This window comes from Pangasianodon hypophthalmus, chromosome 20, assembly GCF_027358585.1.
Source record: "Pangasianodon hypophthalmus isolate fPanHyp1 chromosome 20, fPanHyp1.pri, whole genome shotgun sequence".
Taxonomy (NCBI): Eukaryota; Metazoa; Chordata; class Actinopteri; order Siluriformes; family Pangasiidae; genus Pangasianodon; species Pangasianodon hypophthalmus.
Window position 1 is genome coordinate 4,398,625 of NC_069729.1, and position 52,462 is coordinate 4,451,086.

At 37.7% G+C, this 52,462-nt stretch overlaps 2 protein-coding genes across 2 annotated transcripts; both read right to left on the reverse strand.

Moving 5' to 3' along the window:
- Positions 1–1,665: 1,665 nt before the first annotated feature.
- Positions 1,666–11,348, reverse strand: itih3a.1 (inter-alpha-trypsin inhibitor heavy chain 3a, tandem duplicate 1). The gene is made up of 22 exons (XM_026935448.3): positions 11,188–11,348; positions 10,597–10,629; positions 10,298–10,321; positions 9,938–10,092; positions 9,691–9,795; positions 8,963–9,125; positions 8,765–8,875; positions 8,231–8,359; positions 8,028–8,144; positions 7,787–7,955; positions 7,187–7,312; positions 6,643–6,824; positions 5,742–5,927; positions 5,448–5,587; positions 5,056–5,216; positions 3,838–3,861; positions 3,650–3,703; positions 3,430–3,543; positions 3,153–3,354; positions 2,621–2,793; positions 2,156–2,267; positions 1,666–2,023 (listed from the first exon to the last, which is right to left on the reverse strand). The coding sequence occupies exons 1-22, from the start codon at positions 11,290–11,292 to the stop codon at positions 1,885–1,887; spliced, it is 2,724 nt and encodes a 907-aa protein (XP_026791249.3). The 5' UTR covers positions 11,293–11,348; the 3' UTR covers positions 1,666–1,884.
- A 450-nt stretch (positions 11,349–11,798) lies between these two features.
- LOC113539593 (inter-alpha-trypsin inhibitor heavy chain H3) lies at positions 11,799–22,088 on the reverse strand. The gene is given in 22 exon segments (XM_053226932.1): positions 11,799–12,182; positions 12,341–12,452; positions 13,597–13,769; positions 13,882–14,083; positions 14,182–14,313; positions 14,397–14,471; positions 14,573–14,599; positions 15,209–15,235; positions 15,540–15,700; positions 15,862–16,001; positions 16,110–16,295; positions 16,432–16,613; positions 17,735–17,860; positions 18,026–18,194; positions 18,332–18,375; positions 18,378–18,450; positions 19,030–19,140; positions 19,224–19,386; positions 20,115–20,219; positions 20,451–20,605; positions 20,854–20,877; positions 21,899–22,088. Coding segments are annotated over 22 exon segments (2,658 nt in total). The 5' UTR covers positions 22,031–22,088; the 3' UTR covers positions 11,799–12,043.
- Between the last annotated feature and the right edge of the window lie 30,374 nt (positions 22,089–52,462).

Consider the following 52,462-nt stretch of genomic DNA (forward strand, 5'->3'; position numbering starts at 1 on the left):
TGAACATCATGGCTGCTTCTGATGCTTTGCATCAGTATCAGTAGCTAAGTGGGTAAGTAAGCATGTGTTTATGGCATTGTAGCTCAAGAATTGATACCGATTTGCACAGTTGTCAGAGATGTTTAATATTAAGCAAATGTTTATATATTCAAAGGAAACAAGGTCATCTTCATGAAATAAGACAGTGTCCCTTTAGCCATATTTTAGTAATGAATTGGAAAAGAAAGAAATGTGTCCAGTCCAGTCTAATCAGGTAGCCTTCCACATTTTGTGTAGAACAATAACAAATTTCATCAAGTTCCTCAAGGTTGCTGTAAGACTGCGGTCTTTGGTTACTTGCGGGTCCATACTGAGGAAAGGAGAAATGACATTTTTTACCATTCAGATATTTTTATCTTCTAACTATATGAGCTGACTATCTAACTATCCTGACTGAACAATAATAGATGTGTTTTGGGTCTACACACTACACTCAGACTGTTGTAAAGAGGCCAGAGACAATAATATCTCCGAGGACTCCATCGATGAGCCCTGTGCCATTATTATGAATAAACCAACAGGACACATTTTCTCCTTTCTTCACATCCTTTCTGAAGTCTCTCTGCCAGCCCCTGGAGTCACCCAGCACACAATTAATAGAAACTTATTCAGTTCTAAGGCCTTACCTGTACATTTCAATTACTTTTTACATGTTTGTGTGAAATCATATGATATGTGATTTTGGTATTTTTTTTTAAATGGACTTGCTGGGCAGTTTTTACTTTACGGAACATTGTGAATCAACATCTGTGAATTAAAGTGTGACACGTCAAACATGCACAATTCTTCTTTGAATCAACCATGTACTATTCATGCACTGATCAATGGTACTGCAGTAGAGTGCTATAAGTCATATTTCTCAGACATCCTTTCTGTGTCACTTCCTGTTATGGTTTACACGCCACCTCTAGTCTTAGTCACTTCCTGGTTTGGTCACGGCTTCGACTTTTCACCTATAGCTCTTTAGTTATTCTGCCTTGTCATTGGTAGTCCCAGGTGTTCCTTGTGTAACTGTATGTATATACAGCCCTTCTCTGGCCTTTGTTTCACTTTGCTTGTAGATTATTTGATGTTGTTTTTTTTTTTTAAACTGAGAGGATTACCTGAGGCTTCCTTCTTTGTTTGCATAACTTGATGACTGAAGTGGAATTTGGATTGACAAATATTTTATTTCCAAATGTTGAGGTACCTTGCATGTGGATGACCAAGCTTATACAGTACAGCACCTATACACAGACTTGTGCTTATAAATAAAAGGTCACCTGAGCAGAGCCTTGGACCGTAACAGTTGCACTGAGACACACCCCTGTACCTTCTTACCTCCCTGGGAAGCCACCAATGCAGGCCAAAGCCATGTGTTATAATTATTAACCAAATTAACCAACTCCTGAGCAGGGTTTGTAGCGTGTCAGAATAAACTCTTTAAAAACAGGCTTGAGGTTGCTGGTTCAAATCTCACTATATTTCTTTTTCCTATTTGGAGACTGTTTACTGAAAGGGCTGCTTTTGAATGATAAATAGCCTGTCAGCATCAATGGGTAAATGTGGAGGTGTGAATGTAACATGCTGAAACTCAGGATTTAATGTCCAAGTGAAACAAACAAAATGGAACAGATTGTCAAGCAGTTTGTTTTGGATTGTCAAATGTTTAATTACACAATTGTATACATTCAGAGGATACTAGTCAATAGAAATGGGATACATTTTCTACCCAAAACTGAATGGTATCCTCTCAGATACATTTGATCAGTAATTAATAGGATGAGTATAATAAAATGAGTTTCCCTTTTCATTCCTGTCTATTCAGATCCATTGTAGACTCTTCTTTTCTCCTCTTCTTTTCTCTCAGGTGGTCTTAAAGAGGCCAGAGACAATATAGTCTCCAATGACTCCATCGATGAGCCCTGTGCCGTTGTTATGAATGAACCAACAAGGCACATTTTCTCCTTTCTTCACATCCTTTCTGAAGTCTCTCTGCCAGCCCCTGAAGTCGCACAGCACACAATTAATATTAATGCATTCAGTTTTAAGGCCTTACCTGAACATTTCATTGATATTTGCATGTTTGTGTGGGATCATAGGATTTTTGGATTTTTGGATTTTTTTTTAAATTTACCTGGTCACTGTGAGATTGTGGCCCTTCACAAACATGTTGGCATCTGGTTTGTCTGGGTCTTCCCCTTGAAAGACATTGCTAACTTCAAATGCTACACCATGGAAAAACTGTCCTGTAAGAAGGCAACACTGAATGAATAAAAAATCAAATGAGGTCAATGGTGAAAACAAAGTGTGTAAAGATGATTAGACAATTCGAAACAGGTATCTCATCTGTTCAAAATCCAGTGGTGCTAGTCAACAGTGGTGATGTGAAGTATCACTACAGAACGCTTCGAACTGTCTTATTTATAGCCATATACTAATTATAATGATTAATCATTAAAAGTAAACAGTCATATTTGTTGCTTAACTTATTGGACCTCTGTAAATGAGGAAGTTTATATTACAAAAAATTTTAGCTAAATACCCCTGCTATACTGTATGCCCTTTAATGTGAAAATGAATGTCTTTGGTGGGAAGTTACCAAGTAGACCATGGACTCTTTGTGAAAACAGGTGACTGTCCAGGGTGTAAAAGCCCAAATAGTCCTGGTGGTAGGGGTGGTTCTTCCACACTTTGTGTAGAACGATAACAAATTTCATCGAGTTCCTCAAGGTAACCGTAAGACTGCGGTCTTTGGCTACTTGCACGTCCATGCTGAGGAAAGGAGAAATGAATTTCAGATTTTTTTTATTACCTTCTAGCTATAAGTGGTTTATCCAGGAGATCGCACTATTTATGTTGACAATGAGCTGACTATCTAACTATCCTGACTAAACAATAATGATAGCTAAATAAATAAAGTAGCTCTTAATGCCTGAATGTTGAAATTGGATTCTGATTATGATCTTTTCAAAACAAAAACAGGAAGATTCAAAACCATTTTCCAGTTGCAGTGCTTCCAGTATGTCCACATATTCACATTAATGCATTCAGAGAATTTGGACTTAAACTTAGCTATGTAGCCAAGACCTAAAACAGCTTGGACGTTGAATTGGTGTGTTTGTGTTACTCACTTGGGCCCTTTGATGGAGGTGTTGTCAGACCAGAAGAGTTTTGCCAGTTTGCCCTTTTCAGACACCAAGATGTCCTGTGTAGTCACCACCAATCTGATGCCAAACTTAGCCTGAATGATTCCAAAGCGCCCAAAGTAGGTGTTCATCGTTTTGTCAGGGTCTGTCTTCTTGTCTCCGATGGTTTGACCATTTACCGTGATACCTTTAAGAACAACATCATTTTAGAGAATCTTGGAAAAGATTTTAGAGAATCTTGGAAAACCACATTTCAACTTACCTGTCAGTGGATCTTTGATCAGGTTGAAGATGGTGCCTGGTTTGTCATTGACGTTGAAGCAGAGTGTGTCATTTTGGTCTGGGAACTCAATGATGAAGTGTGGATCCGAATCAACTGTTGTACAAAAAACAACAACAACAACAAAAAAAAAAACGATTCGGTTACCTTATCCTTGGTTGTTAGTTTACTGGATATAAGGCTTAATAAATGAAACATTTACCCCAATTTACAGGTGATGAAGTGTAAGTCCTGTGAGTGTATGAAGTACTGGGAACTAGAATCACATAAAGATATGAAAGTTAGGAAATGAAAATTAGGGTCTTTGTATTTTCCATTTCAATTGACACTTACTTATGTTGAGAGTAAGAAATACTTAATATTCTGATTTAATTGTTGATCAGTTCTTACTTTGTGGAACATCCCGACGTTGATCTGTAAAGCAACATGTGACATGTCAAACATGCGCAATTGTTCATTGAATCTAACATGTACTATTCATGCACTGATCAGTGTGTGACGAGCTGACAGAGGTCGCACATAACACACACCAGGGGGTGAGCTTTAAAAGTGTTGATGAACTTGAGCGAGGCGAAATCCCTGAAATATTGAGACAGTGGTTTATTTGAGTTTTTCTGTTGAGTGTTAAAAGCACGCTGAAAAGCGCTAGAGGGAAATATAAAGCAAACCTGAAGCTCTTTCAAAGTCTGCCTGTCCCCTGAGTCCTCCTTCCCACCCACCCTAACACACACTGGGTTAAACAGTGGTGCCAAAACCAGGGAGCCATGCAACAAACTGCTCCAGCTCCGCCAGATCGAGAATTCCCTCTGTGTCCTGCTCCTCAGCCAGCATCCGCTGCCGACAGGAGCACTCGGAAGCTTTGTCAATGTTCCTCCAGAGTCCGGCTGACCTGTTGCAGCATCGCCCTCCTCATAGTCTGGAACTCTAGCTGCACACGCTGAGGCAGCTGCCATGCGGCAAGCTGGGCTTCCCCTGACAGCAAGGGGAGGAGGTGTATCGCCCATTCTTTCTCTGGCCATCCCCATGCAGCTACCGCACGCTTGAAGAGCTCCATGAAGGCCTCCAGATCATCCATGGAGGACATCATCGTGAGTGTCACGACTGTGCCAGCTGGAGCGGCAGCTGGTTGCAGCAGCTTTTGGAGCACCTGTCAGTTCTTGGCCTGCTCCTGAGCGATGAGATCCATCATAATTGGGAAAAATATGACCTTGCCTGGTCTTGTTCCAATCTATCCAGTTTCACTGAGCCTGTGCCCACTGCAGCCTCAAATCCCTGTGACAGGAGTGGAGTGGTTTTTCTGCTATTGTAGCTCATCATCCTAAAAGTTCAGTGTGTTGTGTGTTCTGAGATGCTTTTCTGATTGAATAATTGCATGAATGAACAGGTGTACCAGTGTTCCTAAAGTGGTTGTGAGTGCAATTTTAGATCCTCTATGGCTATGGTCCTGTCATGTTCTACATGTTCTCCTTTTCATTCATTCGAAAATACATTAAAATATAAAGACTTGGTAGTGGTGGTGTTTTGTTGAATTTTGGAGAGCCCTAATTTTGACATTAGACAATGGACAAAGACAATAAAAATGTAGATAAACGTGTATTTGTATCATACCCTCTGTCAGCTTGTCGGCAATAAGTGCATCTTCTGGATTTTCTTCAGTTTCTGGCTTAGTGACCACCATGGAGGTGAGTGGGGTGACGAAGTTGTATTTCAGAGAGAGCTCCAATGCTTCTGCTGTGGCATTTTGCTTCTCCTCAGGCGAACCCTTATCTCTGTCAGGAGATGCTGTCCATTAGTTCTGGGTTAAGGCTCTTGTATATTTGAATACAAATCAATGAATATTATAATAACTATAATTAATATAACTATTTTCTGTAACACTTTCACTGAAGGTCTAAGAGAGATGTTAATAGTGATAAAGGCGCAGATTCATTAACATTATGAAAACATCTACATCGTCCCTGTTGTTCACATCCAAAAAATAAGCCCATTGTCACACTAACTTCTTGTCCAAAAGATTCTGGATGGTTAGATATGCCCAGAGACGCTCTGTGAAATCCCCAAAGATGTACTCTTGGTCAGGGAAGATGACATTCCAGTCCTGAGCACTGGCCTGGCCTTTTAGCACAAACTCGTTATCTAACTAAACAGAAAGAAAGAAAGATCACATAAGAGCAACATTTTCCAAATTTGTTCTTTCATTTGGTGGAACTCAACTTTGCAACTAGTTGAATTTGTAATGAATGAATTTCTATTTTCTACAATATTGTCTGGTGAAGTAATTTGCTGTCTCTCACCGACTGAGCGAGCACTTCGACTGGAAAGTCGTTCATCTCGATGTCATTCAGTCGACCTGCCACGACAATCTCAGAGCCGTTAAACAGCTGCTTAAAGTGGCTGTCAGTCACCGAGTTTACCGAGTCGTCTGGATAATGGAAATTCACGTTTGATAAGAGAACGTTTGCGACCTCACTATAGAATCCCTGTCAAATAAAGGACATTTAATTAGAAGTTTATATATAATATATATATATATATATATATATATATATATATATATATATATATATATATTTGGGCTTCATAGAGATTTTTATATCAGTAAGCAGTACATACTGGATTAAGTAAATATATATATATATATATATATATATATATATATATATATATATATATATATATATATATATATATACTTAATCCACTACTGCTTACTGATATAAAAATCTCTATGAAGCCCAAATTTAATGAACAAAATATTAAGGGCATGCTGTTACAGGAAAATAATTAACAACTGAAAGTTGTTGCTCTTATACTAGAGCAATTTGCCAAAAAAACTCATCCATTTTATTGATTTATAGTTAATATTGTGGAATGTCCACAAAACTAGTTAGTTCCTGTTATCATTTATGTAACAGCAGCTATGAACAGTGGTTCCCTCAGCAGCCTCTCTTTTTCTCTCACTTGAACGTAAGAAGACAAAAAATGTAGCTTGTCATGTTACTGAGAAAGCAGAAAGCCTATCTTCTGACCAAGCAGAATTGAGAATTCAACAGCAGTGCAGTATAAAGGGCAATTAAGAATAGTGCTGGTATTGTTTTCAGCATTTATTAAAACCCCAATCATTAAAAAAAATGAGTGCCAGGAGTGATTGAAAGAATGCAATATGCATTCATGAACAATAGTTCTGGTTCACACCTGTAGCTGAAGCACAGCATCTGATGCCTCATAGATTCTCCGAGCCAGACCGTTGTTCTCCTTGGCCATAACATCCAAGAAGCCATAGTGTACATCATAGCCAAAGCCCAAGCAAAAGAGTGTCATGTTTCCACCGATAGCATTCTGGACATTTTCTTGTATTTTGTCTTCACGTGATTCACCTAAACAAATGAATGGTTCACTACATTTTGATATTTTAGCAGACTTTTAAAAGAAACTTCTCTTTGCTGTGGAATCCTGAAAGATTTTGTCTCAACAGTGTATCAAATCTGATCAATTAAGAGAATATAAAAACAGAAAAAGTTTAAATCTCAGATAATAAATACTAAGACCATGTAATCAGTGTGTATAGTTTCCTTAGATTTCTCTCTCTCTCTTTCACCTTTAGTGATGAGTCAGTATGGTATCATTTTTAATTATTTGACGCTCTTGTGAAGTGGCAGTTTGCTATTTTAATTGATTTTGCATGCTAGCAAGAGACACAATATAACAAAAAAATAAATCATTACTAGCACAGACATACCCACGTTTGGGTCTCCGTCAGTCAGTAGGATGATCATGGATGCGCTGTTATCTGGGACAGTGTTGTTTTTCTTGGCTGTATTCAGCATGCCCACAGCATGCAAAACAGGGTCATTGATATTTGTCCCTAAACAAATAATAAATAAATAAATTGAATTGATAAATATTTTCATTTTGCGTAGATTCAAAGATATAGATAGCTCCTGTTATCATGTAAACGATAACAGGAACAAACTATTTTGTGGATGTTCCACAACATTGCAGTAAATGTAACTATAAATGGAAAAAAAGTGTGTGTTTCCTTTTAATAAATAAACAAAATATAATCAGTGCTAACTTCCTGTAGTAGATGGTGAAATAAAATAATTCAGGATGTGGTAATATAGAAAAATAACCAATAGGTTATTAACCAATAGGTTATTAACACCAGTAACACTTCATGTCAGGTCACAGCTGCCCCCAAGTGTTTTATTCTTTACTTATCATTGCAATTTTGTATTCTGGGTGAATAACTATAATGTTTACACTTTACATATATTTTTAACAAGTTCCACATAAAGAAAACAAAACCCAGAGATCAGAAGATGATACTGATACTTGCCGCCACTTGCGATTATGGTTTTAACAAAAGCTTCTGCCTCTTTCACATTTTCCTCTGTGGCTCTGCTTAGTGATGGCCTCCATGCATCAATATCCGATGAAAACGTCACCAGGGCAAAGTGATCGTCCTCATGCAAGTCGCTGAGAATTGTCAGCAGTGCGTCTTTAGTCTGTCAGATGTGAATAAGGCAAGTAATGTTGGATCTGCTCAATCAGCATTGCTATGTTTTCTCTTACTGTACCTGTTGTATTTTTGTTCCAATCATGGAGCCACTCCTGTCTATCACAAACACTACATTCTTCGGCAATCGAGGCAAATCAGTTGGGGCAAAGAAGTGTACAAAATACCCGTTCACTATCTGAAACAGAGGAGAAGAGAAATTATTATTAGAAAAATACTGATATTCACAAACTCAGAGATGTTACTGCTTTTAGAAATCCAAACCTGAATATCACCAAGATCCTGTGCACGCTTGACATCATAGTTGATGAAGAAATCTCCATCTATCAGTGTAGCATCACAGTCTGAGCATTTCCTTTGCTGATCCAGAGTAGGAGAGAAGGACACGTGGGCCTGAAAAAGAGAATAATGTGATCAGGGTCAGGACAATGCCTTTTGTTTTCAAATGCATTTTAGTGTATTCTGGTTGATTGTCCTCAGAATTAGTCCAGTAATTGTTAAAGTAAATATGCAGACTGTGTTTGGAAGCTTCTCCAGATCATTCTGAGAGAGAAATGTGCCTCCTTATAGGAAAAGCATGGACTTATTAGACACAGAGCTCTACAGCCCTGTCAAAGAGTGAGGGAGAGAAAATCTGGCTGGAGCCTCAACAAAAGAGACTGTGGACTCAGAACTGATGGTATTTTCAGTTAATAAAGCTCTGCAGTTTCACACACATTAACTTCTGTTTGGTTTGTTTTCTGGTCAGTGTAGCTGACTATCCAAAGTAATTTTAGAAAAAAATACTTCTTAACTCACCTTTTTGTCAGTGACTGTTTTCTCCACCAGGGGAAGTAGCTCATTAGTAATGAATGTACCATAAGCATCCAGAAATGCAATGCCCTGAGGCTCGTAGACGTCAGCAACAATCTATGGATGAGTTTTTTTTTATTAAATTGTGTTCATGGGTATGAGGGAGGGTAAAAAAGGGAGCATGTAGATAGCAATGAACTGCACCTCAAAGTGTTGGACAAGCTGTTTGGGTTTGACTCGGATCATGAGCTCATATTTGCCAAGCCGACGCTGAAGGAGCTCCTCATACGTAAGCATGAATTTGACATTGCTGTTGGCTGCAATGTTCACAGAGACAGAAAACTTTTCCATCTTTCTGCCTGAAGCTCTTGAAAAGAGACAGTGTAACATAAGTAGTCAGATGTCGTCCATTTTATTTTTTCCAGCTCCACATTTATTCTTCGCAGACTTTTCATTGACACCCCACAAGGCTCAGTACTCTTTTCTGTTTTTTTTTTTTTTGGTGATGTTATACTGTATATTTACACGACTTCTTCTACTACTGTTATACGGATGACACCCAACTCTTCCACTCATTCACACCGTTCCAGACACACATCTGATCTTGGCATGCTACGAATGCGTCAACAGTTAAGTTCGTACGGCTCTACTTCAAACTCAAGTTTTTTTCTGGTACTCTGTTTTTTCCCACATCCCAAAAAACATGTATGTAGCTGAATTTGCTACTCCAAATTGCCCCTAAATGCGATTGAGTGTGTGATTGGCATCCCATGTCGGTTATGTTCCTGCCTTATCCCCAGTATTCCTGGTATAAGCTCCAGATCCACCTCAACCCTGATTATTATTATTATTATGTGCATGTCAATATTCCAGCCTCTGTTCAGTAAAAAACATATACAATATCTCTATCCATGATCAATTCTGTCACTCACTTGACCAGGCCGGCTGTCTTTCCAGATGACACAGCTGCCTCATACTGCTTCTTGGCCTTTTCTTTCTCTTTAACTTCTCCTACATATGTCTTTCCATCAATCTCCCTGAAATGTAAATATTGTAATGTTAAGTTATGTTAAAGTGCACTTAAGAAAATAATGACATGGTAAATAAAGAGTAACCATAATGTGAATTATTCTGTAAAATATGAATAACAACATTCTATAAAAATGGCCCATGACTTACATGCTGAAGTTGGTGATGAAGGCCGTCTTGGGTAACTCCACCTCGAAGAAGACTTCCTGTGAGACGTTGGCCTTGTTCAGAGCCGTGGACGTCATGATCGTGTGGGCAAATCGAGACGCCACCTTGCAGTCTATCTTCACATTCTGTACCTCTATCTGAGAGTGAGCGAATAAAAAGAGTGCTCAATACACTTTCCAGATTTTAAACTCTTGATTTCAAACATTATTTAAAATATTGGACTGAGTGCAGAGTAAAGAAGTCTGTACATTGAAAGATATAGCTGTGGTATGTTTGCTCATTTCCCTAAACCAACTAATCAAGAAAACAAATAGCATATTGATTAAATCTTCTTGTTCTTACCTGAGGAGGGTTCACACTTCGTTTCTGTTAGGAGGCAATTGGGGAGAGAGAATTAATATAATAATTATAATCTATTAAAAAAACTATTTAATGTGTCTTACTAGCAAAGTGTGTAATAAGTGGTTCTTTTCAAAAAAATTCATGTTGCAGCCATATACTGTTATTACATACGTCACACATTTGTTAATGTAGTTATTTTTTAAAAAAATTGGTCCTCATATAATCTAATTTTTATTGTTTATGTTTTATTGTATTTATTCACTGCATTTCTATAATTTCATTAAAAATAAACACGATACCTTTATGAATTTGCTGGCATTGCCGTCGCTTTCCTGCAGAAGCAGACAAGTCGTAGTGTTGTAAAACTCTACAGCTCATAGTATGAACCATACTACAAGTATTAACTACAGTGGGGTCCAAAAGTCTAAGAGCACTAATGAAAATACTTCTGTTTGGCTGTTTTTCTTTTTCACTTTAACACAAAGGTTTTCATTACAAATGATATTATCAGCAATAACTCGAGTGAAACATAGAATGTTAGAAATATTTACATGAATTTCACAATTTCTTAGTATTTGGTATATCCCCCTTTTTTGCTTTAATAACAGTGTGCACTCGAGCTGACACAGATTCCACAAATTTGTATAAAACCTGATGATCCTTGTTAGATCAAATTCATCGGTGTATCATCTGAACACATGCTTTAATGGAATGGATAAGACTCACAGAAAATTTGAACTTTTGTACAAAGGAGTTAACATGGTCAATATCATAAATTTGCTTCAATTTAAATAGTGACCTAGAAATTGTGCAACATCTTGAACACTGAATAGTTAAGATGTTGCACATTTCCTTTTTTTGATTTAGAATTTTCAAAATAACTCACATACCTGTTGCTCATAGTCTCTTGAGACTACTAATGCTCCATAAGACCCTAGTGGTATACATAAGTAAACAGAGATGCAGATCAGCAGCACCGTCCACGCTGTAGACATGTTGCGTCCTGTGCTCAGTCCTGAATGTGAGATTCTGCAGGAACCCTAAAATAAATCAGTGCTTTTGGTAGCTGGTCAATGATCATGTGTACTCTTTGCCAGTTCAATGTCCAGTCTTGCCAAATAGTGATATAACAGTAACAGATAATAGTCTGTTTTCTGTTTAGTTTGGCACACAAATTTGTGGTATATATTGCATTAGTTCGTTTAAGTGGTATTAGTAAGTGGCACATATTGCCCAGGTTTATATTTGTTACCAGTTTGACTATGTGTGAGCTCTTTGTGACTATGTTCATTTTATTGTAAATAATTTTTTTTATAAAGTGATACAAGTGAATACTTCGTCTTTCTGCTATCACTGAATTTCTATTTTGCTTCATTGTTTGGTTCTCTCTATTTTTATAATGACCTTTTTTGACACAATTTCACTACTCTGTATAGATTCGTTGTGAGTAAAATAAGTTGGACTAACTAAATTTATACGAATAAAACAGACACAAAACTAATTTAATCTGGACAGTCAGCAGAAATGTTTAATCACAAGCAAATGTGTACAAAGTCAATAACAAAGTCCTCTCAGTGTTTGTTAGAGAAATTCCTGTTATACTTCAGGTTCATGATAAGGTACTTTTGCATCATACTTTCATGTGTTTTTGACCAGTAATGAAAAGGGGGAAAACATATAAAATACATTTACAGTCCAGTCTGGTCTTCTGTAGTCCCTTCTTTTCTTTCTTTTTCTTTTTCCCTCTCAGAAAGTCGTAAAGAGGCCAGCAACAATATAGTCTCCGAGGACTCCATCGATGAGCCCTGTGCCGTTATTATGAATAAACCAACAGGACACATTTTCTCCGTTCTTCACATCCTTTCTGAAGTCTCTCTGCCAGCCCCTGAAGTCACACAGCACACAATTGACATCAACCCATTCAGCCAAATGTCTTTCTTCCAAGTCCTCACCTGTGCACTTCAAGGATTTTGCCTGTTCATTAAGGTAGATATACAGTATGTGATAGGATATGTTCTTTTGGTAGAGTGCTTTTTTATTTACCTGGTCACTGTGAGATTGTGGCCCTTCACAAACATGGTGGCATCTGGTTTGCCTGGATCTTTCCCTTGAAAGACATCACTAACCTCAAATGTTACACCATGGAAAAATTGTCCTGTTAGAAGACAACATTAAAAAAATATAAAACACCATTAAAGATAACTAAAAAGATAAATAAAGAAATCCCTTTAGTTATGGTCATTATCATGTAGTTTTGGTTTTTTCACACAAATATGAAATGCAGGAAAAGAGTCATTTTAAAATAAAAGTCTATTAGTCAAAACAACAGAGCTAGAAAAACATTAACAGCTGGAACAACCCATATTCTCTGACCATTAAGGAGAAGATTCCATGTTAGCATTAGATGTGAAATACCATACCCTAAACATGAAAAAAAAAAAAAACCCAAACTGTATTGCTTTTCATTAGTAATATACAGAAAATGTTACATGCTGAAAAGCAAAACCTTCATTGCTTTGCTTTTATGTCGCTAGATCTCATCAGTGAAAAAAATAATCATCATGGAATAGCTTTTATAACAATTAGTTATGTAAGAAGTGAATGTGATTCCCTGTTGCATTACATTTCACTTTCATCAGTGCGATGCAGTTGTGCCACACTGAAATGCAATCGCGGTCCAATCACAGCCCCACTGCTTTTAATCAGACAAGGAGAGAAGGGCCTGAAAGTGTCATTTTTCAGGAGGTGTTGCCATCCATATAAAAGAACACACTTTATAGTTTCTTCATGCTTATTGCATTGATTGTTGAACCCTTAATCATCAAGGTTTTCGGAATTATCACTAAAATGTGATGTCAATGTGATGATAAATCAGCTACACGGCAATGTCACTATAACCTTCTCCAATGTTCATAGCCAATTTCTGAGACTGATGAATTTAGTGGATTTCTTAAATAACTGAAGTTTGCAAGAAAGACCAAGCATGAAGCTCCACAATCTTCCTAGTTAACTTCCTGTAAAATCCCATCACTCTCGTGACTAGTGACAAGGTTTCCATACCCATCAACTCCCCTTTTCCTTCCAACTGTTCAACAACGCCTACCCAGGAGTCTTTATGGGGGCCTGGTGGCTATTAAGCTCAAAGCAAAAGCCAGACAGAACTCAGGTTTTCCCCACTTTTACACTTCTACAGTACAATCACCCTTCATGTCATTTAGTTGAGGGCATGGCCTGCACTTGCAAAAACCTCAATTTATTTTTATGTAATGCAAGATTAAATATGTTTTTGGTGAAATTACCAAGTAGACCATGGACTCTTTCTGAAAGAAGGTGGCTGTCCAGGGTGTAAAAGCCCAGGTAGTCTTGGTGGTAGGGATGCATCTTCCACACTTTGTGCAAGATGATAACAAACTTCACCGTGTCCTTCAGGGTCACTGTGAGACTCTGATCTTTGGTTACCTGAAGGTCCATGCTGGAGAGGAGAAAAAGTGAGGCTATGAGGGCTTTAAACACCAGAGTCAATGTTTCTGCTAATGTATCATGTGGATGGAATAAATTCTTCTATCTGTGGGTATTTCACTCACTTCAAATCCTTAATATTAGATGTTTGTGACCAGTGAAGTTGTTCTTGCTTGCCCTGCTCAAACACTATGATCTTTTGGGTTGTCACCATTAATCTGATACCAAATTTCTTGTGAACAATCCCGAATTGACCAAAGTAGGTGTGCTGCTTGCTCCCAGGCTCCACCTTCTTGTCTCCAATGGTTTGCCCATTTACCACCAATCCTGTGGATTTATAACAAAGGGAATATCAGTGAATAAATCAATGTCCAGTAATCACTATTTTGGCAGACTTGGTAAGACTTCTTACAGCACACATTTACCTGAGACTGGATCTTTCACCAGGTTGAAGATGGTGCCTGGTTTATCATCAGTATTGAAGCACAGAGCATCATTCCGATCTGGCAACTCAATGATGAAGTGCGGATCTCCATCAACTGCCATAGCTTTTACAGCTATCAAAATAAACTTGATTTATATTTTTGGTCATTAAACAAAATCTTCAAATCTTAATCTTTATGATCACATGTTATCTCACCTATATGACCTCTGTGCCCAAGTAGAGCTGCACTGCTTATGGATAGAGGTGTACCATATCCAACCTGACCGGGGACTAGAAGCAGAAATGTTGTTTTGTAGTGCTTCTGAGGATAGTTAAACTTGACAATTTGACCAAATTAACCTTAATTATCTATTAAGAAAACAAATTGTTACCTGGTCCTGCAAGGGCCATCGGTTGGTCTGTGAATGAAAGGAGGAGACACTTGATGTCAGTACTTAGCTGTAGCACTGTGACACTCATACGGATTCTTGTTGAGACATGTTGTGTAGTCGACGTGTGCGTCAATTGGGTAGGTAATCGAATATGAATACATTATTCCGATTGAACAAGTAATGTGTTTTAAATGGATACAAATACATATACAAATAGAAGGAGAACTATTTGTTTTTTTAATAGCACTATTTGGGCTTATAATGTTTAATAGTCTGGAGTATTCTGTTGTAATGAGACATTTCATTCATACCTTCTGTCAGTTTGTCAGCAATTAAAGTATCTTCTGACATTGTGTTAGTTTCTGGCTTAGTGACAAAACAACATTTCTTCTTCTAGTCTCTGGTCAGATTGGATATGGTACACCTCTATCCATAAGCAGTGCACCTCTACTTGGATACAGAGATATACAGAGGTATCCAAGTAGAGGTGCACTGCTTATGGACAGAGGTGTACCATATCCAATCTGACCAGAGACTAGAAGTAGAAATGTTGTTTTGTAGTGCTTCTGAGGATAGTTAAACTTGACAATTTGACCAAATTAACCTTAATTATCTATTAAGAAAGCAAATTGTTACCTGGTCCTGCAAAGTCCATCCGTTGGTCTGTGAATGAAAGGAGGAGACACTTGATGTCAGTACTTAGCTGTAGCACTGTGACACTCATACGGATTCTTGTTGAGACATGTTGTGTAGTCAACGTGTGCGTCAATTGGGTATGTAATCGAATATGAATGCATTATTCCGAGTGAACAAGTAATGTGTTTTAAAAGGATACAAATACAGATACAAATATCAGGAGAACTATTTGTTTTTTTTAATTAATATTGTTTTTTTTAATAGCACTTTTTGGGCTTATAATGTTTAGTAGTCTGGAGTATTCTATTGTAATGAGACATTTCATTCATACCTTCTGTCAATTTGTCAGCAATTAAAGTATCTTCTGACGTTGTGTTAGTTTCTGGCTTAGTGACCACCATGGATGTGAGTGGGGTGACGAAGTTGTATTTTAGCGAGAGGTCCAGTGCTTCAGCAGTGACATTCTCACATTCTGTAGGTGTACACTTGTCTCTACCAGAGCATAAAGTTGTTATTATTAACATTCATTCACAATTTAATGCAAACTTGCAATATACATTAGTGTTAGATTACAAAAGCACTGTCATAAACAAAGAAAACATGTTAAAATTCTCTCATGGTAATGCTTTGGATTGGGAAAATATTATACTTACTGTTTGTTTAAGAGTTGTTGGATGGTCAGATATGCCCAGAGACGCTCAGTGAAGTCTCCAAAGATGTACTCTTGCTCAGGGAACATGGCAACCCACTCCTCAGCATGGGCCTGACCCTGGACCACAAAAGGCTTCTCCAGCTAAATTAAAACAAAAATAAATGCAATTACATCTATGATGTTGGGCAATCACCATTCTTCCATTATCATATGTGCATTTCCTTTCGAAATTATTTAGGATTCTCTCACCATTTGGGCTGACACCTCAACAAGAAACGTGTCCGCTTGAGAGTCGTTCAGTCGGCCAGCGACTACAATCTCGGAGCCGCCGAAGAACTGACTGAAATGGCTGGTAGTCAGGGAATTCTCCATGCTGTCTGGATAATGCAGATTCACTTCTAAGAGGAGCGGACTAGCCACCTCTTTATAGAAACCCTTTGAAATGAAATTGCAGTCCATAGTCAAGGTAAGAGTTCTGGCTTTGACTGTTCTTCGAATGAACTGACATCCTCATAATAACTCACACCCAACAAATATTTTTTTTAAACATAGCACATAACAATCTGTCTACCTGCAACTGCAGCACAGCATCTGAAGCTTCGTAGATTCTTCGAGCCAAACCGTCATTCTGTTTGGCCATCACATCCAAAAAACCATAGTGTACATCATAGCCAAAGCCCAAACAGAAGAGGCTCATGTTTCCGCCAGTAGCATTACGGACATTTTGCTGGATCACAGCAGGATTTGTCTCTCCTGAATGGAACAAAATACCATATTTAGGTGTTGCAGTAGAACATAACAGTGATCAGGCCAAATATGGTTATAGTGATGCCAATGACAAGTGTATTGTGGGCCAAAAATTCAATTTTAGACCAACGTCTTGGTCCATATCTCGATGGAGATATGGTCTTATCAGGGTTGAGCAGTGGCTGTGTTCTAGCCGTGAGATTTGGATGACATCATTGCCATCATGTCATTGTGGTGGTATGTGGGCCAGATGGAAATGGGAAACATTTTGCTTTCACTCATTCGCTATGTGGGAATTGACTTGTTTCACTGTACATCTAATTCCAGGGCAGCTTTGGATTGTTACAGTTTTACAAACAACCAGATTTGGAGCAATGTCAAGCATTGATATGATATATATATTGTGAATTTTTACAACATTAACATTGTTTACCATGCTGCATTGTTGAATTCTCAAATCTGATTGGTCAGAAGGGGTTGATTAATTAGCAGCAACTCTAGCAGCAACTCAAGCAGCAGCAAGGGCTCATTCTAATATGTTATTGTTTCTATAGTAACAACTAATTCACAGGGCTTTGTGTAGCGAATGTTCTACGTAATATTGGTATGGTAAAGTTTTCTTTAAAGAGACATTTACTTAACATTTAAAGAAGGAGTCTCCAGTGTCAGTGTCTTAAGGACAGAGGACTTTACACTTCCTGTCTCTTGGGAACGTGACAAACTGTGTTTATTTTGTGTTATTAACTTTAAGAGAGAGTACAAAGAAAGGCAGGTGAGTAAATGATGGTTTATAGCTGCTACAACGTAAGGAAAACAGTTTTGCAGATGTTCCACAACATTAAATGTAACTTTAAAAGTACAATGTGTAATACTTTAAGAATTAAAAAATAAAATCGCTGGCAAATTGCTGTGGTTTAAGAGAAATAAAACAATGTTATTGGAATATAGCCAAATTTGGAGTGATGACAGAACCTCTGCTGCGTGTCGTGATGCCCCTTGGTTGATTATTTTCTTATAACAGCATGCTCTGTCATATTTTATTCCTTGCATTTTGCACATATAGTGTGTATGTAAATAGTTTTTTCAATGTAGCATTAATAAACATTGAGTCTCTGGACCAGACGTACCAGCAGTTGGGTCTCCGTCAGTCAGTAGGATGATCATGGAGGGGCTGTTGTCTGGGAGGGAGTTGTTTCTCTTGGCTGTAGTCAGCATGTCAACCGCATGTAAAACAGCTCCATTGATATCTGTCACTTAAAAATGTAAGCATGCATAATTTGTACAGATGAGTCAGGGGTAGGTATTTTTTTCCATCATAAACCAATTTAGAGATCTTTTCAAAAAGTTTTTTTTTAAAATATGAAACTAGGGTGGCTATATACTTCCAGCACCTTCATCATACTTTTGCAAACACTTACTGTGCTTTGCTGTTATACTTCTGACATATTTCTTTACTTCTTTTATATTTTCTTTTGTAGCTTTGCTCAATGATGGTCTCCATGTTTCAATCTCATTGTCAAATATGACAAGCCCAAAGTGGTCTTCCTCATATAGGTCATCTAGAATGGTCAAGAGTGCCTCTCGAGTCTACAAAACAACAACAACAACAACAACAACAACAACAACAAAATGACTGTCCGTAGTTCTATAACAATAACAAATGCTAATAATGCTTTATCTTTGTTGAGTTCTACAGTACATCCAAACACTATCTGTTAACTTACCTGTGCCATTTTTCTTCCCTCCATGGAGCCACTTTTATCTAATACCCATCTATCAGTGTACCGTCACAGCCTGGGCATTTCCTCTGTTGGTCCAAAGTTGGAGAGAAGGACACATAGGCCTGGAAAAGAAGATCATGCAATAGGATGTTTCCAGCAATCAGTTGACAATATTTCCTTTTTAACCCTGATCTCTGATATCAGAATGTAAAAATACACAGCGTACACTACACAAAGAGCTGTCTGTGCCACGGACAATATCATAGTTCCAAATATAAGTTAATTAAAATATTATATTAGCCATTAGATATTAGTTCATTTAAAGGTACAATAATATCTACTGTAAACATCTACCCTAGTCTGAAACTATCCAGTGTGGCCATCTTGTTCGCCAAGATTTGTATCTATATTTGTAGTATTTCTATTACTGGATTTATAATTTGGAGACATTTTTGCTAAAGCAATGTACACTATGCATTAATGGTGGATGATATTACAAAAATATGAGATTGTGAGATTCAGTATTTCTGTCTTTGTAGAGCTTTAAACTTGACTTAAAGACTTATTCAGATGTTTTCAATGCAGCCCATGCAGCTGTTTAATGCCTCACTGTGTTTCATAAGCTTGATACTGTACATTACAAAACTGCATGGTTTTCCAAAATGTCTTTGAAATGGTGCTTAAGGAAATAATGAACTCACCTTTTTCTCAGTGACTGTTTTCTCCAATAGAGGGAGCAGGTCATTGGTGATGAATGTGACATTGGTGTCCAGAAATGTAATACCCTGGGGCTCATAGACAGTAGCAACAATCTGTGGGTGTGAACGTGTAAATTTAATGAATCCAAAATGAATTTAAGTGAAGGGAAGAAAGGAAATACACATTAGTACTCCACCTCAAAGTGCTGGACCAGCTGCTTGGGTTTGACTCGGATCATGAGCTCATATTTGCCAAACCGCCGCTGAAGGAGCTCCTCATATGTAAGTGTGAATGTGACACTGCTGTTGGCTGCAATGTTCACAGAGACCGAAAACTTCTCCATCTTTCTGCCTGAAGCTCTGGAAAAAAAAACAAAAAAAAACCAACAACCATGACTATAATCATCCCAAGGAAATGTTTGTTCATTATTTTTATCTAAAAGTATGCAGCTTGGAAGCACAAACCAGCTCTTGTCTTATATTGTATATACTAGCCATGAAAAAGATCTATAAATTATTTACTCATGATGGAAATATTTCAAAATCATTTATTTCTGAAACTCATTTATAAATCTGAAACCAGTGACTTGTCTGTTGTGTAAATTTTGAGGCTTATTAATAATAAGCATGGTAATAATTTCTATGAAATTGCAATTCTTTGTAATGTTGTGTCTATTCATTGTAAGTTAGTCATCATTTCTAGTGAGAATTTTTTTTATAAACTCTAATAATGTCTCATAAAGCTTTATAATCATGTTGTAATGCAAGTGTCCCTATTCATTCACATGCCTTGTGCTGCACAAATTTTATAACTAATAATGACCTCTGAATAACAACAACACAACTATATATATATATATATATATAGACATTTCATTACAAAGCTGCATTCCAGATTAATGACAGATTAATTACAAAAACAGACACATTATTGCAGTCAAAATAAAAAAAAGGCACATTCCGTTTTGTTCTAAAACAACCAAAATATACACTGACAGAAATATTTAGCACTTACTTAACCATGATAGGTCAGGAATGTGTGTGTGTGCTTGTCATTTTTTTCTAACCTGATTCTGTCTCTGACTTACTTGACGAGTCCAGCCGTATGCCCAGACGACACAGCTGTCTCATACTCCTTCTTGGCCTTCTCTTTCTCTTTAACGTCTCCTACATATGTCTTTCCATCGATTTCCCTGAAACAAATAAACAAGACAGAAAGCCCAAAATATTAATTATGCATTAAAAATATTTGCGTATATTCAAACAAGTGTATAAACCTTAAAAAAAAAAAACATGGACCATCTGTGAGAACTGGATTTGAAACAATGCTCTCTACTGTTGATTCATGAGTCAGTTTCATTATGACTCAGATTCATTTATTAGGAGCAGATTTTATGGGCAGTAAAAAATAGCACACGACTGACATGCTGAAGTTGGTGATGAAGGCCGTCTTGGGTAACTCCACCTCGAAGAAGACTTCCTGTGAGACGTTGGCCTTGTTCAGAGCCGTGGACGTCATGACTGTGTGGGCAAATCGAGACGCCACCTTGCAGTCTATCTTCACATTCTGCATCTCGATCTAAAATTAAACAAATTTTAGCCACATTTTGTGTAACCATATTAGCTAATTAAACAACTAAAGCAGGAAATAATAAGAATTTTTGGGGTTGAATGACAATGATATACACTGTATTATTCAATTAATGGGCTAATGTGTCCAGTAGAGAAATGTTCTTGATTACTGTGATTTGTCTGGGTGAGGTCTAATGAATATTTCCTAGTTTTCTTAAGCAGACAAAAATGCAAAGGCAGCTGACAATTTCTTACCTCATGATTCCTTAAGTTTGGCTTCTGTGTAAATAGAAAGGAAATAAATATGTTAATATTTGATTAGTTGGCAGAATAGATTATTTATTTCAGTGTCAGGAGTATTTTTTTTTTTACTGCTTTCCATATTTATGTATTTAATATTTTATACATTTCTATATATGGCTCCTTATGAATATGCCACTGAAATTAAATTGTACTTTTATTGTGTAAAATGAACAACTTTTGGATGAAAAAAAAGTCACAGCTTGTCTTGACTCAGTACACATGCATTTTTTTCTGTCCTGTAATACACTGGAAAAACTAGCAAGTCTAAAAAGGTACAAACTATATTAAAGCCAATAACATAGAAATGTATTTATACAAGAGTAAAAACTATTTTAGAATAATAATGAGGACATGACCATGCTGTTATATGTATGGTCGGATCTGGCCCAGTGCACAGTTAGTGTACACAAATGACACAGAAGGACAGATGACAGGACCAGTTTAGTCATTTTTGGTTTGTACAAAAAGGTTACAAGTCCCCAGGGGTCTGTGATGTATATTGAGGCAGTCCATGACTGTACTGATTTAATTTATTTATTTTTTCAAAATAATGATACATGATAGTACTCGGAGATTATGAATTAGCATCAGTGTTGTTATGGTTATTATTTAGTTTTAAGTCTCATTACCTGGTCAGCTGAAATGAAAGGGGTTCATCTGAACCTCAACTATAAAACTAGTATAAATACTAAAACCAGGAACTGCTCTTAGGATTTAGGATGCATAGAGTATTTGCCTAGTTGTTCGTAAAATCAAATTTTGTATTTTTAAGTGTATTCCTGGTTAAGCTTTGCACACAAATATATATATATATATATGACTGCAAACATTTGACTAGGTTCATCTTGATTTATTTATTAAGATCTGAGGCTCCATCTTTGCTGCTAGGTATCTTTACAAGTCTTTACACACACACACACACACACAGACACACACACGCACACACACACACACTTTCAACTCTTTAGTAGTCCCTTACCTGCAAATGAAATCTTACCTCTTTCTCTGTCTGATCATCATCATCATCATGATGAGAAAACAGTGGAATACCCGTCAAGCCCTGCGCTTGTGCTGTAACACGGAGACAAACACACACACAGGCCAGCAGACCAATCCACACTGCAGACATGATGAATCCTGAGCTCTGAGTTCAGTCCTGACTGCAGGAGCTTTTAAATGAGTGTGTTTGTGTGTGAGTGAAAGAGGGAGGGTGAGAGAGTGTGATGAATAAGGCAGTGTTTCATGTGCAGGAGTTTTGCCAGTGGAACTTGTAGACTAATACCTCTGTATCTGAAGTGTTCACTTGGCTTTGTAAAGCAATCATTCCTGAAAGCCTTCTTGATCATTTCAAATGGACACAACATTAAGATTAGGGCCTAATGTTGTCAATGTTCTTAAAGCAAAAAGTAGAGGGTCGCAGGGGGACAAGAAATTTACATATTCCCCCCATTTGCCAAGTGTTGTTGATCAGCCAAAACATTTTTGGGGTTTGCAGTTGTGCAAGAAAGGTTCTTCTTTGTATATCTAAAAAGGTTGTAGAATGGAGCACTTTCTGATAGGAAAACAACTTTTTGTACTTTTCAACTTTTTTTCTTTAAATGTAGCATTTGCATATAAAAGTTTTTTTTTTTATAAAATATCAGAATAAATTGGTATTGAACAGGAACTGTATTACCAGTGACGTTAGATTTGAGGCGAAAATCACACACACACACGCATACACACTTAAAGGCTGACAAGCAGCTGCATTCATGATTGCTAATGTTTTAATCTGTAATGTTCAACTGGCTTCATGCCGTGTTTCCTCTGAATACCAAACACGGTAAACAGAAAAGTTGTACCTCTTTCCTCCAAACCAAAAACCATTAAACTCACAGTTCTGGTGTGTGCTCTTTCATGTCACTTTGATTGGACAAGACGTGTTTACTCTGTCTACTTTTAGTTTCTCCTCTAAAGGCATTTTGGAAAAAAAGGATGATAGAGTAAATAATCCACCTTGTATTGATTCACCGCACCCACAACTGTATTTCACGTGTCTTCTCGATCACTGCTGATGACGTGTTATGGCCCAAATGGAGATCAAATCTAAGGGGCATACAGTTTGTGTAATCACCTGACACTGCATGAAGGCTGCATGAATCTACAATCTGGGTTAGGAAGAAATCAGCCCCAGCCTTACTTCTTGCTTCCTCATACCATTCTATGTGTTTTTCTTATGACCACAGGTGGTGCTGTTGTGCTCCAAAATAATCTGCCTTAAGACATTGTTAACAGCTAAATATCTGACGATGATACCAATAATGAAACATCACCATCTTTTTGTCTTTGAATGATGGAGAGCTTATACCTTTTAGCCTATTTATACCAGCCGCTGATGTATATTATCATCTGAATCACTTGTAATCATTTGTATCTTCAAACATTAGGCCACGCCTTCTACCTGAGTCTGATACTAGCTTCAACATGGCCATTACTACTGTTTTAATCACCGTGATGTTCTCACGTCCATTTTTATAGACATTATTATCATATGGTGTATAAAACTACATTTAATGTTTTTGGTTTAAGGTACTGAAGAACTCGATGTGGTTTGTGATGCAGTTTGCACAATGTTAAACACCTGGATGCTATAAGCAAATTTAGCTCAAATTAACTGATCGGCAACATTTGAGGAAGCTGAACTATGAACTGCATCATAATTTAGTTCCTGATTGATGCTGGTTTAATCCAGACATCCTGAGGGTGTTTTGATATCAGCTGCTGTAATGTTTAAAAAGTTAGACACCATAATAATCTAAATGCATGGCTGAGAGACCAACAAAGATACCTCAGACTTGGCCACTGATTTCCTATTTCCTGCTTTAAGAACAGAGGCTGTTTTGTTATGTTCAGGTAATCACTGCCTCGTGAGGATGCATACACACTCAGAACAGAATTTGCTTTTTTTTTTTTTGGTTTGCTAGAAAAACTTCAACAGGTCTGCTTTTTTATCAAAAAAAGATTTAATTCCTGGCCGTTTCACTCTGTATACAGCTTCCGAGAAGGAGTGGGTCGAAATCAATGGGTCTGTCTGTGTAGGTTGTGCAACTATGGCATTCTGGCTTGATCTCAGCCTGGCTGGTGTGTGTGTGTGTGTGTGTGTGTGTGTTTTTCTTTGCACACTCCTCCCTCTTTAACAGGACTGAAGTCATCTATGAAGTCATGTTCAGAAGAAGAGTATTTAATGGCATAAATAAGGAAAACCTCTCAAATATCCAAATTCTTCAACCCGACAGTGAGCCGCCCATTCCGCTTTATTTCTCTGTACATCCATGGGATATTTTGGCAAACCCAGAAACAAGCAAATAAAATGTCAATTTACATTTCAGCCTCAGTTATTTTTCTCCTCCTGCTCTCTTCCTCTCACTGTCTGTTACTCAGTCAACAGATTTCACCTTTACACAAAACAAATATGAAATATATTACTGTCCAACAACTTGAGCAATATTTTGATCAAAATTTCTTTATATTTTGTGGTAAACTTGTGTTTGTACTGTCAAACAGAAAAAAAAATCATAAAAGGCTATAATATCCAAAGGAGCCTGTATGACTACAGTACACTTTTAGAAAAAGGGGTTTCAGTGGTTTTTTGGACAGTTAAGAGTTCTTAGGTTTTTTTTACAGTGTTCTTTAATCTGGTTGAAGCTACTGACAACTGACAACAGTATCCCAACTGTTGCTCTGCACAACTTATTCGCCTCCCTCTACCCCACCCATCAATGGAAATGGACCTCCATAGGACTACCGATGAGCAAGTGTTATTTGGAGAGTGAACACTACAGTGACACTGACATGGTGGCGTGCATGGCACTGGTACAAACGTGTTGCTTGATATTGTAAACACCTCAATGTCACTGCTGGGGTGAGAAACAGTCCACCAAGCAAGACTCTCCGTCTAAGAGCAGTGCTATGGTCCAAAATTGACTCTGATGAAAGGCAGATGGCAATTATTTAATTATCTATTATAATCAAAAGGTGCAGGTTGTTTATCAGTACCTAGAATGAAGACTAATATCAGGGCAGCAGAGCTTTTTTTTTTTCCCCTACAAATCCCCCCACTTATGGAATAGCCTTCTATTGTGAAATAGCTTATGAACTGCTGTTATAATCATTGAGACTGTTCTGTACTCATCCCAGACTATAGTCTCTATCTGTACACCTACAATAATAAATACAGTAATAAATTACGGGAAGATTACAGAGCTTTAGAAAACCCAGAAATGCCCAGGTAGTGCTTTTTGAACGATGGACAGAGTAGGAGTCTGACAACCTGGACATAGCAACATATGGTCTATAGTCAGTAAATGTACACCTACATCATGGCATTTTGCCATAAGCTGGAACATTGCATAAGTATTCGCCCCACCTTAAACTCAAACACATTACAAACACATTTGATTTACACAACATGTCTAACATTTGAAGGGGCAAAATATTTTTGATTGTGACACCATGGTCAATTAAACAAGAAAGTATTAGTTTATTTGTTTGCAGAAGTATTCACCCCCCGTGCGCCAGTATTTTGGCTGCATTTATAGTTGCAAGTCTTCTGGGATTTGCAGCTGGATCCTGATATTTTTGCCCATTCTTCCTGGCCCTGGCAAAATTGTTCAAGCTCTGTCAGATCAGATGAAGAATTTTCAATTCTTGTCATAGATTCTCAATCAGATTGAAATCTTTGAATTAGTCGCATGAACACAGTTTCACTTTTTTGGGGGGGAGGGGGGATACTTTATTTATTATTTATTACATAACACTGTATTTTTGTTTGGGTGCCATGGTAACAGACCAGACAATTATACAGAATAATATGACTCATTTTCCATTTGCTCTGTTTATGTCCCAGCCTCTAGAGTTCACAGTGTGTGTAGTGTCACTTGAATTAGCTGGTGTATGTTGGTGTACATTAGTGCCTTTTCAGGAAGTGTGGGAAAGTTGAATATGTTTAAACAGTAATTCAGTCATTCTCTCATCTGCACTTTGCATGACGTGTGTGCGTGTGTGTGAGAGAGAGAGAGAGAGAGAGAGAGAGTGCGAATGGGATCTTGTTGGTGTGCTTGGCCTCTTTAGCCGTGATTAAATGGCTGCGGCGTGTCCCCCCATGGGCCGAGGGCAAGCGTGTTGACCCGGATCGTGTCGGAAGTTCAGGAGTTGAGCTGGATTTGAGTCGGAGGCTTCGCAGGGACCCTCAGGCTGCTCTGACTGAGACCTAATAACTAATAACAGATGTGTTTCTCGGTGTGCAGATATAGATATGATGAGGTAGATATGTGTGTGGTTCCTTCTCTGTTTTTCTCAGTTTTATTGCCATGACAGTTTTACAAGCTGTAATTATCAAAGTGCATTGTAGAACTACTAGTAAAATATTACAATGACAATGTCTTAAAATGTTATTAATAAAAACTTTTTTTATATCATGTTTAAACCTAAATGCCGCCTAATCTCTAAATGTCATAGCTGAATTCTGAAGTTTGCAATCCTCTGTATGACGTGACATTATTGATAAAAATGGACAACAGGATATTACAGAGTTAAACACTGTCAAAGCAGCCATTCTCCTGGAAAAATTGGTTCCATGAATAAAGGCTTAGTTATATGTTAGAACTAATTTAGATGATAAGTTCCAGTTTGAATTGTATATATTTATTTTTGGTAAACAAGGACTTACTCTGATGCCTTTTTATTTGTGTTAATGTAGGCATGCTAAACTGGTAGCTATAAGTGTTACAGACCTGTTGCAACATTAGCCTCGTGGCTCCACGTCAAACACCAAACATGCCTTCTTATAGTATTAACTGGCTACAATTGTTATAAGGGGAAATTAATCAATTAGAATTTTTATTCAGCGAATCAGTGTAGTTGCATGATTTTACCACAAGATGGCAGCAAAGTTACAATTACTGTGTAGCCCTGTTGTCCACTAGGTGGCACCAAAATCTTGAAAAAAAGAACTCACTGAGGAAATCGTGAGCATGCAATAACTCTAACTGTTCTCTAAAAAAGTCAACTATTAATTCACTTATAAAAACGATGCAATTAAAAGTAACTTAGATTTGGGGAACAAAATTATATACATAATAGAACAAAATTATATATTGGGGAATTTAACAATTAACATAGGGGAAAGCATAGGGGAATTAACAATTTTTAGCAAAATATCTTCCAAAATTTTTCATTTTTCATAGTTGGTTTATATTACTTTTTCAGCCTTTAAGAATGCCTTTGACAAAAAATTCTTTGAGGATCATTCCCCTATGTCAGTGTCATGATAATTTTTGTTATTTGCCCTGTATATATATATATATATATATATATATATATATATATATATATATATATATATATATATATATATGTGTGTGTGTGTGTGTGTGTGTGTATATATATATATATATATATATATACATACACACACAGGGAGAGAGAGAGAGAGAGATGTTGGGCAAATGACAATTTCAAAATTATCATGACACTGACAATAAAAAGAATATTATTTTATGTCTACCTCTGTAATAAGAGTCAAAGAGACACTGAGAGAGAATTCTGTATACATTTAATTAAACTGCCCCTGAAGTCTGTGCTTGGAAAGAAACTAAATTTGTTCCACCTGTTGTTCAACAACTCGGTCAAATCTTCTGGGAAACAGAAATACGGAGTACCTGAAACAGGCCATGTTGCTCATTCAGCAGATTTTCAGTCTAATTAAAAGTGAGAAAAGCTGAATTCTGAACATTATGAACATTCTATCAAGAAGCAGGACAAATTCAGTCAGCAGTTTTGATATTGTAACCTGTGTATTTGTGTTACTCGGGTGTGGAATCATAGTTTAAGTAAATGAGGAAATTCTGATTCTGATTAATTCAAGAAGAATCAAATTCTTTCAGTAAGTTCTAAAAATATTATGATTCACGCTTTGCAGTTTGCTGCAGTTTCTTACTTTAGGAAAAAATGTATGTAAAAATTAGGAAAAATTGAATGTTCTGATTCGAATCAGCTGCTCTTATTTGCTGGCGCCAAAGATTCTTGTGACATATTTATCACATTTACTATAGTTTACTGCTCATCATTGTCATAGTAAACAGTACGTGAGCTCCAAATCTAACCAGAACAAATTCCTTGTATATACGTAAACTCAACAGTGTCCCCTGAGAATATAGTTGATTGTTGTTGTTGTTTTGTCAGTTCTTTATTTCACCGTCTCACTTCTGTTTGTGAATGTTTGCTGCTGTTTGTACGTGTTTATTTAGAAGATGATAACACGCAATCTGTAGATGAAGCATTGATATCAGTACAAACCCAGTAAAACGCGTAACATAAAGCTAAAAGAACTTTAGTATCGCTGCTTAGTCTCTCTTACAAACACACAATTGCTTTTTATCTAGATGAAGATAAAGAGAAATAACTTTTTTTTCCAGTGATAACTGTAATTATATAAAGTCCAAGTGCAACAAATCTCATTGTGAAGTAATCACTGCAGGGACTTCATAAGGACTTTATGTCACATTTCTCAGGAAACTTTGTGTTCTTTGTTGCAATTTTAGATTTTAGCACACAATGTGTAGCAAATCCTTCAAAAGCCTTAAAATGTTGTCTCTCATGAGCAATGAAACCACACCTTTGGAAAGAACAGATAAGAGTTATTAATTTAAAACATGAATTTACAACATATATTTATACAATCTTTGTATAAATACACACTGAAATGTTGCTACCAAGAAAAAATTCCAACTTAATGTCAACTTCCTAATGAGTCACATCCTGATAATTAGCTCTGGGGAAGTTTTTTTTTTTTTTTTTTTCAATATTTGTCTCACAGCAATTTACTAACAATTTATATAATTTCTTATTTACTAAAGAATGACAGGTTGTCCGTTTTTTCCATTTATAGTTACATGTAATGTTGTAGGACATCTACAAAACAAGTATAGCAGCTATTTCCCTCACCAGTCTCTTTTTTCCTCTCTCTCTTAAACTTAGTGAGAGCTGTAGCTACAGAAATACCATGATGTGCAGCACATCCTTGAAAAGTCATAAAACACCTGAAACATACTCATAACTATAGTATGTCTATGAGTTCAAATGGTTTTGTCAAAACCGTTTTTGGTTTTATGCCTTTATGTGGTGATTACAGTCCAAATTTTAGGCAAGTAAGCACTTTTTTTTTTGCTTTTTATGGGACATCTCTGCCAATTTCCTGAGAGCTGTAGCTATATAAACCTCACCATATATATATATATATATATATATATATATATATATATATATATATATATATGTTAATTGGACATGCTTTTATATGTGAACATAACATTTTCATAACATGATGCTGGAAATTTACGTCTGATTTATTAAGACTTAGAATTAATTTGATTCTGCTTGGCTTCTTTCTATAAACATTTTTCACATTATATCTACAACCTAAAGTACAACTTGGTGAAAGCCATAGCTATAGAAAGGCACCAAGTGCAGCAAATAGTTAAATTCAAAAAAGTAAAAAAAAATAAATAAATAAAAAATAATAATAAAAACAACACTAATTCCTGAACTTTGCCACAGAAACTGCTACACAGAGATATTAAAAATACAATATAAAATAAAATAAAATACAAAAGCCCTAATTCAAATAGAACATTGCAGAAATGTTTGCGTATATGTGCTTATATTATAAACCCGACATCCTGTCATTGCTTTAGTAATATTTTACTGATTTAGTTATTTTTCAGCTTTTCATTATAAAACATGTGCATAATCATTAAATGTCTGAATTATAGGCTTGCTGTGAATAAATTTATACTACAAAATTATACAATTATATTATATAAAATTCACATCCTGATAATTCCTTTTGTAGAAGTTTTAATTTATTCATAAATTTTTTTCTCTGTTTTTCCTTATAGGACACAATTTACACATGAGCATGATCATTAGATTTCTGCTCTAAATCGTTTTATCCTTCTTGGACTCTCTCAGTCACATTGCTGCTTTTAACAATCTTTTTTTGAGCTCAAACTAGTTTCAACTGACGGTTAATATGCAGAAGAAGAGCAATAACAAAATGTCATTCATTCAGCTTCAGTTACACGGAGGCCGACATGTGGAACAAATCCTTCAAATCCTATTTATTGAAAAGTGTCACCAGGACGTTCTATACACATGTAACTATTATCTGATGTAAACCAGCTCAAGGTCACGTGTATGGTATGTGTGTATGTATGGTGGTTGTGTGAACTGTGCAGTGATTAGTGCATCACCCTTCACCCCCTCCGGCTCACACATCAGCTCTACCTTTGTGTTGGAATTTTTGGCATTGCTGCTGCCGGCGATGCGTGATGCAGGACTGAGCGCTCATTGTGCCCGCGTGTGGGCGCGCTGGTATGCGGGCTCTTGGCGTGTGGCGTGGCAGGACACGCGTGTGGCCGTCGACGCCAGTCTGCCCGCCTGTCTGTCTCTCAGTGCTGCTAGTTGGACACACCTGAGCGAGGCTGGAATCACCCACATGGCTGCCTGGCCTTTATCTCTGCCTCTCTTTTTCTTTTCCTTCATCTGTAAGCTCTTATAGCCAAGACCTCTCTATTTCTTTCTCTCTTTCACTCTCCCTTTTTGTCTCTTTTAGAGTTTTCTCCTTTTTAAGCCCCTAAAATCAGACTTATCTCTCAATCACACTCTATTCCTCCGTATTTTCAGATCTTCAGTCAATTCGTTGAGTGCAAGGATAAAACTATGATCTTTTAAATTTACTTTACTTAAGTATGAAAATAAAAGTGTGAGAAAGCACCACAAATGAAAAAGAAGTCTGTCTTTCAGATCACACCATAAACACTGAAGAGAAATTAGCACACCTTTCGCCAAGGAGACACAAATCAACAAAACCAGCTATCCTTAATCTCTCACGTGAACTTAAGCTTGTGCAATATAGCATTGTTAAAAACAGTCACAGTTAATGATTTAATCAATCATTGGAGAATCAATCAGGGAGACTACAGAAGGCTGTAATAATGTTAGTAATTGGAAAAACTCAGGTGGATGGTGGATTTTTACATTAAAAATAAAAAAAAAGCATAAAATGAAAAAATAAAATCCGGGAACAATTCTAATTATCATTACCATAAAGTACTTTATTGTAAATGATTTGACCTTTTTCTTAAAATTTCCCCCTTTTTAACTTACATGCTAACATCTCTGACACAAAGAGCTAGCTTTCACAAAACAAAGCTAGATAAGTAATCACCTCATTGACGTGTCAGTTTTACACTTGGATTTTTCACACATGAAGTAGTGCATGTGTTTTTATTTTTCCACATGTGATTCATTTATTTTCACGTTAATGTTTCATGTGATCATATATTATGAAGAGTCCTTTTCATCAGACCATGGGTGCAATCTTAAAAAGCCCCTTCATGTATATTTTTTTCACATAAGAAACATCTGTATGTGACTTTTCTTCAGTTCTCAACATTTTATTGTTGTTGTTTTTTTTCACACAAGAGCTCAGTTATTTTTCCTGTTCGTTTTTTTTCTTTCCATTTCAGCATAGGACACTAGATTGCAAATCATGAAATGTAAAAATGTACCAAGGATGTTTTTTAAAGAAGTCACAAAGCAACCTGGAAAAATGTAGTGAGTAGAACGTAAAGATTTTTATTTTTTGAGTGAAAGAAAACAAAACAATTGAAAACTGTCCTGCACATTGTCAGAATTGTCTCAGTGTCATTATCTGTTCATTAACTCACAATAGGGAGGCATTATATCAGTATCACTAATCAGTAGCAAGATTGTATTTGAGTTACAACACATAATGTACTTTATGTAATTATTACCCTTATTACTACACAAGTGCTGACCTCAGTGAGAAAAGGTTATAAGGGCATCACGGTTTAGCTGAGGACAGAGATGTGTCTCTCAGGTATGAGCTGTGTTCTTGTTGCAACAAGAAACAACATTCTTGCCATTTTACATGTTAAGATAAGATACTTTACATATTTCAGACTTATCTTCCTTGTTTGTTTGTTTGGGTAATTTTTTTTTTTTTTTTTTTTTTTAGCTGGAAGTCCCGTACTGTCATGCTTCTGTTAAATCACAATTATGTCTAGAGAGAGAGAGAGAGAGAGAGAGAGAGAAGGAGAGAGAGAGAGAGACGTACTGGTGCCCCATGTTTATCAGACTCATGGAGCTGAATTCCAGATGGTGCGATAAGCTGAGGGGAAAAAAACAAGCAAACAAAAAAAACTCAAATATAGAAAGTATAAGAGTAAAAGAGAGAGCAGACAGACAGACGACAGGAGCGCTGTTCCACGCTGGGAAAATGCTGCACAGGATGCTGATTCAATTAGACGGAGACGGGTTCAGCCTGGCATTTCAAGCCTATTTGAGAACTCAGGTTCAAATCGAAAGCTCTTTTAAGCAGTGAGTAGTGCAGTGAGTAAACACCATGTGCATGAACAATACTCATCTAACACATTGCTGTGCATTTTCAGTCTGATTCTATGATAGGCTTAAAGGAAATCTTTGATAAAATATCCCATTTACACCATTTTTGACTTGCCACAAAGTCACGCAGTCTGCAAAGACATGTTTAGTGTCTAACGTTTGCTTCTTTAGTTCTGCACTAGAGCTACAAGCCTAATATGGTAATGGAAGTCTATCTAACCCCAAATTTAGTAGATTTTCTTCAAGTTACAGCATTAAGCTGTGTAAATACATGATTGTGTAAAATATTAAGGCTATTTGAGCTTTATTTAAAAGTACAAAGTAAATAAAGCACAATTTCCTGCTTTCTTGTAAACTCTGGCTTCAAATTTTAGGAGGCGGGTTTTTGTTTGGTGGTATAATGATACCAAAGTTTGCTAAATGAAGGAATGTAAAATCACTTATAGTAGAGAAAATGTTTCTTTTCAATGCTAAATTTATGAAAAATAAATCTTATAAAGTCGTTCACTTCATGCATTTTGGATGATCTCCTTTAAGCTGTAGAAAAGCAGATAAATCCGGAAGCGGACTGATACCAGATTCTGCTGAAGGAATAATTAATTCAGGTTTTCCAAAATGGCCGCCACCTTAACATTACATTCCTAAATGTTTGTAGATCACTACAAGTCTCACTGTGTCCTAAAGCACCATATTCACATGCTGGCCATATTGTTCGTGACAAGAATTGTCAGTAAACGATTATAGAAAAGTGGTCTAAAAGACTTCAAATATTTTCCTCACACAACTATCTAAACCTTTAAAAAATACAGCAATGATACTTCAAAAGGAACAAAGATGGAAATCTCTTAACTGTTTTGAAGTTCACATTCACAATGTTGAAGATAAAACCTGGTTAAAAGACTGTAGTTGGTTTTATGTTCAACATTCTACATTCACTCTTAAATTTCTCATGAACAACAAATCCAAAAAAGATCAAACTTCCATTTACTCATGTCTGGAGAAGACGGAGAGCAAACTGCATTCAAGCATATATCACATATATCACATACATATTTTGTTGAATAATGCTGGTTTTTAGGAACATACAGTAGCAACACTGAATATTAAGGGCCCATTGAGGGAGCGTTTAAAAAGTGCATGCAGTGAACAACTTTGTAAAGTTAACTTTCTGTGGCTTTGAGAAGAAACACAAAATCACTTATAACAAAGAAAATAATCCTGTTTTATACCTATTTTAGCTACATTTTATCCAAAGTTGTGGAAAATAAATCATAAATCTTTTAAAAAAAACTGTTTACTTCATGCACTTTTTTGACAATCTCTTAATGAGCCCCTTAAATCATTACCTTCAGCCAAATTGTAAACTGTGTAAATTAGATTTTATCACCAAATTGTTCCTTTAAGTGCAAAATATTATTTTCTTTCTGGATGTATGAATGCACAAACTTTCTGCCAGACTTAGAATTTTAATATATACCACTAAAGGTAACCCAGAAGCCCATCTTTGTTTAAAGGAAGCAGGGCCTTATGATGAGGCTAAACATAGTGTAATCCTGTCTCTGAAGGAGAGCTAAGAGAGACGGGCTGCCGATTCTTCCCTCCATCTGTTTTGCCTTTGGGCGAGTTATGATGACCTGGCAGTGACCCCTACACTGGACTCCATCGCCCGCTCCTCTCTTGGTCACCTGATCAGCTCGCTGTCTGCCTGATTGCACTGAACGTGTTTGGCCTTTTCCTGTTGGCTCAATTAGCAGAGCCTGTGGCAAACGCGGCAGATTGCGAGGGCCAAACGGTTGGTGGAAGGGGAGTGTGAAAATTTTAAAGCGATGCCGATCTTTGACCCTGCAGGTCCCCAAACGTATAAGAAATGCCCTTAGGTCTGCACGCTGTGGATCTTTTATTGAGAGTCCTGAGGTGACTGTAATTATCGCTTCCTTTTTACTTGATTGACCTGTGTGTTAATGAATTATAGCAAGAACGTTGTTTGTCACTTCCTGTTTCAGGTGGTCTGGGTAAAGAGAAAATGGGATTTGTCAGTGTGTGTGTGCGTGAGTGTGTGTGTGTATGAGTCTGCATGCATGCTTTGATGTGTCTCAATCTCACTCACAGAGCTCAAAGCGCACACCATTTGATGAGAGCAAATTGTTTGTTTTTAGATGTTTCGGTGGATGGTGTTGCCACACACACACACACACACACACACACACACAGTGCCCAAAACATACTGGACAGAACCCCCTTGACCCTTCTCTCACCCGGGATCTCTGGGAAAAAGGCAGACAGGCTGGCCATGTAACAAAATGACAACCAGACCAAGCCCAAGACCCTCCATCCAGGCTGTGCCACCCATGAAGCCAAGCCCCACATGCCCAGAGAGACGACTGCCCTGAGGCAACTCACACACACACACACACACGACAGCACCTCCATATTCTCCCATTATTGGTCTAAAATGAAAAGTGACACTCATGTGATTACCAAAAGTGCACTTCGTCCCAGGCTCGTTCAAAAAATGGACTGTTTTGTTTTCTCTGAACCGGCAGAAAGGAATTCTGGGATTGCTGCTCTCCCAAGTAGGAAGAGATGCAAAGGTCAAGCTCTATCTATTTGCTCTCATAGTCTGCTGACTCTAGAGCTGAATAGAGATCCCATGACCAGAGTCAGGTAAATGAAGGAAGAGAGATGGACAAAGAAAAGACATACACACACACACACACACACACACCAGCCTTTCAACGACCCCTGCCTCATCTCCCACAAGCCCCTGGGTGCAGCAGCCTGGCACCAGACAGTTATTTAAGCCCTCAGGCCCTGGAGCAAACGCAGGTCACTTTGTGCGAGTGTGTGTGTGCTCGCGGGTGGTGAAACAGAGAGAGACGTTGAATCGATGTAATTGTTACATATGTGTAATTCAGTTTTCAGTAGCTCCCACATTCAGTACAGCTTGTTTATTTAGTGAGGCAATGCATCTAATTAAGAAGGAGAAGGTCAAAATGCAAAAAGTGAACACACACACACACAGACGCACACACACATGGTAGTAGGCTGAGCCAGGAGAGGTCATTTTGCCAGAGAGTAAAGTGTGTTCATTTGTAGTCTTCTTTTTTCAATTCCAGCCCCTCTTGAATTGCACAACAGCTTTTAATGTGTTTTCATCCAAATATTAAATTAAAGGGGAATTTAAAGGGCAGCAGTGTTTTTTTGGTGAATAGAAGTATTGCATTCCTGATTGTATATCATGCCTGAGAAAAAACATTTGCTACAAGAAGTCTGGGCATCTCTTTACTTTTTAGGTTCGTGGACTGACACAGTTTTTGTATTCAGTTGCTTTGGTAACACAATATATTAGGGAACATTACTAACTACATCAATTAAAGTTGAAGGTTGCCAGGGATTCTCAAATCTAGTTCTAAGATTTTCCTCTTCTCCCAAAATGCCTGATCTGTTCCAGCTCATGAACGGCTCCTCAGATCATTATCCAGATGCTGAGGAGTGTTTTGAGCAAAGGAAGCTTAAAATGATACCAGTGGTCAGGGAAGTCATTTATTAATTTCTTTGTACACTATTCCAAAATATTGGGAATCATAAATTTGAATGAAGGGTGCTTTGGCTTGTGATTTCATTTGAACTTCTGTTTCTATTATTATAAAGTTTTATTACTAAGCATTAATTAAATTAAACCTTTATTATAGTAAGGTTTGTACCTGATACCCAAATTTGCTATATATAGATTGTATACATTGTATTTCAAAATTCTTTGCAATAATTATTCATGAATTGATCATTAATTCATTATTAATCTTTAATTAGTAAACTATGTATTACTTGCTTACAACTATTTTATTACCAAACCATAAATTAAAGTGTTACTGCAAAGCCGAGTGCACACTAAACAGAAGTCAGCGACGTCGTTGCGCGCTCCTGCAGCAGTCTCTCGCGTAGTGTGAACAGTTCAGTTATGCGATTTTATGCAATTGTCTAAAAGCAATAACCTAGGCTCCAAACACACTTTTTTTTGGTTTTCTCTACGATGAATTGCATTTTGCGAACCCCACTGCAACTAAAAACAGCGCTAAGAAACAGTCAAAGAGAGGCGGAGAGAAAATCTAATTCATCTGCCGTCACGCGCAGCAGATTCCTGAATCAATCTACTTGTGTGGGGGTGCGAGAGCAGAATGTAAGCAGAATAATAAAGCTTCTGTAAGAAATTATTTGGCATACCCAAATGATAGGTTAGGAACAGCAAAAATTAAAACAAACATGACATGATTCTTGGTGACACAATATAGTAATAGCTACCTCTGGTCTCTTTGCAGAACAGACAATCTACCAAACCAAAACTCTTATTTCTGAGTTTCTGAAAGTTGTGTCACATGCACTTGGCCTAAGGTGACCAACCAAAGTGGATAGGAAATAAACAGAGTTAGATTTATAGTGTTTTCCGCAGATGGACGTTAATGTCAAGCCGTGGTACCACACTAGTCAGCCCTCATCAACTTAATCAGAGGCAACTGAATGTTTCAAAATCAGAAGCTGATGCAGAAGGAGCTCTCTGATTGGCTGTTAACACTCAACATTCATAAGAAGACATGAATGTATATATGGATTCGAAGTGGCTGCCAGTTAATGAGACGTAGTTTGGCATGGTCCCAATCTGCATACTACCACACTCAGTGGTATGTCGAGACAATACACCACTATAGATATAGACCCTGATACTGGTACACTATAGGTGCTCAAGGAAGTGTACTTTTTTGCACGTCGTTCAGACTTCTGCATAAATATTTGGATGGAAAGATAACTACTAACAGATTTACGGTTGAAACTCACTGCCAGTGTGCCAGAATGAAAGGCATGGGTGATGCAGTATGTTTAAGCGCTGCTACATGATCGTAGTTTGTGCGAGTTTGTGTGTGATGTGTGTGTGTCCTACTCTCAGCAACAGCACACTTTATTCACTGATTTCTGTGGAACCTTTTATGTTTCTCTGTCAAGGTGTTTTTGAAAATATGTTAATTAAACTGCATATTTACAGAGAAACTAAGTCACGCTAAGCCGTCTTTTCTCTCTCTGTTTACTACCTCAGATCCTCTCACCGCTGCCTCTTTCCTCTAAACATTAGACAATTTTCTCTTCTAGTAAATTAATTAGTTTTGCCTTGTTTCTTTTATTTCCGTTCATGAAGAAAGGAGTGGGAGTACAAGAGATGAGTCTGTATTTGGATTAAAAATTCCTTTCTTTGTAAAGCCTGTGACCTGAGCTTCTGATGCTTGTTTCTTTCCTCCTTTAAGACATGTTTTAGTTCCTCTTTTGGACTCTGGCATGTCCAGAACAGGAAGAAGGAAGATGAAGGCTGTGTTTAAATCTCTCTTTTGAGGCTTTGTGCGCTAATAGGGATGTGTTTTAAATTGTTTTGTACAGTCTATTTTTCTTAGCAGGCCTTTGAGTGACTACGGAGAGTTCTAATCCCCTCCAATTATATTCATTTCAAGTACAATATTTATACATGTATACTGTGAAACAGGCATTTATTTTATGTGTATATGTTATGTGTATATATTTATTTTTTAATATTAAAATATTACAAGCAACATATAAAGCTATGAACAACAGATTCAAGGCTTTTTGCATTAGTCCATACATTACTGTATGTCCAATTCAACCATAGTGCATGTCTACTTTGTATTTTAGTTGATGGGTATGTTTTCAGAGACTGTTCTGAGCCCTCACATAGTTAGGCAACATCTTAGGACCCTGACACCTCAAGCCATCAACAAATAAATGACACATAGCACAGGCAACAGCTGAGGGAATATGCACTTATCTTCTGTGTCTGAGTAAAAAACAAATACATCTCCGTACCAGGAGGGGGCAGTACTCTATTTATAGTGTATAGTGTATTTCTAAACACAAAATAAAAACTCAAAGAACAAATTTTAGAACTATATTTATTAAAGAACAACACGTCATATGTTTTATCTAAGTATAGTTTCATTTAATCTTGAGTAACATCCACAAAAGTTAGTTTCTGTTCTCACTTATAGCATGTTATAGCAGCTAAAAACAGTCATTCCCTCACCAGCCTCTCTTTTTTCTCTCTCTTGAAGTTAATAAGGCAAAAAAAAAAAAAAAACACAGCTTGTCATTTTAGTTAGAAATGGTAAACTGTAAAGCCCTCTAAACCAAATAGTACATCCAAAGTTTATATTATATAAGGACCTTCTTTGGTAACTTTTTACAGCTGTTATAATGTACGTGAGGAACTAACTTATTTCACAACATTAAATGTAACTATAACATATAAAAAGTACAATGTGTCATTCTTTAATTAATAAAAAAAACTGTAATTGGCAGATTGCCATGTTGTAAGAGGAATAAAATACTTTGGGACACACTGTTATTGTAAAATAGTCACCCTCTGTCTGATAACAGTAGATTGTCATCACTGATTATTTTCCTATTATTATCCCTTGCATATAGCATATACAATCACCAGCCACTTTCATAGGAACTGGAAAAAAACTAGGTGATATTTTTTCAGTCCTCAAGTTTTTCAGTTTGTGACTCTGTGCCCACTGTATGCTCGGCTTCTGGTTCTCGGCTTACAGGAGTGGAACCTGATGTGGTCTTCTACCGCTGTAGCTAATCTGCCTCAAGATTTAGTGTGTTGTGCATTCTGAGATGCTTTTCTGCTCAGCATGGATGTACAGAGTGATTATTTGTGTTGCCATAGCCTTCCTGTCTGGCACTAACCAGTCTGGCACTAACAGCCATTGCCACATTGAATATTAACTGAAGATCTTGACCTGCATCTGCATGATTTTATGCATCGCACTGCTGACGCATGATTGGCTGATTAGATATTTGCATGAATGACAGGGATACAGGTGTTCCTATTAAAGTGGCTGGTGAGTGTACACTGTATATAACCTGCAGTGTTTTATTGTAAAATGTGCGGTTGCCTGCAGGAGAACCAGCAGGCAGACTGCACTAGAAGCCAGCAGCTGCACAGAGTCCTGAAAGGGCTGTGTATCGAGGCAGGCATCAACAGAAATCTGAGTGCTGCCATTAGGCAGAATGAACAGCAGCAGAAAGAAAGAAAGGGATGAGACCAAAAAAAAGAGAGACAGAGAAAAAGAGAGAGGCTCACAGGTACAGAGCGAGAGTGAGTGCGAGACGGAGTGAGAGGGGGACAGTGAGAGAATTGTTCCTAACAGACTGACTGTCCTTTTAGTCTTATCTCTCACAGGTTCTCTTACTGAAAACCAAGGAGCGAGACAGTAAGAGAGAGAGGAGGGAGAGAAAAAAAAGAACAGTTTGCTCCTATTACCCTTTCTCTGATTTCTTGTCTCTCTGTTTCGCACCATTTCATTCCTCTCCATTTTCTTTTGTCCAGTTCCTCCAATCGCCTTTTCCCTCCGTCTCATTTCTTGTCCATCTTCTCCCCCGGTGTTTGGAGGTTCTGCTCTAAAAACTCGCTACCTGTCCTGTCTGCATATAAACACATTAAGACACTATACTCAGGTTCCCTCAGTGTCCACTCCAGGCCATTTGTCCAATTAGAGTCAAACTGACCCATTAGTAAAGCTGTCAGTATGTGCAACGCATTTGTAAATGAGTGCATTTTATACACTCGGGACTACTGAACTGGCAAATGGATTAATCCCTATGTTCTGTTCGTGTCAAAATTATCCTTTTTTTTTTTTTTTTAACCGAAAGCAAAACATGCTCACTCACTTTCAGTAATCGCTTTATCCTTGTCAGGGCTGCAGTGGATCTTATCCTGGTAACACTGGGCGGGTGTTGGGAATACACCCTGGATGGGATGCCAGTCCATTGCAGAAAAGCTATTCTAATACTATCGAAAAAAAAAAAATCAAACACAAACCTTCATCCATTTGACTCGATTTCCTGAATAACCCGAGTATAACAAAGTGTTCAAAGTTACTGGCTCCCTCACATGGTGCTCCATCACTTACTTACAAGCATACACACACACACACACTCCATATGAAGGCTGTCAAATCTAGCCAACAATTTACCAAAGAATTTTACTAAATATTATAGTTCTATTATAATAGTAACTTTTGGTTGCAAGTCAAGTTTTCTGGGGGTTCTGAGGCCATTTTTACAAAACATTTATTGTAAATAATTTTAGTTGAACCTTTAACACTAAAGTGACTCTGGAAATCAGAGAAGCTCATAATACCAATACACATCCATAGATATAATTTATATTTATAATACATGCCTATAGCATGCCTATAGCATGCCTATACTATGAAGCAGTCTGGGAAAACCTATGGGATGCTGGCTGAATTCTGGCACAGAGCCAAAAATGAAAAACAAAACATTAGTTTTCGACAAATTTGGGATTTTCTGCCTGAAACAGAAAACAGATAATAGTGTCATGATCACTAAGACCATCAACTTATTCCTTGTGCTATAACTATTTCAAATTCAGTCCAATCGTACTGTTTTGATAATAAATCAACAGGGAGCATATGGACATGTAGTTGAAAAATAGAAACATATCTGATGATGTGTAGAAGCAGTAGACAGACTTGCTCTTCACAGTGGCTTATTGACTGTACAAATAAAGTATTACTAAATTTTCTAACTGCAGTGATTTATTTTTGCTGTACTGTTGGACAGGAGTTTGGGCTATTTTCGCTTTGTTCTTGCTAGGTCTCTACTCAAAAACACTAACGTGTACCTGTTAATAAGTTTATATTATCAAGTTTAGCAATGGAAGACAGAAAACAGCTAGTTTTGTTAGAAAATTATAACAAACCTAGCAGCCTTGCTTTTTTAATTAGCAGGTTTGCTTGTTTTTTTTTTCGGTGCATGTGTTTAATGCGTGGTATAAAACACGGGCCTCGTGTCAGTAGTTCATCAGTAAAACGTGCTCCATGGCTGATAGGACAAAAGCATTAAGGGGTGGGGCATGGTGGGGAGGGGGATAATTAGATATCAAAGGCAGGAGCGGGGACAGCGAGGCAGGCGCGGGCCTGCTCTGATGCTAAAGCACTTATTAATGAGATAGGCCTTATCTACCGTCCTTGGAGGAATTCTGTCTTTGATCGGCCCCACTTTGGACTTAATACATTTTTGATTGATAGGCTGAGATGACAGTGGAAGGAGGCGAGGGGACGGGCGCAAGGGCCAGCAGGGAAGAGATGGAGTCGCATGCAGAATGATGCCCTTCATGTGATAGAGTAACCTGCGAAACATGAACACAGGAGAATGCGTGCAGACTACATACCAGGCCTGCATTCATTCCTGATCAGTCTGATTTCACGTTAAAGAGAACGCGAGAGAGAGTGCTCAGAGCTGATTTATATCAGAGTGTTTTAACTTGAGTCCTCAGGACCCAACATACTGCACAATTTTCTAACTCCCAGTTCACCTGATCCAGATCATCAGCTAATTACTAAGCCCTTCACAAGATAGATCAGGTGCCCTTATGAAAATTAAACATGTTTAATTAACCATAAAAAGTAATAGTCTTATTACTACTATAATTGCTATGCACTATGACCTGGAGTACCCCTGCCCTGATATTTCTATGGCTCATATTTAATAAATATAGTTACCATAAAGCACTATAGTAACAACGTGGTAGTATTATAGTTGACCATAAACTAACCTTATCATGATTCCCCATAGAAAAAAAGAAAGTGCAATATACTATAGTGAAACTATAAAATTGTGCATGGTAGTGAAACCCTGCGTTATATGGCTTGCGTTAAAGATTTGGATTATTGATAGAATGAGGTCACATGAACATCATATATGAAGCAACAAAGCATTTGTTGTACACAAACAGAGAGTTCTGCTCATACACACTTTCACTAGGACACGCTATCTAAATCAGTGACGCACAATCACAGGAAGCTGCAGCACACTATGTTCAATACACAAGTTAACAGCTGAGTATCTGTACAAGCCAAAGAGAGAGAGATGGAGTAGATAGACAGAGAGATTGAGTAAAGGTGAGATGGAAAAGAAAAGCACAGGAGGAGAGAGAGGTGGGTAAAATCAAAGACGCCATAACTAAAAGTCTGTCACAGTCCGTCACCTCCATTCATCAAAAAAGCCCACCAGCAGCACAGGACAGCCCATAGGAGAGGAGATCGATCAGACTGACAGGTACATTTCACAAACCCCAATCAATCATTCTAATAAAGCCTGAACAGGTGAACGTTGTTCTAAAGGACAGCAGGAGAACACACCGCCATGATGCAGGTGTAGAAAACTCGCAGGAGAAAATAAGTTGAACAAATTGTATGTGACGTCTATAAAAATAATCAAATGTGTAAAAGAGTGCAGAAAACCCTGCACGTTCACAAAATGGAAAATAGCCAGGGTTCTTGTGTGTACCCTTTCTTACTGCTTCATTTATCTGACGTCAAACAAAATCCAATCACACTGAATTTGTATAGTTTTTAATTAAAAAAAAATGTATGAATAAAATGAATATAAAAGATACAAATAAGATATAAAGGGAATGAAATTGCATACATTCGAAAACAAATCTTCAGTTGTATTTTAAATTGAATTCAAGTACTTACAATACAACTAAACAGAGGACAAAGTTTACAAAGAGATATAACATGAGAAAAGTTACAAAAAACTGTACACACTTTTTTTCTGGGTGATTTCTCAACATGATCCCATGCTATATATATTTTTGGACAATTATCTATTGTAATGAATTATGAATTGTAATGAACATAATCAACAACAGGGCGGTGTGATGCGGCCCTGCATGAACTGAATTTACTGTTATACTCCAAAGTTGAAAGTATTTTCCAATAACAGCACATGGTTTATACATATTATATAACATATGACACTGGAGACTCCTTCTGTAAATGTTAAATAAACGTCTTTTCACAAAAAATGTACCAATTAATCAGTTTAGTTCAATCATCAGCTATACAATTCCCTGTGTAAGCTGTTACGTATTAGAACTGCTATTCTAGAAAAATAGTCAATCTTCTGACCAATCAGATTTGAGAACTCATCAGTTAAATACTTAATATATATATATTTTTGGACAATTATCTATTGTAATGAACATCTGAATGTATAATAAATTACGCAAATAATTGTACATGGAACATCCAAATATCTAGTATAAAGCCATGTAATACATTCATGTCACAAAACTTTATATTATTGTACCTTTATTACAGTGTAAAAAAACTGTACTTACAATGTACCAAGGCATGAACAAAGGATAAAATGCTAATTACAATATATACATGCTTGTAACTACAAGAAAACATTTTAGATATTTGAAATTCTGTATTGAAAACCTTTTTGTCCTTGGATATTTAACCCAGGAATTCTGACCCAGCCTTAATCTTTGTCTTTTGTACATTTTTTATTGTATTATTGTATATGAATACATGATACTGAAACTTTAGCAAATTCTCGCCCACATAATCAACATTAGGCAGCTCACAAGGTCAATATCGTGTCCACCTGTTGTCAGAAACGTGCAGGTGTCTTATGTCCTCATAATGAGGCAATTTAGATTACGACGTGAAGGAAAGTCGCAGTCGCAGACTAACTGAATGGCTGTAAAAGAGTTTCTGAGTAGATAAGAACTGTTTGAGTCTGGAGTGTAAAAAAAAAACTCGAAGGGCAAAAAACAGTGATTAAAAAGAGCAATCAAACGCACGAAGTCTGATAAATGTATGATTCATTAATTAGCATTATTCAGCTTATGGGGCTACAGGCAGCTGGTTTGCCTTTCCTTCTATTTTACATCTTTAAACTAGACTTGATCGGTTACTGTTTTGGACGACCAGTGGCTGTTATTCACCTTAACACATCCAGCAGGCTGGTAAACTGGCAGCATAAATTTGGTAAGACAAACAGAAAAAGACAGGAGAATAAAGGGAAGGAAAGATCAGACCAGAAGAATATAGAACAGGAGAAGGTACCTGAGGAGAAGAGGTGGTGTCAGACCATGTTTTAGTGGTGCATGTGCCACTCCGAGATGCAAGACAGACAGGAAGAGGACCATAAAGCATGCAGCGACAGCACACACATCACACTGACAGGCCGGCCGGCTGCAGGACAGATAACGCAACCCCGCACTGCGCCTCTCCCGCTATCAACCCCATCCATCATCCACCCCTTCATCTACACCTCGGCCCGATGGCAGCCCACACAGGCACACCTGGCCTGAAACGCCCAGAACTCCATCATAGCCCATCTCCATCAGGATATAAATGTATGCCAATTATCTAGACTGAAGTGTCACACATATGGAAGACTGATCTGTTTTATACACCAAGCAAGCTAATAGTGTTCTAGCACTGAAATATGTTATATCTATATATCTATATCTATATCTATCTATATATACACACACATATATATATATATATATATATATATATATATATATATATATATACACACACACACACACACACACATATATATATATATATATATATATATGTAAACACATATAAATAGGAAAATAATCAACAACAGGGCGGTGTGATGCGGCCCTGCATGAACTAAATTTACTGTTATACTCCAAAGTTGAAAGTATTTTCCAATAACAGCACATGGTTTATACATATTATATAACATATGACACTGGAGACTCCTTCCGTAAATGTTAAATAAACGTCTTTTCACAAAAAATGTACCAATTAATCAGTTTAGATCAATCATCAGCTATACAAGTCCCTGTGTAAGCTGTTACGTATTAGAACTGCTATTCTAGAAAAATAGTCAATCTTCTGACCAATCAGATTTGAGAACTCATCGGTTAAACACTTAGAACTAATTCTTTGAATATCAAAGACCATTTTTACAAACTTGATTGGATGTCTGGTACAAAAGTTAAGGTGATTTAATATTAAATCAAGCAGCTGTCTTTAAGTTTCTTCAAGACGTCCTCCATTTTGGCCCTGGCCTAATTTGCACAGGTGCATGCAGCCAGTGCCTTGTATTCCCTTTGACAGAAATTACAATTAGGGGAAAATGTATTCAAAGAAAAGCAAATGACCCTTCAAGGCCACCATTGTTCCCTCATCACTCCGGGTTTTGTTTGCGTATCTCTCTCGCCTCGCTCGCCCTTGTTGCTCATAAAGAGGGTGTGAAGGGGGTAATTATGCAAATAGGTGCTGACACTTTGGGGAAACAATGTAGATAGGAACACCCCTTTTCCACACGTCCAGACATATTTACATACACACACATTCACACACATAGTCCATCTCGTGTGTATGACCCAGCTAGTGTTGTTATGGTGGTATAACCCCATCACGGAAAGCCTCAGCTCTCTGAACGCTAAAAGAAATGCTGACAAAAGCGCCAACAATGACTGTCATCGTCTCTGGCCACGGCTCCACTACTTTATCAGAGGGAAGTGCTGCGTTTAGGAAATGTGGAATGAAAAGGAGAGCTTGCTATCACCCTCTTTATTCAAGCTGTCTGACAAAAACTCTTCAGTCCTCTCTCTCTCTGTGCCACACATGCTCTTACAAGTTATGGCTGTTTTTTTGCTTTATTCTTCTAAAAAGATGATGACTTTGTGCTGACAGATTAAGGTTAATGGACTTCTCCGGAATGTAAGAGTACTTTAAGACAAGTGAAAAGACTTTAACGCACCTTTAATGAGTTGTTTTAATTGTTCCGTATCAGCAGGGTGTCTATTATAGACAACTTCGGACCCTTGTTTGGGAAAAGGAGCCTTGTGTGGTGCCATTTTTAAGAATCTTCTATACTATTGTAGCAGCATTAGCTATGGTTAACCCTTTAGACTCTCAGGATCTATTGGCAGGTCTAGACTTATGTAAATTTCTCACTATCATAACTATAATCCTTTCGTATTAGGTTCAATATAGTTGCAGAATAATTCATAGAAGTTACTGAATAATTTGACAGTGTCCTAGTGAGCTAAACACCTAGCTAGCTATTTTGGTTCTTGATAGTTTGCTAATGTTTACTAGGCTAAACTGTTGTTGTTTACACTTCCAGTGCATGTGAACATCATTTGACGTTGTTTTATTCATAATTACCTTATTATTGCTTCAGCTAAGTCGTAAGCTATGCTGTTTAATCTATGATGCTTATATCATAGAGCTGTTCAAATTAGCTCATCTTAGCTAGTTTTTATGCCTCCTTTCACAGTAAGAGGCCATTTGACTAACTAATCACAGAAATTTTCTCATACTCTGTTAGCAGACATATAACATTATCTAATGAGGTATGTTAAACACAACTCTTTAATAACTCTTTAATAAAACAATGTTTCATTCTAGTGACTATATCCTGCTCCAAAAATCTTACTGTAATGAAAAGCTAGCTTTCCCTCTGGAAACCAGTGCATGGATGTGTGTGTATATTATGAACTACAGAGAGCCAAACACATTAGAGATTCTGAAGCTTATGGCCAGAAAAGTGAATAAAAGTTTTCAGATGCTCCATGGACCATAAAGTTTACAGCTGAGACTATGCATATTCTCCCTGTGTTCGGGGGAGTGAGATGTGTGTTGTAGGCTGATTGGCATCTCTAAATTGTCCGTAGTGAGTGAATGGGTGTGTGAGTGAATGGGTGTGTTTGTATGTGATTGTGCCCTGTGATGGGTTGGCATCCTGTCCAGGGTGTCCTCCGCCTTGTGCCCCAAATCCCCTGGGATAGGCTCCAGCCTCCTCACGACCCTATATAGGATAAGCGGTACAGAAAATGTATGGATGGATGGACTACCCAAAGGTTGTTCAAAATTGAACAGGTGACAGTCTACAAATACTCTTTTGGTCATGCCACAACATTTTAATATTTATATTTGTGTTACAAGCTCCTTTGTGTGATGTCAAGATACACTCATAGTACATAGATTTTTTAGTAAACAACCCTAATATACTAGAAAAAAAAATCTATAATAGTACAATTATTTAATTTGAAGCAAATACATGTCTCTCTGCTGAACTCTTGTGATTATTTATTAACTCGTGATTGAAACAGCTTTGGGTAAAAGCGGAAAGGCCTCTTCCTCAGGATCTCCTTTGTGTGATGTTATGGCAGTAATAATAACACGGCTAATCTGCAGTAGCTGCAATGGACACGCTAATAAAGCACTAATAGATGTGGTTATAGCAGCAGTGGTGTGGTTGATGTTATTGCGGTAATAGAAGCAATGGAAATGCAAACAGTGGGGAGGGCTAAACCGATTACATTACACAGTTATTTCTGTTCATCTCCTCCCTTTCCTCCAGTCTACGCTTCCCTCCTTCCCCGACATACCTGCACCACCACCACCCCAAATGCCTGAGGAGGGAATTGGACTATTTATGCATGTTTGGTAACGGGATAGCCTATTGAGAGGAGCTTGCTGCTAATTTGTCATGGCCATGTTTCCCTTGAGTGATGGAGACCTGCTTCACCACACACACACACACACACAATAAAGAGAGAGTGAGATGGCAGGCACAAAGATGGGAGTGTAAAAGTAGAAAGAAAGTCACCATACTTTTCGGTTTTAATTACCATGCAATGATTTAACACACTACGTTGAGAACTGAATCAATTATCTAATGATCTAATCATGGGAGTATGGATAAATATGATATATGGTAGGAACAAAATACCTGGAGGCATGCTATTATAGGAAAATAATCAACAACAGGGTGGTGTGATGTGGCCTGGCATGAAGCAGAGTTACTCTCACCTCCCCATAGTTGATTGTCTTATAAGAGAATGTAACAAAGTATTTTATTCCTCTTATAACACAGCAATTTGCTTACTCAAACAAATTTTTCATTAATTCCAACAACACATCCATTCACAGTTACATTTAATGTTGTGGAAAACAGGAAACAGGACAGAGTTAGTTCCTGTTTCACTTACGTTAAAGCAGCAATTAACATTGTTCGGTCACCAGCCGCTCTTTTTTCTCTCTTGAAGTTAATAAGCCAAAAAAATTACGTTGTGGTACTGAGAAACCTCCAAATCATCCTTCAAGTCCTCCATCTTGAAGACAGGCTTTAAATTATCAGAAAGACAGACAGAGGAAGGGAGAGTTCAGAGCAAACTTGAGGGAAAGGAAGCTGCGATGGAGTGACAAAAAAGACTGACGATCAAAGTGCTACTGATTAATGATCTGTTCATGGGCCAGGAAAGCCTTCACTATTGAACATGGCACTTTTTCTCTACTCGTCACACGTACCCGGGGTGGGGGGGGACACACAATGGCATTTTTTCCACTCTCATCCCTCCCCCTACTTCCTGTTGGACTCTGGGAAGGCAGCGGAGCGAGAGTGTTGTTGGTGGGAATTCTGTCCGGCCCTAAATTAACCTTTGGCCCCTCCCTCTGGCCTTAACCAGGCCAGACACAACACTCTCTGTGCCGAGACACAGGGCTTCTGGTTCAGACGGGGGACGGCCATGTCCTGCGGCAAAACACACCACGTTCACACAAACAGCATTTTAGATGTACAAATAGGGACTTTTTTTGGGGGCCATTGATGTTGCTGTACGCGTTTCAAAGCTGAGTCGGCACGTCTTTGTTTTGGGTGAGTGGGATGTTGAGTGATTTGACCATTTATTTTTTTTCTCTAAAGCTTATTTGGATGGATTTGTTAGCTAAAGGATAAAACTGTTTGTTCTGTTTGCTCTACAATCATATATTGGTTGCAGCTATCCAAAGTTGTGATAATATTCTGCCTAAGGTTGACCATCACTCACCATCAGCTCAGTCTGTACGTCATACAAGAGTTTTAATAGTAATAATAATTGTAGCACATTTTAGTGAATGTAAATGGATTAAATTAATCATTTAACACGATCTTCAGAAAATGCTTAATCTTGGTCAGGATGGCAGTTATCTGTACAGGAATAAACATACACACACACACACACACACACACACACACACGTCAAGTGGCTTTTTTTGTCATTTCAACCATATACAGCTAGTTAGTACACAGTGAAATAAAACAACGTTCCTCCAGGACCAAGGTGCCACATAAACACAGAACTAGAGGAGACTACATATATTTACATAAAGTGCACAGTGCAATCATGTGCAGACAGCAAAAGACAGTATAAAACTACCAAAACAACACACACACGATTACTTAGTAAATTAATCTAATCCACCTACGCACATGTTATCAAAGCAAACATCTGCTTGTGAAGTCTGCAAATTTTTAACTCCCACTTTTTCAGCCTTAAAATCAAGTGCTGGTGTTTAAAGGTGGTGACCCTAGACGCTAGTGAAAAATGTCTGTCAACCTCAGAGGACACCAATAATCAACTTACTATACGCATGTGCGTAACCCAACTCTGAATACGAGTAACTTTCCTAGAGGTACTGGTATACTGGTAGAGGATTGATAGGAGGTAAAAAATTAACAGCAGGAAGCAACAAAAACTTTTACAGATTATGCAACAAAAAACTAACCAATGTTTAGTTATTTTAAAAACAATCAAATTAAATGCTGAATGCAGCAGAGTTATTTCTGAATGTATGAAAATTTAATCAAAGCATGACACACAGAAAGCTAATGCCTGTCTAAGCCTCAAAACATTAATAGTTGTCAAATTTATCGATATGGAACAAATTAAGAATATGACTTGCCTAAAAATGTCTAAAACAGAAAAATATAATAATCACTAGATTTAAAGATGTAGCATAAGAATCAAAGGTCTTGTGATTTACTTATGAGACTTTCACACACACACACATAACACGTCTAACACGTCTCGTGAGGTGTGAACTCAGTCTGACCTGATTGCATACACCCCCCCCCCCCCCCCCATCCCCCCTCCACCCCCCGACACACACACACACACACACACACACTTTCTCTCTCTAACCCTAACTCTGCCCTCATGCAGACAGAACTTTATGAAACATTATGAACACTCAGTCATCAGATTTTTCTGCAGGCTCTCATACCTTACCACCCTCATCAAGTCTGTGAGTCAGCAGCCGTGTGTGTGTGTGTGTGTGACGGACTGATGATGGTTTGGAATGTCTGATCAGACGTGACGTTAGAGTGATGTCATCACCTTATGGCTGTTGAACTTATAGCCTTGCAACACGTACACAGACAATCCCAGTGTGAGAAAGTGTGCGACAGTGAAGTCTGGACCTCGAAGTGTAGAGGTCAAAGGTCAAGCCCTTGAGAGTTCAAGATGTTAACACTATGCTCCTTTGAGCTAACTATACACACAGTGACCCCATATCGTGTTAATCTATGTTAGTGTCACCGCGCCATTTATTCTCTCAAACCACACTCCATGAACTCAGTGCTTCATGAACGAGGTCAGGTGTGTTAGAGAAGGATTCCCCGTTTCATACACACAGTTTGGCTGGAGGTGGTGGATGTTGTTCCTCATTAGGTCCTCATATCTGGACAGAATAAGTGACCTGGACAGCGAACTCTCCACAGCAAATCAAAACCACATCTCGCCATGATCTAGCGCTTGTGATTTTAAACCTGGGAGAGGTGTCCCTCGGATGAACTGCGGTCCGGAGGACGGGCTCGCACGGTGCCACGGCTAAAGGTTTTTTTTTTTGCGGTGTGCGTGTGTGCGTTTGTGGAGTTCAGGTTGCATATTAAACAAACAGCCCAGCCGGTTTGGATGGCCAGCACCAGAGCTTGGCTCCAGTTAAGTAAATTAGTGTAAATTTGCACAAGTAACCTAATTTAGAGAGAAAACAAAGACTGGAATTTTAATTGGCCACAATGGCGCTGGACTGGAGCAGCGGCGAGGGAGAAATGAGCCGAGACCAGGCTCTGTAGGCTGCCGCTGTCCGAGCTGCTTGAGAGAGAGTTTGTGTGTGTGTGTGTGAGAGAGAGTTAGAAAAAGATACTGTTACAGTCCAGCAAACCAAGCATGAAGGAACAGGTCAGCGAGTGTCAGGAAGGAATTTATTAGTATTTCTACCGAATCATGTCAAAAGAACAAGAAAACTCCATGTGACCCTACAAATGTGAAACAGCAAAAAGTATGTAACCAAAGATTCCAGATTGTAAGAGTTTGCATGCACACACACACACACACACACACACTAATATAAAATATAGGCAATGTAAAACATACTACATGCAGCGTGCAACATAGGCAATGTGGATTTCCAATACACTAAGTACATCAGCATACATTAAACATCCACTTTAATAGGAACACCTGTACACTTGCTCATACATGCAATTATATAATCAGCCAATCAGATGGCAGCAGTGAAATGCATTAAAATTACACAGATACAGGTCAAAAGCTTCAGTTAATGTTCAAACATCAGAATGGGGAAAAAATTGGTCTCAGTGACTATGACATGGTTGTTGGTGCCAGACAGGTTGCTTTGAGTATTTCAGAAACTGCTGACTTCAAGCAAAACAGTCCCTAGAGTTTACACAGAATGGTGCAAAAAAGCAAAAAACAACAAGCACTTGCTTTCTACAGCTAGAAGCGCCCTTTAATGAAAGAGGTCAAAGGAGAATGAGCAGACTGGTTCCAACTTACAGGAAGGCTACGGTAACTCAAATAAGCACTCTTTACAGCCGTGGTGAGCAGAAAAGCATCTCAGAACATGCAAAACAGCAAACTTTGAGGAGGATGCTCATTCCCTGAATGTGTGTTCCTATTAAAATGGCTGGTGAGTGTACATGGCTATCTATTGTTATATACAGCGTAATCGTAGCCGTCTGAGTAAAACAGATTTGTTTATAAACCATCTTTGACAGGGAAAAAAACAGTATAAATGTTTAAACTAACCTGTCCTGTTTTGATAAACCTGTGTATATGTGTGCAGTGCACATGTCAGAGTTGTAACCCATCTGTACGTTGCACACACGCTTTTTTTTCAGCGTCCGTTTGCATGGATTACGGAGGTCAATAAACGCAGGTTTTAATGTACATATGCAACCCCTTAAGACTGCATTTTATGAAAACAGTGGCCATCCTCCAATCAGATAAAAGCACAGGACAGGAGGGAGAGAGTCTCTAGAGTGGGAGAGAGAGAAGCAAAGAGGAAACAGAGGGAGGAAGGGAGAAACGAGCGAGGAAGGTAGAGGATGAGTGCTAAAAGGAAAGGAAAACAGAGGC

Coding starts and splice junctions, on each gene's coding strand:
- itih3a.1 (XM_026935448.3), bottom strand. CDS start 11,292: ATGTCTACAGCGTGGACGGTGCTGCTGATCTGCATCTCTGTTTACTTA. Junction 9,126..9,690: donor AAGACAGCCGGCCTGGTCAA/GTGAGTGACAGA, acceptor TCTCTTTTCAAG/AGCTTCAGGCAGAAAGATGG. Junction 3,704..3,837: donor ACGTCGGGATGTTCCACAAA/GTAAGAACTGAT, acceptor ATGTGATTCTAG/TTCCCAGTACTTCATACACT.